The sequence below is a fragment of the Alosa alosa genome, chromosome 19 (assembly GCF_017589495.1).
Source record: "Alosa alosa isolate M-15738 ecotype Scorff River chromosome 19, AALO_Geno_1.1, whole genome shotgun sequence".
Lineage (NCBI taxonomy): Eukaryota > Metazoa > Chordata > Actinopteri > Clupeiformes > Clupeidae > Alosa > Alosa alosa.
The window spans coordinates 14,292,019-14,342,875 of NC_063207.1; the positions used below are offsets into that span (position 1 = coordinate 14,292,019).

Below are 50,857 nucleotides of genomic sequence, written 5' to 3' on the forward strand. Positions count from 1 at the left end.
TTAACATTTTGAGAATGTCTGACTCAGCTGTTGTCTGACGCAATCAGATAAATAAAGCCAGATTGGAAGCAGGCTAGCCTAACGTTATGGTGCTAGTTAAGAGAGAACTTGTAACGTTCAAACAAGGACTTCTCATCTGGTTAAACCCTATCAATCAGTTATGAGAACGATTTACGTCGAAAAAAGCTTGATAATTTGAGATCTTGCTACTAAACAGCTAGATCATCTGCAATGACACAAAATATGACCTAGCTAGCTAGCTAGCAAAATAAGCTCGATCGCTTGATCGGTTCGGCGTTGTATGTTCTGTGAATAGACCTACCTTTTGATATAGGATCAGACCATATCGTTTAATCATCATACAACTGATATTTCGCTAAAAACAACAATATTCTGTAAAAGAAAGCGAAGACCAAAAGACAACACGGAAGAGACACCGTGGCGTTAAGTCTCTCACCTCCTCCTCCTCTCGCTGATGTTGAAAGTCGGATTATTTTGTAACAGCGACTTGTACAGACGTGACAATCATTTAAAGCACGCAAAATATGTGCAATTGTACCACTTGTATGTTTAAAGTCGCTCTGGTAGTTTAGGTATTCTTCTGTATGACACTGTAACGAATAACTAGCTTTGTTGTTCTCTCTCAGCTGGTCCCGCAGCTTCTATCAACATCCGGTGCAGAGCTAACAGCGTGGAGGTTAGACGTTACCTGATTGGTTGTTGCACTCAGCCAATGACTGACACAGGGTTATCAACGTTGTATATTTTCTTGATAGGCCTCATTGATAATCCCCGCCTTACGCGTCATATTTTACATTGCCCCTCACATCAGTTCATTGCCCTATATTCCTGTTGTTTTCTTCAACAAATTGTTTTGTGAGGAAAGGCATAAATATCTGCAAACTTTTTTTTATCTAATAAGAGCGGCCACTGGGTAGCAATGAAGTTCTACTTATGTTATAAAACTGTAGCCTGTAGGCCTGCATGTTAAGCCGCCTGTCTCTGAAAAGTTAAGATTGCTCATTGGTAAGTAGCTAAGTACCTTTTCTTTAGGCCCGTGCTCAAACAGAAGTCTTCTGTCTTTGAAACAAAGAAACACACAAGCATACACACAGTCTCATGCACACACACTTGCATGCACGCACGCAGGCGCGCACACACACACACACACACCACACACACACACACACACACACACTTACACTTCATGCTCTCAGAACTAAAAAAATAGCTCAGTTCAGGTCCTATGTGGTAAATTAATATCTGCACTGTATTGAAACATGCTACAACTGCTTCTACATTCCCAATAATTCTGTAATCCTTGGCTGACTACAGTGTATATATTTTAGGCCTATTGTATTTATTATGACCGCCGCTACTTCCTGAATTTTTGGTCAACGATACCCGGGACACCGAACCACCGGGGCACATGAAATTTGGTGGGTATGTAGCCCCACTAGACTTTTACAGAAAAAAAAGCGCTGGGCCCCCCGAAACTCAAAAAATGCAGTTTTTCCTAAATAACTACCTGAACTGTGGCACCGAGGATGAAGAAATTTTTATGGTATGTTGGTCTCAAGGGCCCACATCAATCTGGCCCATAATCACTCATTTGTGATTTGCACCCCCCCGGTAAAAAATGAAAATGCAATATCATTCTGATTTAATCGCCCCTCTCTTCAGTTAAGATGTTCAGAACTGCACCAAATTTTATGTGTATGATTAACCTGACATTCTCTGGGGGTATGCCAAGTTTCGTAGAATTTCATCCATGGGGGGGTCTAAAAAAATTAAGTTATGTGTACATTTAGTGACTGTACACTCACTGGCCTGTAGATGGTGGTGCACACATATACACACACGCACACACACACACAGGCACGCACATACCATCAGTATCGGCAATTACAACGGGCGATACATAATTACAAATTCAGTAGGATTAAAGGAAAACCAAATATTCATCATAATAATTTGGCTGCATTTCCAGTATAGAGCTGCACAGTCCCGCCCACAGCCAAAATGCGGTTAGGTGCCGGATGTAAGATTCCAATTCATTTGTCCCATTGACGTTTGAAAAAATCTAAATCTAAAGAGTTTTACAGCATGTCTTAGGCTAACCAGCTACGGCATAACTCATAACTGTGTTGCAGCATGTAGGCTAATGTTAGCTGCATTATGTAATGACATACAATGTCGGAAATGAAAAGTTTGAGTGTTTAAACATTTACAGTGGTCTATTTGATAGTGTATTGGCCCTGACTAAGTTCGTGTGATGTATAAACCCCAATCCTTGTTGATACAAGTACCAATATTTGTCAAGAAAGTTTTTAATCACATTAAGATTTTCGCCATCTTTGTCAATATTTTATTTTTATTTTTATTTTTTTTATTGCAAAATAGTATAATACAAAGTGGTACAAATAGTATAAAATACAATTAATTAAATGTGTACAGTAAAGTAACAATGCATGAACATAAACAAATATTACAAACATTACCAGGGGGTACAGCATACAATAGAATACTTATAAATCATATAGTTAGTTAGTTGGAGTTGAGCAGCTGAGTAACTAGATAAATACCATGAACAAAACAGTTTTCTAAAAATAATGTTTTGTTTTTATATAGCAAGTCTCTATTATTCCAGATATAATATCTGTGTGGTGAAAAGTTGTGTTTATCTATCATGTTCCAGGAGAGAAGCATCTGTTTATGAAAATTAGAAAGACTTAAGGGATTTTTATTATCATTAATTATTTATTATTATATTAATTACACAATAAAAGAAACTCAAGGCCACCAAGTTTAGAGAATAAGTAGTTAGGAATGAAGTTCCATATAGAATTAGGGTTCATGAGAAATTGCTTAATCCAATTTATCTTGAAGGTATCATTTAAAGTAGAGAAATCAAGAAAGTGAAGGCCACCGTGTGTATAGCAGTTCAATAAAACTGTTTTTTTTAAGAAGTGAATTCTATTTTTCCATGTAAAATTGTAAAGACGTTTGTCAATGGACATAGATGTTTGTTTGTTTACGTCAAGAGATAGGGCTGCATATGTCAGACGGGATAAGCCTTCTGCTTTGGACAACAAAATTCTCCCTTTAATGGAGAGGTCTCTCTGAAGCCACTGATTAAATCTTTTCTGTGTTTTTTCTATGATAGGATTAAAGTTCAGAGAGCATCTAGTGTCTTGTTTAGCCTACTGTTGATAGACCAAGGTAAGTGACAGTTTCTTTAACAGGGATGTTACAAATGGATGGACTAGTATACGTTTTAAGGGGGAGCAGCTCGCATTTATTTGTATTTAAGTATAGCCCAGAGGCCTGAGAGAATACTTTAATTGTATTTATAGCTATTGGAACCTGTGAGGTATCCTTTAAGAACAGGGTAGTATCATCCGTCTTTTGTCAATATTTTTCGCTGAGAAAGTTTCAAACTATGACCATAACGGCCTTTCCACCAATCAGAGGCATCACTGTGGGATTGTGGGATTGTTCAAGTACTTATCCAAGAGATCGCGAATAAAAGGCATTTATCTCAAAACAAGGTTAGTGCCCCATGAACTCTTGGTGTCTATAGGAGCATATACAATCGCTTAGTACAGCCGTAGCTGGTTTTAAGTCTACCACGTGCAGTTAAGTTTTTATGGCTTATTCTGCAAAATTGCATTGATTTTTTACATCCGGCATCGGCTGTGGGCGGGACTGTGCAGCTCACGACTGCACAGTCCAGTCTGCAAACGACTACGGCGTCACGTAGTCGTTTGTCCACCAGATGGCGCATCGTTGCAGTGAGACGTAATTTTGTTGGAAATCGATCTAACGTGGGTTGGAAAGACACTATGCTTCCTACAAGGACAAGACTGTAGCTGCTAGTTTACCGCAGAGAACGTCTAATAAGGGTAGGATGATTTCTGCATGACATGTAATTCCCATTTCTTCTTGAAGCCGAAATAAATCTGAGAATGTTTATCGGACACACTTGGTTTTTACTGCAGGTAGGCTACGTTAATCTTAAGTTATATCAATAGCCTAGATTAGGTAAAATAATGTTACCGTTAGCATTGGTTGAGTGATGGAGGCCAATTTGATTATTGATGTATTTGTAGAAAACCATAAATGCGGTTATAGGCTACCAAGAAAATTGATAACAGCACTAATTGCATCTTTCGACTGTCATCTCATTTGCTTATGACCATAACCTAGGCTACTAACAGGAGCTAAGTGAGTTAGCCACAACACGTTCACTACGTGATGGTTTTCTAATGGAAAATATATAGGCTAGCCTACCTGAAAGATAACCTGTCTATGATGCATCCTAAACACCGGGCTGGGACATTTAGCTCAAAGTCTCAAAAAGCATCTGAGTCAACGTTCATTCCCAAACACCCCTACTTCAATCCTCTATTTTCAAAGGTGATTCAAGTAAGGAAGAGCATGCATGGCTCAAAGTAAGACTGAAACTACATAAATTCGTCAAAGTGAATAATTTGTGTCAACTCGCCGCAATGTAGATTTATTAACGCACCCGTGATCTACATCTCCATTTAAACCAAATGTTTTAGAGCGCACGTTGAGAGATGTATCCAGGGCGGGGCTGTACCTACACATATTTGTTGCACATGCTACAAAAATTATTCTTTGCGATGGATGATTTAGTACCAACGTTACACCGGTCCAGTTTTGCCTATGGCTATACCGTGAGACTGAGACGTTTTTGTTTGAAGTGTGTGTTTAGGGTGTGAGAGGGGAGTCGATGTGCTTATTCCAGCTTGGTAGTAGTCTATGCGATTAAAAAACACGTGTGTGTGGTATCCAAACAATGATTACGCTTTAATTATGGCTGCTTTATCCACAGACCTTGAGCTACTGTACAGTGGGTTGGGTTCCATTTAGAAGTGTCGCTTTCCGTGATTCACACAGCTGCGTGAAATGTATTACTACTGATATGCAAAACTATTAACTTTTCGCCAAGAGGTGGCAGCTTAAGTCCGCTTGATACTGTAAGCCAGTGGTCCCCAAACTTTTTCTTCCGAGGGCCAGCTTACTATGCCTGGCTCTAAGAGAGGGCCAGAGACTCGGAGTATATCAGTAACCATAAATAGCTTAGTGCTGTGAACAACAGCAGTCTGCCTTAGTCGAATATTCCATTACATTTAATCTATAGGCTATTGCAATTTAATACCATTGTTAGCTGTGTTTATATTGCCATCATACCATATCAGTGTAAAACGTAACTCAAATTAAATAATACTAATAAAAAGACTTTTGCATTCCCAAAAGTATATTTTATTAAAAATGGGTGAACTCTGAACTCTGAAAATGTAAAGTTCTCAAACTATGAGAATTTTATGAAGCGCTGAAGTGGTCTGAAATGACCACCATTCTAACTTTCACTCACCTGAACTTGTGACCTCTTTGTAGGCCTATGAACATTTGAACGAGTGAATACAAAATAGAAATAATTATCCCAGAAAGTCCAGAAATATGACTTGAATAGAAGTTAGTTAGTTATTAACAATTAATTGATAAACTTTTACAATACTTTGAGCACTGATGCAGTCAGCATAGGCCTCTTACATTGTTTGCAGGTAGGCCTACATTTCATTCCGTTTTTGATGGCAAACGCGAAACAGCGCCAAAATAACCACAAGTGGACAGAAAGAGTATTACATGTGTACTGTTAAGACTCGCCATAGAGAATGAATGGGGGAAATTGCGGAGGTTATAGTTTCACGATGTCGTACTCCCGTGCGGGCCGGTTGCTATATACCACGGACATGTTTTGGGGGGCCACCCAAAATGAGGTGTCGGGCTGTAGTTTGGGGACCACTGGTTTAGACCCAAAAATATGTCATGTCCATTCCAATGGACGTGGGGTCTGAAAGGGCTAAGAATCTCTCACCTGAAAATGAAATTGCATAAGAGTCATAACAGATGTATGAAACCATGTTTAGATTGCGTAACTAAGATCACAACTAAGATACCCGCGGGCCGTAGTTTGGGGACCACTGCTTTAAGCCATTGGTTCCCAAAGGAGATTTTATTTGGGTCGCCAGCATAGCCTAGTGACAATTTATGTTGTGTAATAGGCCTAGCATAGGTCCTACCTTATATAGCTTATAGTTTGTTAACAGTCACGGTTTTGTCATAACTCCCTCTATGCATTTTTGCATTTAGAATAGCTCTGAAACCGGGGGCGAACACGTCGCAGTGAGGGCGCCAGTGCGTGGATACCTCAATCGCAAAATTAAACAATATTTCTATCGGGCGCCTACCATGGACTAGGCTGGGTGAACTCAGCCTGATCTGCCGGCGATTCCTTTTCGATTTCTTAAAAGATTGAGCTTGGTCTGGCGAAATCCAGACTAACCATGGACCTCATAGTTGCAAAATGCAAGGGAACATGAATCAGCATATTATTTGCACAAACAATAACGGACAGTAGCTCTTCAACTTGGCCCGTTAAAATGTGTATGAACTAGCAACGCATTTCATGAAGGCCCTTTTGGACATGTCAGTTATTTGCACCACTGGGTAAAACGGCATTTTGTTTTAGACTACTGGTATTTCATTTGTGCATTGACAATAAAGCTGAATATCATATGAACTAGATGACTATGCATATGTAGAAGAAGAAACATTCACAAAAATCCATGACATGACCTCTCTTCTTGATAGCTGTTGAAAACTGCATGGAACTGAGGGATTGTTTTGTTTAATAATAATAATAATAATAATAAAAATAAATAAATACATTATGCTGCTACCTTCTGCTTTCCCCAAATACAATGTAGCCTACAGGTGTACCTTTTATCAGTCCAGTTGCAATGGATGGACTGTGATGAACTGCCCTACTTGTGATTGTTTAGATATTTTAAAGGTTTTATAACAATGCTACAAATGTTTTGGCAAGTGCTACAAATCTATTCACTTTGTGTGCGGCCCGCAAACACACATTCCAAACAAGCATACACAAAAGTTTCAAGAGTGGGGGATGGAGTAGAAGATGGAGACAAATTCATTAATATGATTTATTTTCGCGGAATGGATGTACAGGACTGAGCGGCGGTCATATTTTGTACCACTATGCGGTACATCTAGTTTCATAGGCTATTGTATACCCTAGTGGAGACCACTAAAAACAAATTGCTATAAAAGCTGATCTGACCACACAACAGGGTTGCTTGCCATCTCTGTTACAGTTTTTTCTGAATGCTTAAACACAACCGTGATTCTTATAGCACAATTTCTAAAACTATTAATTCTTATAGCAAAACCACTCACTGAGTTCGCAAAACTAAAAGCACAAACACTGCTTTGCACTCAATTTGCAATTTTGTAACACACACTTTCCACAACTGGAGGCACAATCCACTGCACAGCACTCTTTTTGCGGAACTGTAAACACAACTCACTGCTTTACACTCAATTTCCAAATTACCAACACACTCCTAGCAAATCTATACACATTATTTACACTATTTACACTATTTTGCCAACTCTCTGGCACACTTTCTCATGTGAAAACTGTTTTAGATAATTAGTTCACTTTGCAATCTGTGAAGTCCTACAGACTTTGGTGCCTGCCATGTATTTACCTGCCCACAAGATGTCGCCATTCTGCCTTTGTGTGTTTTGTTTACTCGCTCCCATTTCTTTGGTTAATGGAAACCCTTCTGTGATTGGAGGATTGGATAATTGGGGTTGATGTACCAGCCTATTTAAGATCCTGGTTTTTCTTAGTCTTTGCTGAGTTTTCCTGAGAGACACAGTGTGAGTACCCGTTCTTTGTCTGTGCTACTAATTCTTGAGCTCTTGTTTTGATTTTGACTTCTGCCTGCATTTTTGAGAATTTGAAAAGCCTATTTTTTTGTGCTGAAATACCTGTTGTTGGAACTTTGATTTTTGACTGAAGACTTTTTGTTGTCATTGGACTGCTGGCTGTGAACTTTTGTTTTTGGGACTCTGGGCGCTTCCACTGAACTGAACTGAACGGAAGAACTGCATTTGTTGTATCCTGTGTTTTTGAAAGTAAAGACTTATCATAACTCATTGCTTCTCTGCATGTCTGTCCAAGATCCACCACCCAACAAAGTTCCTGACAGCAATCAGCCTAAGCACTATAAATAAGCCACAGGTAATGTGCAATGGGTACAATGGAGGGAGCAGGAAGAGTAAGAATTAGAGGAGGCCGAAGAATAGGAAGAGGATGCAGAGGTGAATAAGTGAGAGGGAGAGGATGATGATGACAAGGAGGTGAAGTTAGAGGAAGAGGACAAGGAGGAGCAAGAGGAGGACGAGGAAGGGTAAGAAGAGAAACAAATAGCCCTTTTACAGGCAAACAAATCAGTCTACATGTGGGGTTATTGTCATGTCAGGCCTGGATACGGCATTCCAGAATATATTTTCCCTGGTGCCTTGGACTAGGACATTGCATGTGATGTAGACAAAATTTTGAGAGAGATGACACGATGTAGACTGATTTTTTTTTTTCTCAGTGAAATTGCTATTTTGTGTTTTGACTTGGAAAAACACACTTGTGTGTGTTTTGATGTGTGTAAATAAACACCAATACTTGAAGTTTGGATCCCTGTATGTTTACAGAACTATGACAAACGTATGACCTCAAACTGACAGTCTACCTTGTGCACAGAGAAAGCAAAAGCTAGATGTGTTTTTTTATCCATACCATCAGTGTGTAGTTGGCACATTGTGTGCTTGTTATTGTGATGGCTTGTGTTTACTGTTTGATACGAAAACACCATTTTTACGAAGGTGTGAAGAGTTAAGCAAGGTGTGTTGGCTTTTGCAAGAGAACTAGAATGTTTTGCTGATTGGGTGAAAGGTTTTACTATTTGTGTGGAGTTTTGCAAAAAAGCTATAGTTACAAAAAATGTGCTTAAGCAATCAGAAAAACTGTAAACCATCATCAACATTGTGCATTGTGAAGGAAACCTTGCTCCGTTTTCTTAAAACATTATAAACACAAAACCTCAGCTTCAAGCGCTATATACTAAACCTCTGACTCCTCTTGCAAAATCAAACTTTCGCTTTAAAACAGTTTTACTTGTGCTCAAAATCAAACACTGCTCTCAAATCATAAACATAGTGATCAAAATGATATCAAGCAGTCAGTAAACAATACACCAGAAACTAAACACATTGTTCAAAACATATAGTTCTCGGAGAAGTACATTTTTAATCTAAAAAACAAATGTCATATTTGTCCGTCATTGTCTTTTGACGAACCAACAGACAAAAAGTTTTCTGTGACGTTTCGGGTAATCACCCTTCAGACGTGAACAGATACAAAACACACCCCATATATACAATTTCCGGGTGATCACATGACCCACATTGCAGGTGTAAACAGTTGTTCTCAAAAATCAAAATAGTTACAAAGCTGATGACCTTAAGTACAAAAAACATTGAGAGTGACACCCCCTATATACAAGTGACACTGTACACTCAGGGACCCCAACAGACAACCAAGAAATAAAAAAGAAATAAAAAACAGAAAACATGACGAGACAACAATAATGACAATACTGTGCATACCCCATCCCCAATATGTACAAACTGGCAATAGCCAGTATTCAAGTCTGATAACAGCAACACTGGGTAAAAAATAGGCATCAAAAAATTGTTGTAAGCCATTCATGTGGTCACAATATATCTTCACTGGTAGCCTACATGCAATTTTAAGTCCATGAAGCAAGGCATGTAAGGGCACCGCAGAGTTTGTAGCAAAACGAGTGACACGAGTCACCAAGGAGCAAGAGTCACAGCAAGAGTCACAGGAGAGCTCTAGAAGAGCAGGTAGACAGTCTTCAGGAGCTAGTACAGTTCACAGGAAAGGGGTTGTTGCTTTTTTTTTTTTTTATTTTTTTTTTTTTTTTATATATATATCATACCTTCGTGTTTCTTTTGTGGACATTTTCAGCTTTCTTTTACATTATTGGTTAAAAATGATAGAAGAAAAATGAAATGGCACAACCCAGAAAAAGATTATTTACAATTTATTTAAATGTGTCTTAATGGCAAAGGCCACACCCAATCTGCGAGCACTTAATTTTTCTGGGCTTTTCAAAGAACATCTCTAAGGCTCTTTGGTAATTGAATTGAATTGTTGGGGGCCATTAATGCTGACACGCATGCACGTAGCCAGATGCTCTCCTTGTAGTCTATTTCTCAGTCCCAAAACAACAAACCCACGTATAAAAAAGTAAATACTCACTTTTCTTCTACATCACTCCCACAGTTACCATACAACTCACTCACAATTAACTTCGAAAAGGACCTAGGCTACTTGATTGAAGTCGCGACCGTTCGTCTCACCGTCAAGAGAACGCTGAAGTTATGAGAACACGTCTTTCTGATAAGAGAATGTAGGCTCCTATGTCTAATGCATAAAACGTGAGAAAAGGTCTGTTTGTGATGGCCTATTATAGCTAAGTGGACAGAATTTAGGCTATCACGTATATGCCAACATATGCTCATATTTCCTTTAACTATCAGAAAGTTTAAACAGGCCTAGACTGTGTTAAGCCTAGCTTTCCCATGCAAACATTACATGTAGCCCTCGCTAACGTTACAAGTCTAGGCTACAATTAACGTTAAGACCATACACCTTGTAGCACATTGGTTTACTCTATTGCATTACTTACGTTTTAATAATTTGTCGTTGAATGTTGATGGAGGCTCATCTTTGGGAAATCTCAGCTCTCTGGATAAAATTGTCAGCCGGAGCAAGAGTTCTCAGAGTTGACGACACCGGACGTAAATCCAATCAGCAGAAAGAACCGCATCACAACAGTAGGCTAAATCGCAACAAACTTTTTTTCCCCCCATGTTAAATTCATTTCGGTAATCATGAATTGGTTTCTTTTATTTGATGTAGGCTAGGAGAGGAGGATGCATGTTTCACATTAGTGTCAATGTGTCAAAGCAGGCTTTGGATCAGAGGAATTGCTCAAGCTTAACATATGGCATAGGCTACAAGCGAATTCCGCGCATACAAACAGCTTTGTGATGAAATATAACTAATATCATTTTTATTGTCACCAGGCCTATAAGTAGGCTATTTATTGTGTAACCTACAAGTGAACGATGACACCATAGGCTACACTGTGGCGGAGCAAGACCCCATCAGTCGGATAGCTAAACAATGAAACCGTGTTCAGAACGTGGAGGCTAGCCATATGGGCTGCAGACTTGTCTTTGGGCTTGTAATCACCTGACACATCATGCCGCATATATGTCCTGAATAATGAGAGGCTAAGTCTGGATTTGATGCACTTAACTTACTCAAGACTTTCAGAAAACAATTTCGAGATGACGTTGGCCGTTGTGCTTTTACAGTGTGTTAAGTGAATCTCGTGATATTATGTTGCAGCGGCGCTGAAAATCCAGCGGCGTCGCTGCGCCGCTGTTAAATACACTGTAGGGGAAACACTGGATTGAATGTCTTTGTTTTTGTGGTGAAGTTGCACTGGGCACACTTACCACACTTGTAGTTGCCCTGATGCAAAAAATGGTCTGATTGGGGAGGATGGTGGGCCCTTACCAATAGGTTTCTCAGATTGGGGGGTCTTTTAAACACAACCCTTGGAGGTAGTGTGAAGCAGGTCAGAGATGGATCAGAGGTAAGTATATACCAGTGCTTTTGTATGATGGACTGGAACTCGTGACTGAGGGGTGAATACTGTACAATGCAATTTGGACGCGTTTCTGTGGCTGTGCGTTTTGGCATATATAGGCAATCAGATTGACACCCTCGAAGCGCCTCCTGGCACTAGTGATCCATTCTGGCTTGTACTGTCGGTCATTGAAACGGGCCTCCAGGTCCTGGGCTTGTGTCTGAAAATCCTCCTCTCTACTGCAGAGTCGTCTGATCCGGCTGAACTGTGAAATAGGTAAGCTTTTTTTTAGGGAAACTGGATGATACGAGAGCCCATGTAAAATGGAGTTCCTATCAGTTGGTTTATGGTACAAAGTGGTACCCAGATGTTCCCCATTCCTATAGACAAGAATATCCAAGAAACTCATTTGTTGCTTACTGTATTCCATGGTAAATTTGAGGTGTGAACTGCATGAATTTATATACTTATGGAATATTTTGATTTTCAGTCCCTTGCCAGATAAAGAATACATCATCTATGTACCGTTTCCAGTTGGTGATATGTTGAAGATGGGGGTTACGTTGGTCCCAGATGTATTCCTGCTCAAAGAACCCACAGTAGAGGGAGGCGAAGCTTGGGGCCATCTTGGATGTCTTGTCCTGTTCTGCTCTCTGTGACACACTCAAATTGTCAGCCACCTTATACTGTTTGCTCTTAGACATGAGGGTTGTTACATCATGCTCGACTAATCTACAGTAGGTATCAAGTGAGGCATTTCTCCTTTTGGGGGGAATGAAGGTGCTTTTACCTCTGAATGTGGTGGTGGTCGTCCCTGTAGGGTGGTCAATCTGCTCTTTGCTGGCCTCAGGGGCTGCTGTGGCGCCCACTGACGTTGTGATGGAATCAGATCTGGTTGGAGTTGTTAAAGAATTCTTTTAATCTGAGAGTCCTGAAAATTTTTTGGAAATCCACCATTGTGTTGAATTCATTGCAGTGTGTTGAAGGCACAAATGAAAGGCCTTTGCTTAATGCTGTTAGACAGTCTTCAGTGAGATTTTTGCTCGAAAGGTTAATCACATTCGTTACCTGTGGCTCCTGGTGTCTTTTCCTCATTAGCGACCGTCTGCACCGTTTCTTTGGTGTTTGCCTCGTGGTGGCAAATGTTTCTGCCCTTGGTTTGTTCGGTTTGACTTGTTTTTTCTTCTGTCCCCTAAAAAAGGACCGCTGGTTTGGGAAAAGTTGCTAGACTCGGACTCTTATTCGTCAGTAGTGATAATCGCCTGCTGAGCGGCAAGCGTGCTGCGAGACCTCCTTGCGTGATGTTGTACTGTCCAAGTTTTCGATGTTGGATTCCTCCACTGGTAAACTCGACCGCGTTCGTAGTCCAGTGCATCACGTTCAAATTTCCTCCTCTTAGAAGCGGTAATTTCTTTGGTTAGCTCCTGTTTGTGTTGCTCGCATTAGTCCAGTTTCTGTTTGAAAATCACAGGGTTGTTCACTTCTGTGCTAAATGTGGTTTTGAACTCTGAAATCTCGTCGCGTACTGTCGTGAGATTAGCTGTGACTTCCTGAATGGTCCGATTTTTTTATTGGTTTGTGTAGGTTATTAGGTTGTTTGCCATGTTGATATGAACCTAACCAATGAAGTTGCACGTCTTTATTACGTCAGACGGCATTTTAATCCACTCTTTAAAGAAATGAGTTTGGGGGTCAGTTCTATGCATATACTAAGAGCTAATCTTGTCAGAATAATCAATAACTGGGAAACTAGTTGAGTGAACTCAAAACTTTCGTGGTGCCTGGACAAACAAACAACAAAACAAACAAACTGACCAGACAAAAAGAAAAAAGTCCGCTTCAACCAGGGTTTTCTGCTCCCACTTGTTTTTATTTTTCCGTGACGTTTCGGGTAATCACCCTTCTTCAGACGTGAAAACACATACAAAACACACCCCATATATACAATTTCCGGGTGATCACATGACCCTCATTGCAGGTGTAAACAGTTGTTCCAGAGAATGTCTAAAAAGGGGAGAACTGCCACTCTCTGAAAACTTCCGGTTTCTGAACTGGTTGCAGTTCCTTCTGTGGTTCCACATGAGGGCGCTCGTCCACGAGTGCAGAATGCATGGAGGTCTATGGAGCTGTACCCCTCAAAATCCACTTTTCTCGGGATATAATTTTTTCAAGTAATTTGAGTATTGTATTCGAAAGGGGAGGCAAAGAAAATACACTTGGTTGAGTATTATATTTTTTAAAGTCACTTAATTGTTCTAAAAAGCCTTTCAAATGTGTCAATGACGTCATTCATTAGCACAATTCATTCTGCACTCATGGCGATCGCCCCCAGTGGAACTCTGGTGGAACTGCAACCAAAATTTGGTACAATGGGACTTAATATGGAGTGGCCAGGCTCTCCGTAGACGGGCTCTGGCTGTACCATAAAATCGGTTGCAGAAATCACTCTCAATGGAAGAGGTCCCAGATGGATGTAAGTGAAGCTAGGCGGAACGAAATTCAACTGGCGAGAGTCAGGTTAACTTTTCTTGTCCTTGGAAGAAATAAGAAAAACTAAAAAATATTAAGGCTACTTTTGTTTTTGGTGGTGGAAATGACATGGTGACGTGGTGGAAATGGCATTGCCCTAAAAACACAGTTTATTTGCTTCATAGTAGGCCTACTAAAGAATCTAGAAGAAAAAAAACATCATAATTACATAACCTATGGCAGGGATGCATTTTTTTTGTTTTAAATCTTAATGCTTTTAAATCTTAAATTTGTCTATGTATGTCAAGTCATCTCCACCACACTTTGTCATTTCCATCACAACACATATTTTAAGTTAAACATGTAAAAATAATACAACATACAACATTTCTGGAAAAATAAATTAATTGAATATTTGGGCTGATATGTGTAATATTTAATCAAATACATTTGGAACAGTAGATGTTATTTTTGCTTGAAAACACACGTTTTGTTGTGTTTTGGAAACATGTGATTGGGCAGTCATGGCCTACTGATTAGGGCTTCGGACTTCTAACCGGAGGGTTGCTGGTTCGAACCCTGACCAGTAGGAACGGCTGAAGTGCCCTTGAGCAAGGCACCTAACCCCTCACTGCTCCCCGAGCGTGGCTGTAGCAGGCAGCTCACTGCGCCGGGATTACTGTATGCTTCACCTCACTGTGTGTTCACTGTGTACTGAGTGTGTTTCACTAATTCACTGATTGGGATAAATGCAGAGACCAAATTTCCCTCACGGGATCAAAAGAGTATATATACTTACTTATACTGGAAATGACAGTTAGACTTTTGGAATAAAATGTCAAAAATATATATTATTCAAGTGAAATTTTTACAGCCACTATTAGGGCAAGTTTCTAGAAAGAGTAGATAATTAAACCATGCAAAAAGATTTTTACCGAAACATTTTCTGAAAATTACCAGGTCAAAGAGTACCATAGTTGAAGAATAACCCTGCAGCAATAGCATATGTCTTACAGTATGGTGACCACTACAACCTGACTCATCATGTCTGCAACTCTACAAACACTTACTTTTGTATGGACGCACACAATCCAGCACATACATGTATTTTGGGCACGTAAACTGCAAATTACTTAAACTATTGTTTGACCACGAACTTGTGTCACTCTGAAACTGAATTGAAACAGAGCCCGTCTACTTGCCACTCCGTATTAAGTCCCATTTTACCGAATTTTGGTTGCAGTTCCACCAGAGTTCCACTGGGGGCAATCGCCATGAGTGCAGAATGAATGGGAGTCAATGGAGCCAGACGGCTAAATTTGTCTCTTTCACCTGATTGTCGTTGACAAATCTCAGATTTGATTGTAGTTTGTATAACTTCAACATGGGTTATAAGTCAAAAGTTAAATTAACGAGTACTTATGTCCTTTTGATTTCTTACAGGTTGGGTCGTTGTTGCCCATAACACGCTAGCATTGTGCTAATGAATGACGTCATTGACACGTTTGAAAGGCTCTTTAGAACAATTAAGTGACTTTAAAAAATATAATACTCAACCAAGTGTAACCTCCCCTTTCGAATACAATATTCAAATTACTTGAAAAAAGTATAACCCGAGAAAAGTGGATTTTGAGGGGTACAGCTCCATAGACCTCCATGCATTCTGCACTAGTGGACGAGCGCCCTCATGTGTAACCACAGGAGGAACTGCAACCAGTTCAGAAACCGGAAGTTTTCAGAGTGGCAGTTCTCCCTTTATTAGACATTCTCTGATTGAAACTTAACGAGGCTGCATGAGCCAAGGTTGCTAGGCAACGTCAAACAAACAAAATAAGAGTCTTTCGTACACATACAGTTCTTTACTCTTCTTAGTCAGCGGGCCTATGTGGTTTCTGTGGGTTTGAAATGTTAATTTTTGGAGAGTGGTTGGATTGTCTTTAGAGGTCATTGAACATGGAGAAAAATGATGTCTCCATTTTTTTTTTTTTTTACCTGTTTCAACCCTATTTTTTTTTTTATTGTATATTTCACTGTAATTAACACCATAAATCTCGCCTAAATCACTGGCTATGTTGAATAAAGTTCACAAAACAGTTCTTTTCAACAGTATGATTGTATGTCAGTATTATGATTGTATGTCAAACAATTAGAGATAAGATCAATAATCAGTTTCACCATATACACATACTCCATTGCTGAAAGATAGCAAAAACATAACGGAATCACAGATGAGACCTTGAACAACATTTAATTAATTTACATATACACAACATATTAGACCTCACCTCCACAATTTCCTCATCAAAATCTACAACTAGTCTACTAGACCCTGTTCCTACTCACCTTCTTAAGACTGCTCTCCCCTTCCTGGATAATGTTTTGCTCTAGATTATAAATAATTCAATGCTATCAGGGCATGTACCGCAGTCGTTTAAGACATTTGTTATTAAGCCCTCCCTCAAAAAACCTAGCCTTGTATCAATACTGGTCCTCCTGGACCTCAGCGCTGCCTTTGACACCATAGACCATGACATACTACGACATACTACCTAGGCTTGAAAATTTGATAGGCATCAAAGACTCAGCACTCGCTTGGTTTAGATCATACCTTCCTAACTGTCAACAATTTGTACAGGTCCATAATAAACCATCTACCCAGATTATGGTAAAATATGGAGCGCCTCAAGGCTCAGTACTGGGGCCCCTGTTGTTTAGCAGATAATACACAACTATACTATCTCCATAAAGCCTGATGAATTAACTCCATTAGCCAAACTTGACACATGTATAAGAGATATAAAGACATGGATGACGAATAATTTCCTGCTTTTGAACTCAGATAAAACAGAAGTCATGGTTTTAGGTTCTAAAAAGATGAGGGATATCCTATCCACATCACAGGCTACATACTGTATAGTGATCTTCCACTGACCTCATCCACAAGTGTTAAAAACCTAGGAGTTATAATTGACCAGGACCTAGCACTAAATAATCACATAAAACAGATCACCAAAACTTCACTTTACCATTTAAGGAACATTTCAAAGATAAGGAAGTCCTTATCCTTACCAGATGCCGAGAAATTAATCCATGCTTTTGTCACCTCAAGGATAGACTATTGCAATGCTATTACGCTGGCTGTAATAATACCTGTCTAAAAAGCTTATACAAAATGCAGCTGCTCACACACAAAAAAAAAATATGAACATATTTCCCCCATCCATAGCATCTTTACACTGGCTACCTGTTAAAAGTCATTGACTTAAAAATATTACTTATATCTCTTGGTTGGTTGCCTGCATTGAAAGAGGACACCTCATGAAGACGCTCTTTTGTCTGCTTCTGACAGAAGAAGCACTTATCTATGCTGGCAGCAGCTGCTGCTGAACAAGTGTACAAAGTGCCTCTAGATGGACTTGATGCAGTTGCAGGTGTTGCTGCAGGTTCAGAAGATGGTCTACCACGTCTTTTCTGAAGACATGTGAAAATGTGTATGAAAATGTGCTTGTTCAAATGTAGAAGGCTAGAAGGTCACTAATATCACCAACCATGAAGAACAGAGCACTATGTGCTTCAGGTTATTCGATATTCTAAATTCTATAACTGCCAGCTATCAACAGCCAACTGTCACAGAGATAGATAGATACTTTATTGATCCCCAGGGGAAATTCAAGGTCACTGCTAGTGTCTCTCTTTCTCTTTCTCTCTCTTACAGACACAGACACACACTCACCTGTCTGTCTATCTGATAATTTTACCCTTTCTTTTCTTCACACTTACATAGGCTACGGAAGGCCTGACAGACTTCAACTGGTAGTAGCTATGTAAAAGTCTATTAAACTTGATTTAACAGGGATCTCACTTTGTGCTCTGAATGGGTGTAGACAAGAACTGGCAGAGCAGGCTAGGCCTACACTCAAGCACACTAATAGGCATGAATTGATAGTATTGATATTGAAGTATTATTTTTTTAAGTGGACAATTTTGAGAATTTTAGGCACAATTTCTTGTTAAAGAGATCAATCATCAGCCTAAAAATGTTTTATAATGTTGTATTGTTTATGTGGTCCACTTTTGCACACTACCTTGTAGAATATCTTTGCTTTTTGGCACCAAACCCTATGCTATAATAACAACAATGTGAGGTTTATGGACAAAACACCAAATTTGACCTTTTCTGAATTTGACCTTTGATTTAGGTCCTTCAAAACCTTAAAAAATGGTCACACTCTTAGAATGGAGACACTCTTAAGAACCCCTAGAACAAAGATATTATACTCTCCAAAAATTAACATGCGAATTCCACAAGCCCCCAAATTAGACACATAGGCCCCCCCTACTATCTCTCAGACCTGACATCAAGACTTGCATTATGGACGGAGACAGTTATGTTTGGATATAACTTTAGTCATGGAACTGACTAATGCATTTCAATACACATAAGGCAGGAAGGCTTATGAGAATACTCATTTCACTGAATGACTTATTATTAGACAAAAACAAGTCACATTTGCTGTGACATCTACCTAATACAGTACATATCTAAACAATGCATCATATTTAGTATAATTTTTGTTGCTCAAAAATCATCAGTCTATCAATCAATGGGAAGTAGCATTTATCCTAGTCTCACCCTCACCTTTACCCATGAACTCACTACCCTCTCAAAGTTACAGTGCAAAGATTACGGGCGCTGACTGATTAAATGTATCAATTTATCAGAGCCTGTGATAGGAAATGAGCGTAATTAACAGGTGCAAAAGTGCATCATAAATTAAATTGATCACTGGCATAATTACGGGTGTGTGTGTGTGCGCGTGCGCGTGTGCGTGCGCGCTAAACCCTGAATGGCTTGTCTGGCAGACAGTTGAGAAAGGGAAGGCACATTTGTACAGTACATATTTGGTCCAAACATACACATTGGCCATTTGAACTATTCAAATGTACAGATTGTCCTACAGGCATATGGTCCTTTTGATCCTCAGTCCATGGACATCTTTCAAAAGAAAGAGCCAGTTGTTCAGTACTCCTCAGTCTCACTACAGTAGGAATGAAGCGTGTGTCAACTCTGGAGCAGCATCTTCTACCCTCAGCGATGGAGTAGCTCTAAAACTCTGTGCTTTGGACGGTCTTGCTCGCTCCTGCCCGTTCCCTCAGCAAGGTGCTGGTGCTGTCAGGCCTGTCCACGGACACCTCTGTGAGGGGCAGCAGAGGGTGCCCATTGTTCTGGCTCACGGCAGTCTGTTGTCGGGTGGCGTGCGGGCAGCAGGACAGCTTCTGGCAGGAGGGTTCCAGACAAGTGGCTGCGCAGACGCCCTTCCCCGGCTGGGGCTCACCAAACTCGGGCTGGAGGGTGAGGCTGTGCACCCCAGCCCGGTGGAAGATTTGGCGCATCTGACGGGAGAGGGAGGTAAAGGCGGCGCCGCCGCCCTGGAGTTCAGGAGAACAGTGCACGTGGAGGGTGGCCACAAGCCGGCCCTTGCATAATTCCCACACGTGGACATCATGAACCCCCAGCACTCCAGGAAGTAGGCACACTTCATCCACTGAGAAAGGGAGAGACAGAGATGAGAGCAGAGAGAGCAAAAATGGAGTGAATTACCATCTCATATGTAAGCTACCATTCTAAGCCACATAACTGTGTAAGATAAGTGTAGGCTAGGCTTAACAGATAGATAACATAGATAGATAGACAGATAGATAGATAGATAGATAGATAGATAGATACTTTATTGATCCCCAGGGGAAATTCAAGGTCTCAGTAGCATACAGACAACACACACGCATTCACTAACAGCAGAAAAAGTAATTAAAAGTATATAATATAAAAACACAACTAAGCAATAAGGACAGTAGAAGATAAAGAATATAAATATACTAAAATACAAATTATACTAACTAACACTTAATCTAAATCAATTGTAAAAACAGTATCCACATAGTGCTGATTAATCAATCAAGAGGCGCTTGCCATGACTGAGGCAGGGACTGAGCCTGTGATTCTCTGTGTATAGTACGGTAAGGTAAGGTGCTTTGTGTGAGTGAGTGTCACGGTGATAGTGCAATGGTGATAGTGCAAATGAGTAAGTCCAATAGTGCAACAGTGCAAGAATAAGTCTATATATCTATATATATATAGATATATATATCTATATATATATATAGCTCGTTTAACGTATCATGGCTTGGTCAGCTATCCGCACCTCACCATCTAACCACAGGGGTCCCCCAGGGATCAGTGCTGGGCCCCCTCCTCTTTGCTATCTACACCACCTCCTTGGGACAGATTATCCGTTCAAGACGGCTTCTCATACCACTGCTATGCAGACGACACACAGCTCTATCTGTCCTTTCCACCTGACGACCCCCTGGTTTCAGCACGGATCTCGGATTGCCTTTCAGACATAGCTACATGGATGAAGGCACACCACCTCCAGCTGAACCTCTCAAAGACTGAACTGCTGGTCATCCCAGCTAAACCTACCATACACCACGACATCAACATCAAATTTGACTCCCTGTCTGTTTCACCGACCAGGACTGCAAGAAATCTAGGAGTTGTTCTTGACAACCAACTAAACTTCTCGGATCATGTTGCCTCAGTCGCCGGGCATGCCGCTTTTGCACTCTACAACATAATGGAAAATCAGGACTTACTTGACTCAAGATGCTACCCAACTTCTGGTTCAGGCAATTGTCATCTCACGACTCGACTACTGCAATGCCCTCCTGACAGGTCTCCCAGCCTGCGCAGTGAAACCACTTCAGATGATCCAGAACGCAGGCGGGCGCTGGTCTACAACCAACCCAAAGGGCACATGTTACCCCTGCTCATCCAGCTACACTGGCTACCTATGGCGGCCCGCATCAAATTCAAGTCTCTAACGCTTGCCTACAAAGTAGTCTCCGGTTCTGCTCCCACCTACTTGAATGCCCTCATACAGACTTTACACTACCTCCAGACCTCGCGCTCCTCTGACGAACGACGCCTAGCTCTACCACCGGGTACGCTCAAGCCAATCCAAACTTTTTCTCATCTGTTGTTCCTCGTTGGTGGAACACACTGCCAGTTCCTACAAGGGCAGGGACATCCTTTCCACTTTCAAAAACTCCTGAAGACCCAGCTCTTTAGAGAACACCTACTCTCATAGCAACACTTACAACAAGTCTTACTGATCCTAGCACTCACCAGCCGTTTTAAACTGACAAGTAACTGTTAAAAACAGCACTCACCGACGCACTTATTCTTACTGTACTCTAATGTTTTTTTGTTTTTTTTAAACTGTCCTAAAATTGTGAGAATTGTTCTAAAAACGTACTGTTTACCATGTTGTTAGTCGCTTTGGTTAAAAAGCGTCAGCCAAATGTAATGTAATGTAATGTAATGTAATGTAATATAATATATAACTATTTTAAGAAAAGGTATAAGTGTGGCCATAGTTCGGCTGTGGCATGGAGGGAGGGGTTATGCATATGTGCTAATGTGCTAATATAGCACGCAAACAGTGAGGCAGAAAGACCGTGGTAAAAAGTGGCTAGTGGACAGACAGTATCCAAACATGGAGGGGGTGAAGAGGCAGACAGACTATGCAGATAAGTCTATCTCTCCTCTTCCCTTAAGTGAAGCATTGAACAGTTCAATAGCCCTGGGGACAAATGACTTCCTCAGTCTGTCTGTTGTGCAAGGCAGTGAGCGAAGTCTCCAGCTGATCAGGCTCTTCTGCTTAACAATAGTACTGTGGAGTGGGTGATACTCATTGTCCAAGATGTTGATCAGTTTGTTCAGGGTCCTTTTGTCAGATATTGTAGTGATGCACTCCAGTTCAGCTCCCACTACAGAGCCAGCTTTCCTTACCAGCCCGTCAATTCGCCCCGCATCCTTCTTTGTGCTTCCTCCCCAGCATACCACTGCATAGAAGAGGATGCTGGCAACAATAGACTGGTAGAACATCCTGAGGAGCTTGCTGCACACATTGAAGGACCGCAGCCTCCTCAGGAAGTATAGCCTGCTCTGCCCTTTCTTGTAGAGTGCATCAGTGTTGGTTGACCAGTCCAGTTTATTGTCCAGGTGGAGACCCAGATACTTGTAGGTGCTTACCACCTCCACATTGACCCCATCAATGGAGACTGGTAGCAGAGTGGGCTTAGACCTGTGGAAATCCACCACCATCTCATTTGTCTTTGAAGTGTTGAGTTGAAGATGATTGAGTTTGCACCATTGCACAAAGTCCTCCACCAGGCTCCTGTACTCCTCCTCCTTCCTGATACACCCCACAATTGCAGTATCGTCAGAAAACTTCTGCATGTGGCATGACTCGGTGTTGTAGCAGAAGTCAGATGTGTACAGGGTGAACAGGACTGGAGAGAGCACAGTTCCCTGTGGCGCTCCGGTGCTGCTGATCACAGTGTCAGAGAGACAGTTCTTCAGTCTGACGAACTGTGGTCGCTTGGTCAGGTAATCTGTAATCCAGGTTACCAGTTGAGCGTCCACACCCATCTGCAAGAGCTTGTCTCCCAGTCTGAGGGGTTGGATGGTGTTAAAAGCACTTGAGAAATCAAAGAACATGATTCTCACAGCACTTTTCCCCTTGTCTAGGTGAGAATGTGTCCTGTGTAGAAGATAAGTGATGGCATCGTCCACGCCCACTTTCTCCTGGTATGCAAACTGTAACGGGTCTAGTGCATGGCGTACCTGGGGTCTGAGCATAGCTAAGACCAGGCGCTCCATTGTTTTCATCACGTGATGTAAGAGCGACAGGTCTGTAGTCATTAAGCTCACTAGGGTGTGGCTTCTTAAGGACAGGGGTGCGACATGATGTCTTCCACAGTGTTGGAACTTGTCCAAGGCGTAGGCTCAAATTGAAGATGTGCTTCAGTGCCTCACCCAATTCAGCAGCACAGGCCTTGAGTAGCCTTGGACACAGTCTGTCAGGCCCTGCTGCTTTATTGATGCGCAGTTTTTTTAGTTGGGCTCTCACTTGATCTGTTGTGATGATGGGGGGTGTAAGGAGAGGGGAGGGGGGGGTGCATCTGGGATCTGTGTGTCTGATGGCTGTTGACTGAGGTCGTTGTCACCTCATTGTTCGTGATCGTCATGTGGGGGAGGGGTGCAATATCCAGTGATGGTGGGGGTACGATAGCCTGTGATGATGGAGGCGAGTGTTGGACTGGTAATCAGGGGGCCTATGTGGTTTCTGTGGGTTTGAAATGTAATTTTTGGAGAGTGGTTGGACTGTCTTTAGAGGTCATTGAACATGGAGAAAAATGATTTTTTTTTACCTTTTTCAACCCTTTTTTTATAATTAAAATTGTATATTTCACTATAATTAACACCATAAATTTCGCCTAAATCACTGGCTATGATGAATAAAGTTCACAAAACAGTTATTTTCAACAGTATGATTGTATGTCAAACAATTAAAGATATTTTTACAAAGATATTGTAACATAGTTAGTACGGAACACTAGAGTGGTCATTGCAAGATATTTTTTGGTATATATCCAGAAAATGTGCGCTTATTTTACTAAATTGTGTGCACATATTACTAAATTGTGCACTTGTTATACTAAATAGTGCACTCGTTTGACTAAATTTAGTAAACGTGCGCACAATTTAGTAAAACTTACGCACGTTATACTAAACAGTTCACTCATTTTACTAAATTGTACTCTCATTTTAATTGCTGTAAATTGAGCGCACAATTTAGTAAAACGTGCACACAATATAGTGAAATGTTATGTAAAATGGAATAAACTAGTTTTTTGAACTTTAGAGAGCTATTCTATTTTCAGAGTGTCAGACTGAATTTACGAACGCACCCTAAATTGTGCACTCGTTTTACTACGTAGCGTGCTCGTCTACTAAATCGTCCACTCTTTTTAGTAAATAGTGGACTCATTGTACTAAAATGTGCACTCATTGTACAAAAAATAGCACAATTTGAATAAATGAGCCCACCATTTAGCAAAATGAACACACTATTTAGTAAACCGTGCACACATTTGATTGAATTCAGTGCACAATATAATAAAATGAGAGCATGATTTAGTAAAAATGACGACAATGAGTGCAAGACAATAGAGACAAAAAATGACGACGTAAAATGAGTGCACATTCATCCAAAATAGCTGAAATAAATAAAAAATGCATTTAAAATTATAGCTTGGGTCTTGAGGATATGTCAGAACCTTGCCTGGTGACACTAATTACATTACATTACATTTGGCTGATGCTTTTTAGCCAAAGCGACTAACAACATGGTAAACAGTTTAAGTTTTAGAGCAGTTCTCAACAATTTTAGGACAATTTAAAAACATTAGAGTACAGTAAGAATAAGTGCATCAGTGAGTGCTGTTTTTAACAGTTACTTGTCAGTTTGAGACGGCTGGTGAGTGCTAGGATCAGTAAGACTTGTTGTAAGTGTTGCTATGAGAGGAGATGTTCTCTAAAGAGCTGGGTCTTCAGGAGTTTTCTGAAAATGGAGAAGGATGTCTCTGCCCTTGTAGGAGCTGGCAGTGTGTTCCACCAACGAGGAACAACAGATGAGAAAAGTTTGAAGATTGGCTTGAGCGGAGTCTCTGCCCTCCACGTGACAGCCTTCCTCTTAAGAGCTGCCCTATAACCTCTGGGATTTGTATTTCTTACTGTATATTTGGGTTGCCATTTCCGTTGTCTTGCCCTCTCCACGTTGCTGCTTGCCACTCGGTTGTTTTTCTCTGATGCTTTGTCTGGAACTCTCATGCCTACCCTTTCTCTGTTGTCTACGTTGTCACTCCCCTTTACACACCCACATACACATACAGACACACTTACACTCTCATGCGCACACACACACACACACACACACACACATACACACACACACACATATACTTACACTCTCATGCGCACACACACTCTCTCTCTCCTGCCTTCTGTTTTTCCAGACAGTGTCTCAGGCCCCCCCCCTCTTTCTCTTTCTCTGTGTGTGCTGAAAACTCTCTGCCTCTATTGATTTCTTTGACTCTCTCCCTCTTTGCTACCCCCTGCTGCTCTCCCCTCGGCCAGCGCAAGGGGACACAGAAGGGCAGTCACGCCCGAGCAAGGGCCACGGGTTCGACGGGTGTGTGCAGTTTCAACGGAGACATGAGTAGGGACAGGTGGGCGGTCGCAGGGCTCGGCGAGTTCATCGAAAGTGTGCTGGATCTTCCTGCACCTCTTTTACTTTAAGCTGTTTCTCCTTTTTGTTTTGGATGAGTTGAGGTGCAATGGAAGACGGGAATTGATATATCCTGTAAACCCCCATTGTGGAAATGGACAAACCGAATGCGAATGGGGAAACAACAGGATGAGAAATGAATATCCTATTATCTTATTTACCTCTCTGTGTTTTTTCAGATTAACAATCACCCGTAGAGAATAGAATGGCTTTTCTTTCCTTTTTTTGTTTTTCCTTTTAAGTTAACGTTGTAAAAAAAATGGATAAAAGAATTCTGTAGCCTATCTTTATGGTTTCTCTTTTGGTTTTATTCCTTATTTGTTCCTATTTTCCTCTTTTTACTTTTGTTGAAAAATAATAAAACTGGATAAGAGGAGTGTGTGTGTGTGTGTGTGTGTGTGTGTGTGTGTGTGTGTGTGTGTGTGTGTGTGTGTGTGTGTGTGTGTGTGTGTGTAAGTGCTGTTCATTAGGAGTGGCTTATGTTTACTCTTCTACCAGTAGATTAGCCTATGTCTGATCTTTGGTCTTAGGACTCCAGTGAAGTCATTGAGTACAGTATTGTTGGATGAAGGCTTTGTAAAACTGCAAGAGATACATCACAGTTAGGGAGGTTTAAAGTCTTCAAGTCAAAAAGCAAGCATTAATGACATTTTTTATTTTCCAAATATATTAACGACAATTAATTTATCCTGAATTATCCAACTCTGCTAAAGAGCAAGAACTTTTGTTTGCCTGATTGACTCTGCTTGTGTTCCTTTAGTTTAGGTCATACAATTCAAAATGTGTTTTGGGTACTGCAGCACTGAGGACCTGCCAATTGCTTTCTTAGATGTAGGATTGTAATTGTATCTCCAGGTCACTGTTAGATTATTCTTGTGCTCCCAAGCTATGGGACTAAATGATTAATTGATAACATCTCATAAAATACTTTAAAGAGGATTTATGTTTTACCTAGTTGTGGACAGTTCGTGTGTTGTGTAGGCTACATTATTAAGATGGTCAATCTTAATACATTAAACTTCTTACACTTTGGAGAGTAGAGCAGAGTTAGGCAAACACAAAACCATAGTGCATATACAAGTAGATAATTGCTGTACTACACTGCTAATGTTGTGCTGAAGGAGCAAACTGAACAACCCTCCAATTAAATTCTTATTAGTTGAGATGCTGTAATGAAAGTCTAATTACATATAATGTAGTTAGCAGCAAACAATGCTGCTTTCTGAGTGCTAGTGTACTACACTCAACTACATTTGGATTGTGGTTGAGTTATTATTCTGTTATTTCAGTGGTAGATTTGAATTTAGGTGAATTTAGTTGGTGGTAGAATTACATTTTTGAAATGTACATAAATTAACAAACATTCAAAGGTAGGCTATGAGGTCTCTGCCTGCCAAATTGTCGATGGTTCATGAAAGGAACCCCCCTGCCGTGATTTTGTGATTGCAGAATTCAGGGACGTCGGGTTGAAAGGGCTTCAATGAATTGGTATTAACAGGGACACCATGCCATTAGTTTTCACTCTCGCAATATTGCTGATGATATTGCTAATTATAACAACAGTCTGCAGGAACTGATATTGTAGATCTTGCCAGTGGCTCCCTCGGAAAATATTAACAGAGGTGGCCAGATGAGGCCATTGCAAATCTTGGGGTGGCACACCAAAACAAAGCAACTTGGGGGGGCTGTCATCACCCCCCATGTCATGAACTGTTGTGAAGTTACATTTGGTATTTCAATTAATAGTACCCACTATAAAATATCACATATTAGTCCTTTGAGGCCTGGGCTATTTTCAGTGTAATTTTACTGTTAAGCTCTGGTCATTGCAAGGGCCATATCGTTAATTTTCTCGTGAGAGATAAGCACTCTGAGCAATTAGAGAAAATAGAGAATTATTGGTGTGAATTATTTTTTGTAATAATGTAAATAAATGTTGTAATAAGGGGGGTTGATCATCTTAGGGTGTCTTCAGCCCCCCCAAAATAGGCCTAACAACGTGGAATGCAGATCCCAATGCAGACTAAATCTGTGTAACATGTATTTGCGTTGCCTGAGGTGTTTTTACCCTACTTGGCTATCCTGTATGGCTAATATGTGATTTTAGCTAGATGCTGTTTGTGTGAGGTAGAGGTGTAGCCTACTATATACTTGCTTTGTGATGATGGATGGTAGTAAACAGACATTCTTGCTTTCATGACATGGCGCTGCCATGTAGTTTGCAAAATGAGATGTTGGACAAAGCAATTGGTTGAGTGGTGATGGTGCCGCCATCAGACACCTCCCTCTGACTCCTTGTGTCCTTGTGCTTCCTAAGATTGGTTGATGGATTCAAAACAAAACTGTTCAGTGGTAATATGATACCTTGAGTCAATGAGGATTTTCATTTTATAGAAGTGTAAGCTCTTACAGTTTTTATTTTCACCGCAGCATTCTGCTGTGTTGCCTTATTACATTACATTACATTACATTTGGCTGACACATTTTTAACCAAAGCGACTAACAACATGGTAAACAGTTTAAGTTTTAAAGCAATTCTCTCAACAATTTCAGGACAATTTAAAAACGGTAGAGTACAGTAAGAATAAGTGCATTAGTGAGTGCTGTTTTTGAACAGTTGAGTGTCAGTTCAAGACGGGTGGTAAGTGCTATAGGATCAGCTATACTTGTTGTAAGTGGTGTTATGAGAGGAGATGTTCTCTAAAGAGCTGGGTCTTCAGGAGTTTTTTGAAAATAGAGAGGAACTGGCAGTGTGTTCCACCAATGAGGAACAACAGATGAGAAAAGTTTGGATTGGCCTGAGCGTACAGGTGGTAGAGCTAGACGTCGTTCGTCTTAAGGAACGCAACGGTCTGGAGGTAGCGTATGTGTATGAGGGCATTCAAGTAGGTGGGAGCAGAACCGGAGACTACTTTGTAGGCAAGCGTTAGAGCCTTGAATTTGATGCGGGCCGCCATAGGTAGCCAGAGTAGCTGGATGAGCAACGGGGTAACGTGCCCTTTTGGGTTGGTTGTAGACCAGGCGCGCCGCTGCATTCTGGATCATCTGAAGGGGTTTCACTTTGCAGGCTGGGAGACCTGTCAGGAGGGCGTTGCAGTAGTCAAGTCGTGAGATGACTATTGCCTAAACCAGGAGTTGGGTAGCATCTTGAGTCAAGTGAGTCCTGATTTTCCGTATGTTGTAGAGTGCGAAAAGGCACGAGCGGGCGACTGAGGCAACATTACATTACATTACATTACATTACATTACATTACATTTGGCTGACGCTTTTTTAACCAAAGCGACTAACAACATGGTAAACAGTAAGTTTTAGAACAATTCTCACAATTTTAGGACAGTTTAAAAAAAAACATTAGAGTACAGTAAGAATAAGTGCAAGGCCGGTGAGTGCTGTTTTAACAGTTACTTGTCAGTTTAAAACGGCTGGTGAGTGCTAGGATCAATAAGACTTGTTGTAAGTGTTGCTATGAGAGTAGATGTTCTCTAAAGAGCTGGGTCTTCAGGAGTTTTTGAAAGTGGAAAAGGATGTCCCTGCCCTTGTAGGAACCGCAGTGTGTTCCACCAACGAGGAACAACAGATGAGAAAAAGTTTGATTGGCTTGAGCGTGCCGGGTGGTAGAGCTACGCCGTTCGTCAGAGGAGCGCAGCGGTCTGGAGGTAGTGTAAGTCTGTATGAGGGCATTCAAGTAGGTGGGAGCAGAGCCGAGACTACTTTGTAGGCAAGCGTTAGAGACTTGAATTTGATGCGGGCCGCCATAGGTAGCCAGTGTAGCTGGATGAGCAGCGGGTAACATGTGCCCTTTGGGTTGGTTGTAGACCAGGCGCTACCGCGTTCTGGATCATCTGAAGTGGTTTCACTGCGCAGGCTGGGAGACCTGTCAGGAGGGCATTGCAGTAGTCGAAGTGCGGAGATGACTATTGCCTGAACCAGAAGTTGGGTAGCATCTTGAGTCAAGTAAGTCCTGATTTTCTGTATGTTGTAGAGTCGAAACGGCATGACCGGGCGACTGAGGCAACATGATCTGAGAAGTTTAGTTGGTTGTCGAGAACAACTCCTAGATTTCTTGCAGTCCTGGTCGGGTGAAACAGACAGGGAGTCAAATTTGATGTTGATGTCATGGTGTATGGTAGGTTTAGCTGGGAGGACCAGCAGTTCAGTCTTTGAGAGGTTCAGCTGGAGGTGGTGTGCCTTCATCCATGTAGCTATGTCTGAGAGGCAATCCGAGATCCGTGCTGAAACCAAGGGGTCATCAGGTGGAAAGGACAGATAGAGCTGTGTGTCGTCTGCATAGCAGTGGTATGAGAAGCCATGCTTGACGGATAATCTGTCCCAAGGAGGTGGTGTAGATAGCAAAGAGAAGGGGCCCAGCACTGAGCCCTGGGGACCCCTGTGGTGAGATGGTGAGGTGCAGATAGCTGACCAAGCCATGATACGTTAAACGAAGGCCCTGTGAGGTAGGATTCAAACCAGGAGAGAGCAGAACCGAGATTCCCATGTTAGCGAAGTATAGAGAGAAGGATGCGGTGATTAACCGTGTCAAAGGCAGCCGATAAGTCAAGCAGAATGAGTACTGATGACCGAGCGGTCGCCTTGGCTTCTTTTAAGGCTTCTGTTACAGACAGCAGAGCCGTTTCAGTAGAGTGGCTGCTTTTGAACCCAGACTGATTTGGATCCAGAAGGTTGTTCTGTGAAAGGAAGTCAGAGACCTGTTTGGAGACTGCTCGTTCAATGCCTTTGGATAGGAAAGGCAGGAGTGAGACAGGGCGGTAGTTCTCGACTTGAGCAGGGTTGAGAGAAGCTTTCTTAAGTAACGGTGTTATCCGGGCCATTTTGAACACTGCTGGAAATGTGCCGGAGGTTAGCGAGGCATTGATCACATGTGTGATAGCTGGAGCGATGGTCGGGCTGATGGACTGAAGTAGGCTCGTAGGTATAGGGTCCAGCGAGCATGTGGTAGGACGGCTGCATGTCAGGAGTCTAGATACTTCACTCTCGGAGAGAGGCGTGAATGCTGAAAAAGATGTTCCAGTAGTCCCTAGAGGTTGTAGAAGTGCGGTTAAATGTGTTGGCTAACATCTCCCAACACCTGATGTCCATACATACATACACTGTTATGAAATATATTCAAACTAACTTCAAATATCATCACCTGCAATGGTTAGAATTATACTGAGTGCAAATTGTTTAGGCTATCATAAACATAAATTTATATTTATGAGGGTAAAAAGGTGCTAAGTCCTGTTCCTATCTAGCTTCAGAGCCATGCTTGTCTTGTCTGATGTCTGAAGTGCTCTCAGATCAAGTTACAGGCCCTAACTGCATTCTGATTGGGTCATCAGGATCCAATCAGTTACAAAGCATAATTAAAATGGTGAAATCACAGATTTTCATTGGTTTGGACCAGTGGTCCCCAAACTTTTTCTTCCGAGGGCCAGCTCACTATGCCTGGCTCTAAGAGAGGCCCAGAGACTCGGAGTATATCAACCATAAATAGCTTAGTGCTGTGAACAACAGCAGTCTACCTTAGTTGAATATTCCATTACATTTAATCATAGGCTACTGCAATTTAATACCATTGCTAGCTGTGTTTATGTTGCGACCATGCCATATCAGTGTAAAATGTAGCTCAAATGAAATAATACTAATAAAAAGACTCTGTTTCTTTGCATACAAAGCTCAAGTTGTGAACAAGCAATATCCTACAAATAATTTTAAATTATCAAACTATGACAGTTTTATGAAGTGCTGGCAAACACATCTGAAAGGACCACCACTCTAACTTTCACTCACCTGATGAGAACTTTGAACTCTGTATGAACATTTGTACGTGTGAATAAAAAATAAAAATAATTATCCCAGAAAGTCCCAGAAATATGACTTGAATAGAAGTTAGTTAGTTATTAACAAATAATTGATAAACGTTTAGAATACTTTGAGCACTGATGCAGTCAGCATAGGCCTCTTACATTGTTTGCAGGTAGGCCTACATTTCATTCCGTTTTCGATGGCAAACGCGAAACAGCGCCAAAACAACCACCAGTGGGCAAAAGGAGTATTACATGTGTACTGTTAAGACTCGCCATAGAGAATGAATGGGGAAATTACGGAGGTTATAGTTTGACGATGTCGTACTCGTGCGGGCCAGATGCTATATACCACGGACATGTTTTGGGGGGCCACCCAAAATGAGTTGGCGGGCCGTAGTTTGGGGACCACTGGTTTAGACCCAAAAATATGTCATGTCCATTCCAATGGACGTGGGGTCTGAAAGGGCTAAGAATCTCTCACCTGAAAATGAAATTGCATAAGAGTGTTGCTGGTCATAACAGATGTATGAAACCATCTTTAGATTGCGTAACTAAGATCACAGTTTGAAGTAGCCTATAAAGATGTTGAACTGAAAGCGTAATATTAATAGTTGGGAGTCGAATGACGTTTTCCACCGTTTAAAGTAAAGACATTGGAGTTGGTATATGATACTGTGTTCTTCAAATTGATAAAAGTACAACTAGTTTGAAATTGGATTGATAATGCAACTTTTTAAATTATGGAGACTTATGATGGATGATCAGGATCCAAGTAATATTTGCCCCATCTGCAAAGATGGAGTTTTCTATGTTCAGTGTTATGTGTTGCAACATGATGAGTTTGTCTTGTCTTGTCACTGCTATTGTCAACATGGGCCCTGAATGAATGAATGTGTGAGTGTATGTGCTGGCCAGCATGTGTGAATGTGGAAACTTAATTCCAATAGTAATATCTTTGTACCAAGGGGAACTTTTTATAACACAGATTTAATTTCTTTGGTGATCTACAATCACGGTCCTGTTTTTATAATGTTACTCTAGCCACTTAAAGCTGAAGATAATAAGTTCATGTACTGTATTGTTTGCGTTTTTGGAGGTATAACGGAGAGGTCAAGACAGACCTGACTGCAGCTGACGTCATCTTTGAAAAATGTTGAACTCCACTGAATGATCATTTGCTTATTAGTACTGGAATGACAGCTAAAACCTCTTGCTCCAAGCTACATGTATTTTCAAGATCTGTTTACAGACTCTGAAGTCGCAGACCCAGAGACATCCTAACGACGCATGTCACACTTCCCCCGCTGGCTTCTCATGGTTGGGACAGAAGTGTGATGGATGGGACAGAAGTATGATGGTGGAAGACACAGCTTATCGAAAGGGGGACAGCCCTTTGATCTGATATCCAACACCACTCCTGAAGACCCCAGCAGCACAGTGTCCTTGGGAGAGCAGCATTTGAAAGTCTTGTGTACCATCCCACAAAAGGACCTTGGTCAGAACATCACGAGAAAGATTGGATTAATTTAGAATAGTGGACCTGCTGTGGGCAGAATAACCCCCAAAAACAGCAAGGATCCGAAGGTTCCAGGTAGTCGACCCTAACCTTCAGACTAGAGAATTTTTATTTTGTTGGTATACTTTAACTGGAGAAGGAAATATTGAAGAAAAAGAAGAGGAACACAGGGAACACCGCCTATTAATAGAGCCAAGCGCCGCCCTGTGTCTTTGGTCTGTATGCAGTGTATCCATTGTTTATCCTTGAATGATTAGAATTCAATGAAAGCCTGTCGCCTTTTGTCTATCACCAGGTGTGAAATGTTAATGTTTGTAGAACAGCATGTGTCCAGGCCTCTGAAGGACTTCCCAGGAAAGGGGGTAGTTTTAATTAAAAGACAATAGAAGCTGGCCAGACTTGATGTCACCCAAAAGGCCACATCCCCCACACACCACACCTTTTACCTTGCATATTCATACTAGGTCACTCCTTCTCTTTGTGTGTAACTTTAAATATGTTAGACTGTTTCTGTATAGTCAGAGAAGTCAGAGAATACTGAGAATACTGATGGAAACCCATGATGGGGTGACACAAACATGCCATCTCTCCCTTGAGGGCCACTGGCCCCTCAATGAAAAGAATAAATGCCTGGATCCTGATCTTTCATCGTCCTGATTGAGTCTTAAGAGAAATATGGTAGTAAAAAAATATACTATCACACTGGCTACCTGTTAAAAGTCATTGACTTCATAAATATTACTTATACATGTATCTCTTGGTTGGTTGCCTGCATTGAAAGAGGACACCTCATGAAGACGCTCTTTTGTCTGCTTTTTTTTATAATTATTTTTTATTGCATGAAGTTATTAGGGTCAGCGCCTTACAACTGAAGATACCATTCAAACTAAATACTTGCAGAGGGAAAATAACAGCAGTTTTTAAATTACATTTCTCTCTAAACACGTTCCATAAAAGGAAAAAAAAGAAGCAGACAAAAGAGCGTCTTCATGAGGTGTCCTCTTTCAATGCAGGCAACCAAGTACTTATCTATGCTGGCAGCAGCTGCTGCTGAACAAGTGTACAAAGTCCCTCTAGATGGACTTGATGCAGTTGCAGGTGTTGCTGCAGGTTCAGAAGATGATCTACGTCTTTTCTGAAGACACTGAGTCCTGCCTGCTTCACATGATTTCTAGTAGCGAATCTTAGCATGCTGCAGATGCTCACTGTTACAGGTGGATTTGTAGCAGTTCCTGTGCCAAACTGCTTTGTTCTGTTGTAAAATAACTGCACTGTAACAATGTAATCGTTGGCTGATCTGTGATCACCATCTCCATACTCTCTCATGGACAAAAACAAGAAATTTGGCTATGTCTCTAGTGATGGGTCATTCGCCAGTCCACACATATCTGCCACTGGATACATAGCCCAAAATCTATCTCTTCTTCAGGCATCTGCTCTTAACATGTGCAGTCTGCAATGTACGCAGGCAATACTGTGTGCCGAAGTGAAAGAGTATGATCTGAACAGCAGCAGAATAGCATGACAAATGCTATACAGTGGAAGACACCCTTTAGGAAGGTGACATTACCAATATTATACATTCATTTGGAGCTATCCCACTTCTCAAGTTAAACCTGGACTTCTTTTTTGTTTGAGTCTGTGTCAAAGATGATAAAGTCAACTTTAGATACTACAGTATCTGTCCAATTATTATCATCTCTCTTGCACCTCTTTGAATAATGGGTAAATGCTTGTTGACCTTTAGAAATATGGACTTGCTCACTAACTCTTCAACCCCTTTGACTTCCCTCTACAGTTGGTGAAGACACCTGTGAGGACTCACCGAGCGCAGCCAGAGGCAGGTCAGCCGGGCACATCTGCAGCAGCATGGTGGTTGTCTCCTTAAGCAGCGGGGCAGCAGAGGACATGATGATGACCACCATGATGAGAGTGAGGCTGGGGTCCACGTAGCACTGCCAGTTACACTTGGCCCCAGGGTCCAGGGGCCATACGTAGAACAGGGCCGAGGTCACCACCACCACCATGGAGCTCAGCGCATCATTTAGAATGTGAAGTAGCACACCTGCATTGCAGCACAGAGGTTCTAAAGGTTCTAAGGTTCTACGGTTCTAAAGTCAGCATGGCTTCGCTGGTGTGCAAAACAAATAGATCTAGCCTTCTGGATAGTGTGAGATCTGAATGTTAACACAGCATTTACTGAAAAAAGATGAGTTGATTGATTTGATTGTAAATTGTCTAATCAATTTACATGCTTTTTAATATGTAGGTCCATGTGTGTGTATCTCCAATCTTCTGACTGTAATGTTTCATTTTAAAATATTTAAAGTAGAATGCCAGAAGTCCTTTATTTCTGTGTCTGTAGAAAACATACTACCAGAGAGGGTTAAAGCAGAGCTAGTAATCAAGGATCTTTGATACTACAGGGGCGCGTTTCCCAAAACCATAGTTGCTAACCAAGTTAGCAACTTTGTTGGTTGCAGTGCAATTTCCCATAGCCAACCAACTAAGTTGCTAACTGGTTAGCAACTTTTTTTTTGGGAAACGCACCCCAGGATGTCTAATTTACTACAACTTTTATATATTAATTGTAACATTGATATAACATCAAGACGAGTTATTTCTAACATGCATTGGGGCAAAAGCTTACATGTATGAATTCTTATAGGCAGGTGCGCTGCTAGAAAATTTGGGCCCTATGACAGAAAAACAGAAAATAATTCTGCTATAGTATTATTAGGGGGCTCTCTGGGTCTCCCCTGTCAGTGCTGGGCCCTTAGAATTGTCCTAACCCCCCCCCAGCGGCGCCACTGCTTATAGGTGTTATAAATGCTGAGCAGGCTATAGATGGCACAGGGCAAACCATTTCCTGGTGGTCAATACAATTTTCAAGTGATAAGATTCTCAAGTGTAAAGATGGATTACTAGCCAGCCATAATCTGAAACTGTACAGGTCTCTCATTAAGGCTGGGTGCACATTGCAGAGTGTAGTCAGGGGTTAAGCATTATGGTAAATATTTGATAGCATGGATGAAATGCCAAGTCACTGTTAAGGTGATACACCACACAGTCTTTTGAGTTACATAAGGCTCATTCCACCGAATCGGTGCCTTTTGCGTCCCACAACATATAATCAGTTCTAAAGTTGCTTTAACAACAAATACATGTGTAATTTAAAAAACTTAATGTTACTATAGATCATATGCATAAATATAAGACCAAGTAAACCCAATAAAATACAAGTTAAAATGATTAAAATCACATGAATATATGCTATGGGTAAGGATTTTGGTTGATTTTGGCTTGTCCCACGCTATGTTTTTTCTTTTTCAACAGCACTTCTCAGTTGTAAAATGTTGGTAAAATGATACAATTTTCACAGTTTTATATTGTCTTAAGTGTAATCTCATTGTTAAGCAATGATTTTGACATAAATAGATATGTTTTCTTAGAAAATATAAGTCATTTATCATTGTCCCTTAATTTCATCTCAGTCCTGTTACTTTCACTAAAACCCCTTATAAAATATTGGTACAAACTAGAAGTGACATAATTTAGAAGAAGCAGATTCCACAGTGTAAGAAAGGGTAACTTTCTCTCTTCTTAAATGTCCTATTTTTCATGTTTTATCAGGGTTGTGAGAGAGGGGCGAGCATACAACATCAGTCCTGTTACCATTTTTTAAAGTGTATATATAAACAATTATTTATCAATACTGATATTACCAATATCTAGAAGTAATAACCTTTCAGATTACATACCATGTGCCTCCCTAACCTTGACCTGTTAGCTAGAAAGGAGCAATTTAGCATGAAATCATCATTCCTGTTACTATCCTACAATATTCTATGTAATAAGTGAATTGTAAAAAATAAATGCATAGCTTGAGATGGCCCAACAAAATTTCTTGTCATGTTAAGATGTGTTAATTAAATGGGCATTGAAAAAAAATCAGTTTGAAACAATTATATTTTTCACATTTTTAAAGTTGAAAAGGCACCGATTTCGTGGAATGTCCCATAAACAGTTCAAAGGTCTCAGGCCTGAAGACAGCCAACAGTAGTGTCCTCAATGACCTCTCTTCATCCAGAAATGCAATGGTTTCAGTGAACCAAACAAACAGATGTTCATCTAAAGGCATCATGTTTTTCTTATGTAGCTCTCACATGGACGTGTCACACTGACTATAAAGCCACATCTCTGAGAGCGGGATGACTAACGATTTTTCTCTGTATGTGCCATTACAAATTGCTCTTTAGCAGTCCATCCCTGTTAATAATAGACAGGTGTGAGTGCGTGTTTTCAAGTGTTGTATTTGTCTGCACACATACCTCTGATATTGAAGGGCTGCCCCTCTTTCTGTGGTGGCTCACTCTCTTCAGTTAGAACTGTGGTACCTGTGCCAACACATTAAACATACAACAAGCTGTTAATGTAGATGAGAGAGAGTGCAGAAGAGTTTCCAATACAAGGGCAATGTGACCTATTCATGGGACGTTTTTCTTGTCCAGACCATGAATGAAGCCCTTTATTACTGACTTCCTCTGAGCACACAGAAGTGCATACTGCAGCCGTAGGCTTTGTTCTGATGCCAACCGCCAATAAACCCCACAAGAAGAAGAAGAAGAAGGCTTTGTTCTGCCCCACTCCTGAGAGACATGGTAGACAGTGCTGACTCCCTCATGGTGTTTGTGAGGGGGAAATGGCCACAACAGAAGCCTTGGCTTGGTGCCAGGGCATCCCCAGGGAATAGCAGATGAGGTAAGTAAGACTTTCTACAACAAATCAAGGGTGAATGGGAGAGGCTACTTTGACATGTATACAAAATTTCCGGACATGGGAAGGCAATCATATTGTTCTCCAAACTGACACAATTTTAGATTATAAAAACCTTTAAATGTGTCCGGGCTTTTCTAACGCTGAGCTGCTTGCGCATCTCTGACTGAAGATTCGTCAAAACCGTTATCTTGTTTCCCTCAAATGTGATCGCTTTTAAAGTATTTTAAAAAGTTGTAGGCCTACAAAAAAGTTAGAGCCTGAGATGATTTAAATATAAAGGCGACCGCACCTGCCTCGCCGTTCATCTCACATCCCCCGTCTGATTTGGTTGATTCATGGGCTCTCTTCATCCGGGAGCCCAAGCACCAACAACTACGGCAGTCCTGGAAAATTAACAGCCCAACAGTGTTAACAGAGAGCCCTAGGGCGCCGACCACGAGAACCAGTTTAGGATCGTCAATGGCCTCTGGCCGGGCAAGTCGTTTAATCGCCTCCACCGAAACAAAAAAGCACAGGGCGGCCAAGAAGACGGCGTTGGCCAGAGCACCAACCACCTCAGCCCGGACCCAACCGTATGTGGAGCGCCCTGATCCGGCACGACGCGACACCCATGAGGCCGTCAAGCCCACGCATAAAGACAGAACGTCCGATAGCATGTTGAAGGAGTCTGATACAAGTGCTATAGAGTTCCCCATGAACCCAGCGACGATCTCAGCCACGAAGAATATGACACTGATGACAAGCATGAAAATTAAGCGACATGTTTTTCCGCTGTAGCGCCCCATGGTTAGGCTACTCAATTTTCCTCCTGCAATTCACCTGTTGCTTTGGTGCGCTGCTTTTGATATATTCGTGTCACCTTCTTTCTTTCTGTCTGTCAGCAAAATTAAACCATTCACGATTCTTGGAAACCTTGCCTCTTCATGACTAGGTAGACCTACGAAATGATTTGCCTGTAATCATCACTCTCAACCCGACACCACCGCAGTCAGACCTGGTTACACATTTCCCTAGTTTCCAAATATTCACTAGATTAAGATGACCAGATTTCTGAGACAAAATCCGGGGACATTTTCAGTTGAAAAGCGTAAAACTTGTAATGTTTAATCTTTGTAAACTTAAAATGGGGACACTGTCCCAGGGGCATCACTACACTCTAAAAACTACTGGGTTGGAAACGACCCAAATTGGGTGGTTTCTAACCCAGGTGCTGAGTCACTATGGGACAGCAAACATGTTGGGTTAGAATGACCCAGCAAGATGGGTTGGTAATTTAACCCAACTTGTGGGTAGCTTAATCAACCCAGATATTGGGTTATTCTGACAGGGATGTTGGGTTACAGTGACCCAGAAAATGGGCATGTCCTTTTAACCCAAGAATGGTTTACATTAACTTATTTAGTTGGGTTCATTTGACCCATCAATTATGTTGAATTATTATTATTATAATTATTATATTCATACTCATTTTTTTAGATTGCGGGTTATAAGCATATAAGCCATTTAAAGAAGCAAACAAGTTTAAAGAATATAATACTGACAATTTTGAACAAATTACTCACTTAGTACTTCATCAGCATTACTCATGTAGTACATCTAGGCTACCACTTATTTTTAAGTTTTTTTTTTTTTCCAGGAGCCAAAACATTACACATTTACTCTCTACTAATATAATGAGATGTAATGAAGAAAATCTTGAATCTTAAATTCAATTTATTTAAAATGCATAAAAAGTTAAAAACCAGGAAAAAGCAGTCATCATACAAGAACTAATAGATAAAAATAGATAACAGAGCGAACATTTAAAGTGAACCATAAACCCGGGGACCCGGTTCAGTTTCAGCACAGTCCTTCCCGGTCTTTTGGAGGAACTTTCAAAGAGAGGAACATGGGCAGCCGTGGCCTACTGGTTAGCACTTCGGACTTGTAACCGGAGGGTTGCCGGTTCGAACCCCGACCAGTAGAACGGCTGAAGTGCGAGCAAGGCACCTAACCCCCTCACTGCTCCCCGCGCGCCGCTGTTGATGCAGGCAGCTCACTGTGCCGGGATTAGTGTGTGCTTCACCTGGAACACTGTGTGTTCATCTCAGAGGCAAAGGTGGCCACAGGTCTGAGGGGGCCATGACGGGGGTCCTGTCGGTAACAGCAGGACGGACAGGCCGACTTTGCTATGGACGGTTAATGTGCTGAAACTACACAATCATAACAACAAACAGACACATGAAAAGAGGTGGTAAAATAAACACAGTTACAGACACATATACATGCACACATATCATAATGCTATATGTGCTATATATTCTTCTTGTGCATTTTTTGTATGTGTATGTGTGCAGGGCCGGTCCTACGCTATCCTGAGCCGGGGAGCAACATCACGCACAAGCATTTTTAATTTTTAAACTAAAAAATGGGCCCGGTGCAGTTGCTCACGTTGCTACCCCTCCACAACCGGCCCTGTATGTGTGTGTGTGTCTACCTAGTCAGTGAACTCTTTTGCGGGCTGGGAACTTCTTCCATGGAAGTGGCACACATTTGGAATATTCGACAATGCACTCATAACGCCTGCAAACAGAGGAAGACTAAGATTAATAAATTGCAAAACACACAAAACACAAAAAGACCATCTCTGAAGCACTACTACTGAGTCAGGTACATCAAACAAGGGGCAAATAAGGGCTATGAAATGAAGAACATGAGGCCAAATACTACTTCACAACTTAAAGTGTATCATAGCCCCAATTCCCCAAATGTATAATTGCCCCCATTCGCATCCACTAGTATATGACAAGTCTGTTAATGACAATGGCTACACTGCAGTTCCTTAAATGAGGGTGGGAGATAACTTACATAGTTACTACATTCATTTGTTTTACTGGTCCTCTTTTTACAGTGCATGAAAATGCACTGTTCTGTTATCCGAAGTCGTCTTCTTCTTCTTCTTCTTCTTCTTCTTCTTCTTCTTCTTCTTATTCTTCCCACCAAATTTCTGCATCTAATTCAGCTTTAACCGTTTAACGAAACTTCGTTCAAACTTTGTAACGTGGGTCTTGAAAAGGACACGTGGGAATGTATTTTTCACTTTTGTAAACTTTATACTTTTTGAGATATTAATAAAAAACAAACTTATTTTTCCCCATAGACTTAACATGGGCTGATGACATCACAATGGGCTAATTAACTTGATTTGCACCTGTATCAACTTCCAGCTGCTCACTACTAGGACCCATCAAAGGGCCAGTTAAACTGATTGCACCTGTATCAACTGCTTTCTGCTTAACTAGGCCAACTCTCTCTGTGTCTCTCCATTCTACAAGGATATAAGGCACATTCCATCCAACTTTCTATCCATTCATCCTCTTAAAACCATTCACTCATCCACCCATTAAACTATCCACCAACATCCATTAAACAATCTGCCTATCAATATCCATTCAACTTTCTGTCTATAAACATCCATTATGGCATTCATGAGCGCATCTCCGTGCCTGCTTTAGTCATGACTCGAGCCTGTCACTTACCAGCCAATAAAAAAAACAAGGAAAAAAGAAAGGGACCATAATAGCCAATCAGGAAATAGCACCTCTGTAGCTGGGTAAGATTGACCGCAACAACCTATGAAAATCGTTCACATGATTCGTCCGCTGGAGCTCGTCATATCACTTTGAGCACAGAGTAAGTCGTCCCCTGTTTTAATGTTACAACAAATTCACAAAAAATGACAAGTTGATCGCTGTTAGAGAATGTTGCCCACATAATTAGCATCTGTTTTTCAATGCTTAGCGTGGTAGCCTAAATTTAGCAACAGTTTACCAGCTTGCCGCTCTCTCCCTCACAGACACACTCACACCATGTGTAGGCTGCATGCACATGCGGACAATTTATAATGATTTATACGTATACTGGAGAGAGAGTCCTGTAAAAGTAGCCTATACTGTTTGTGAAGCTGTCCTACTGTAAAACTAAACATAGCCTTCTGATAAACTATTCAGAGATGGACATCAGACAATTCTTCCTGAACAGAGGCAGAGGGAAAGGAACAGTGAAGAGAGATGAGGAGGACGAGGGAGGTATGATAATTGCCCACATTAAAGGTAACATTTATGCTGGTAATAGCCAGTGCTGTGATTTGATCAATTAATGGCAAACTTAAATAAGTTTGCTGCATTTGTAAATGTAGCCTATAATAATCTACACAGAATCAGACTTCTGTGTAGATTATTAGGCTATATTTACAAATGCATGGATACATGGATTCCAGTTGCTGCTACTGGAAGAAACTGGAATCCATGCATTTCCACTGAATTATTTTTGGAATCTGATCCCTTATCATACCTGTTCATTCTTACTCGTTGCTCGACTTATCGTGACTAAATTCAAGATGGCTGCAAACGCTAAACTTCGTGAAGATACTGTCTGTATAAATCGTCTTGTAAGTAAACTACCAGTGCTTTTTCAAAGTTCTCAATGTCTCGTTTTAAATGTCCTCGGACATTTAAATGTCCCCCGGCCCTCGGAAGTCTACCAATGAAGTGTGGAGATACATTGAGCCTCGTAAATGGGTGTAAAACAGTGATTTATTTGCATGGCTAGCCCGATGCCGAAGCACCACTATTGAAAAAGCTGTTGGTAGCATCGGCTAACTAGCGCCAGATTTTGGAGTGCAGGGGACAAGCCGAGATGGGCTATGAGACATACGTTCACACTCGGTATCATGTTTCAATACACTTTAGGTCAATATCACACCGGAATTCTCCTTTAAGTAGCCCCCATTGACTGATTTAGTGTATGCCTAATCCTGTGAACATTTCAGATGCAACACCATTGCAAACGCACATGGCAGCAGGTGAAAATGAAACACAAACACATTATTCAGAATACTAGGTTTATATAGCCTAGTTATAGCTTGCATTAATATTTCTTAATTATGAAAACATGTAGGCCTAGTATGCTTATAGCCTTCACTTGGCCTCTGTTTTACAGCTAACAAGAAAAAGGTGTCTTTGAACACTACTGTAAGGAGTGTTTTACAGTAGCAGAGGAGTTGGCCATCGCAAATAATAGAGGAAGGCCAATTGTAGAAGGGGTTGAGGGAGGCATTCGGTCGGATTCTGGTGCTGTGGAAATGTGTAGCCTTTGTGTGCAGGGTAGGCTACAGTAATATGACATTCAATTCAACAAGTTTGTTAAAATGGTGATTTTAATTTATTAGGCCTAGGCTATGTCCGATTTATTTTAGGCTATTCTTGCTCAGATGTTCAGCATACTGTAGGCTAGGCTAGGCCTATGTCCGATTTATTTTCGGACATACAGTATTCTTGCTCAGATGTTCAGCATCACCGATTAGATGGAAAACATGAATGTCCACGTTAGGGCATTGCTATGACGGGTGACATTAGAGACTTCTGCCTAGAGATCATCTGACAAAGATAACGAATTCCCTCGACCTCGACTGACTGACAATCTATATCTTCATAGAGAATATATATATATATATATATATATATAGTGGTCTCTAAAACCCCTCGAAGAGATCAACTCACGATTTGCGCTCCGATGTCGTATGGATCATCCAGGTACGCCGACATAGTCTCGAATTGTTAGTGGAGGGGTGGTAGCCTACTTATAAAGGGTGTGGTTAACCAAGAACATAACCTGCTCGGAGCAGGTTTGAGATGCAGCGTAAATTGCCATGGCAGCATACCTCGGTTAAAACCTATCCACCTTTCGTAGTATGGGTTAATCGGGAACTTACGCCACACGTGATCAAGTTACTCTCGAAGTTACCCAGATAAGCCAGTAACCCCGCTTCGTAGTACAGGCCCCTGATCTTTCTCTCTCTGTAAATGAGAACATATCGTCGCCCTTCCTATTGCATTTACATTTTGAGAATGTCTGACTCAACTGTTGTCTGACGCAATCAGATAAATAAAGCCAGATTGGAAGCAGGCTAGCCTAACGTTATGTTGCTAGTTAGAGAGAACTTGTAACGTTCAAACAAGGACTTCTCATCTGGTTAAACCCTATCAATCAGTTATGAGAACGATTTACGTCGAAAAAAGAGCGATAATTTAAGATATTGCTACAAAACAGCTAGCTCATCTGCAATGACACAAACATGACCTAGCTAGCTAGCAAAATAAACTCGATCGCTTGATCGGTTCAGCGTTGTATGTTCTGTGAATAGACCTACCTTTTGATATAGGATCAGACCATTGGGGTGTACTACGAATCTCGATTAGTGGGTTAGCGAGGTATGTTGCGCTCAAAGCTAGGGTATGCTGTGACACGAAAGTGGATTTGTTTTAGTGTCGCTATATCACCATGGCATCTTATGCTGTCAACCAAACCTGGTCGGGAGGAGGTTATGTGCTAAGTTATAGCTCAAATCGTGTAATCTACCGCCCACTGACCAATCAATTGTCTTAAAACGAAGTTATCTCAATGTAGGATTCTGTCATATATCTTACAGGTGGAGCTCCGCCTCTACTAACATTTTGGATCTCGAATGCGCTTTAATAGTGCTGTGCGTGCAAATATCCCACTATGGATGTGCATACCATACAACAACTGATGGCAATTGATTTATTTGATGTTATAGGTTAGACACAAAAAATGACCGCAGTGTAGATTAAGCTATCGCTCATGAATGCGAAGTAATTGTTTTTTTAATAGAGGCGGTCGTGTGCGTCTCCACGTTACACGATTGGCCAAAGTCATCCCAACACCGAGAACGCGCACAGATCTGAGCTGAAAGCCTAGTTTGACAAATATATCACATAACTGCAATCGTAGTATCACTTAACGTATACCCCTGAGTCAAGGCTTTGTCAAGCCTCGATATGTCTATGTCGCATGATGACTGGGGCATAGCGATGTTTTATGTTATGTGTGGGTAAATTGGTGGAGGGGAATATGTCCAGTGTAATCTGTAGGGTAATGACTTTTGTGTGATTGCTGGCTGGAACTCCTTGAATGGACAAATCGCACACAGCTGGTTAATTGAAAGATTGGGACGGTGGCGGGAACAATCCTTTTTATACGGGACGTCCCTGACCGGGAGAGAACTCGGTTTCCCAGGGGGCTCGAGAGGAGTGGCGTCATCCCGCTGCGACAGAGCAGGAGCAACAAAATGACAACAATCCATCAGCGGCCCGATCGGTTGGGAGAAGAGCTTACATGCCGACTAAAGGGAAGTGCTTTCTCCTGCTTCTGTATGCTTGTGTGAATGGGCCATCAAGGGGTATTTCGGTGTGTGAGAGTGTGTTTTGTCTCCTGGAGGTATGGACCTGAAAGCAGAAGCCGACGCAAACCCGGAAGCGGCATCGCAAAGGGAGAGGGAGTGCAACGCGAGTGATCGCCTACTTACAGGAAAGTAATCTATACCGTTGTCTAGCTGGAGTGAGTGGGCTGACTTGCGGTCGTATGTGTGGACTGAGTTTCTCCCTTTCTTCGGCAGCGTATGGGTGTGCAGTGGAGCGATAGGCTACTGGAACGCAGGCTACCGAGAGCCAGTGGATCGCCGTCGCCCCGCCCCCTGAAGACTGGACTGTGCTAAGGACACTGGTTGGTGGGGCTGCGGTTCATGTTATTGATTGTGTTGGTTTTGACTTATTTTGGTCGGCGTGGGGGACGGCCGCCCTCTATCTGGTCAGACAGTATACCCGCTCAGAGGGGTGGGCTAGGACCTCGCAAGCACCTCTTATTAATGTACGGGTCTTGTTGGGTGGGACTGTAAACTTAGTAGTTAGGAGGACATGTATGTGCAGGACGGGAAAGTGTGACTATTTAAAAGTGTGGCATTGTGTGTAACTGTTGCATAACTGCTGTTTCTCCCATTTTCACCTTTGTGAATATCCTTGTAGTGACTGTCTGTGTGGCAGGGTTCTGGGATTTGGTATTGGTGTTACAGCACTTCTTTTTCTTTTGTTTTCATTTGAGTTGTGGTTTCCTATGTGGATGTATAGTGTGAACATTTCTGACTGCATTTTATGTGTGGCTCCTAAATTACTAGTGGGGGGCTGGTAATGCTAACCTCTTCATTCAGATGTAAGCCTGGTGTACATGTGGGCGGGCGGGACTCATGTTGGTGTATTGTTGAGGTGCTGCTCATTTTGCTGAATGTGTGTGGCTGACCCTTGTAATAAAATTGGTAAACTGTAATCTGACTCAGACTGGTGTTGTGTGTCTCAGAGGGGATTGTACCTGTGTTTAGATAGACGGCACGACATTTTGGCGTAGTTCGGCAGATCCCCTCTCAAGACACAGCACCATGTCTGACGAAGAAGCCGGGGGTGCGGCAGCAGCCAATAGCATGATGATGGTTCCTTGGTTTTTGGGTGGGCCCTGGGTGCCCAAGTATGGGGGAAAGGGTAGTCAGTTACCTTTTTCTGAGTGGCGGAGTCAAATGGAGGTATATTTGCGGGCCCAGACATTAACAGCCGCACAGAGTCGACTTTGTAATGAGTGCTTTGCAGGGGGAGGCCAAGAGGGAAATGTTGCTACTCATAAGTACAGACAGGGAGACTGATGCTCAAATTTTCATGGCCCTTGAGAAATTATATGGGGAGAATGTGAGTATTAGTCAGCTCAGATCTCACTTTTTCAAGTGTCAGCAGCAAACCGGGGAAGGGGTGGGGCCTTTTATCTTACGCCTCCGTGAGTCCCATTCCAGATGGCGCAGCAAGGAGGCAGCAACTGGGTCAGACGACGAGATGTTGAGGAGCCAGCTGGTACTGGGGCTGCTGCCAGGGCCTGTACAGACTGAACTACAGCGCCGGGTGCGACGAGAGATGGCCCTTACTTTCGAGGGGGCCTGTGGTGAGGCTAAAGCCATGGAGAAGGAGACCGAACGAGCCGCCGTAGAGAGCATTGACAATAGGCGGACATACAACAGCCCCCCTCAGCCCAACCTCCCCAGCACCTCAAATCCACTACATGATTGGAGCAAGATGAAGGAGGCGTTGCGAGCTGAGCTAGCAGAAGAGCTACGAGCCCAGGTAACCGATCTAAAGACCTCACTGCTGGCAGAGATGAGATCGCAGCGAGCTACCCAGCGACAGCCAGACCAACCATTGGGTGGAGAGCAGGGAGCCAATCGCATTCAGCGGCGTGCAAGACAACCTCAATGGGATGACCAGGGCCGTCCGATCTGCCTGCGGTGTGGAAAGGCGGGGCACATGCAGCGTGATTGTCAGCCTATGGAGATGACCAACACACGAAGGGTGGCTGATGAGGGAGGACCGGTGACGGTGCCCATGCGTGCAGCCCTGGTGGGGGAAAGCCCGGAGGTCGAAGTCCTCGTTCAAGGAAGACGGGTCCCCTGCATTCTGGATACAGGGTCGCAGGTGACCCTGTTCAGCCAGGGCCTACCTACAAGACACAGAACTGAAAGAGGTAAGCGACATCCCCTGGCTCACATTAAAGGCAGCTAATGGGCTGGCCCTGCCCTATGTTGGCTATGCAGTGCTTGACTTCGAAGTGTGTGGTGTGACTGTGCCGGGTAAGGGGGTGGTTGTGGTGGAAGATAAATATCTGCCCCCAGCCTATGGAATATTGGGCATGAACGTTAGCGGGGGGCACCATTTCACGCTTTTTAAGTCTACCCTCCCCAGGGCAGCTGTGGTGGCCTGGGACTGGGCGTTTGCTGCCTGCCGAAGGATTGAAGCAGATGAACACCGGGGACCCAGCTTCGGGGTGGCCCGGTTGCGCACAACCAACCCTATTCAGCTGGCGCCACAGACTGAGACAGCAGTGTGGGCACATGTCCCTGGGGCCGTTAAAACCAGTCAGGAGGATGTCCTACTCGAAGATTGCTACCAGGGCGGGCAAGAGTGGTGCGTGGGCCGTGCGGTGGCCCGACTGCAAGATGGCAAAGTACTGCTGAGGGTGTGCAACCCACATCCCTACCCAGTGGTGCTTCCCCCTCGACGACCCTTGGCACGTGTCCTACGCCTGGAAAGGGATGATGTCCAAGCGCCGAACCAGTTGGTCCTCCGGCGAGAGACTGAGGCAGTGGTGGAGGTGGATGTAAGGCCAGTGAGTGGCTCCCTTCCTACCTGTTTGGATACTCTGCTTCAGGGGGCCGATGGGCTGACGCCTCCCCAGTCTGGGCAGCTTCGGGGTGTGCTCGAGCATTGGCAGAAGGTGTTTTCCCAAAGTGAGGAGGACCACGGCCGTACGGAGGCTGTCTATCACACCATCCCCACAGGAGACGCTGCGCCGATTCGCCAGCGCTACCGACCAGTGCCACCCAACCTCTACAATGAACTGAGGACGCTACTGCGTGATATGTTAGAGGGAGGGGTTATTCGTGAAAGCGCCAGTCCGTGGGCAAGTCCAGTAGTCTTGGTGAAAAAGAAGGACCAGTCATGGAGGTTCTGTGTTGACTACCGGAAGTTAAATGCGGTCACACATAAAGACGCCTATCCTCTCCCCAGGGTGGAGGAGTCCCTGACCAGCTTGAAGAAGGCTGAATGGTACTCCACGCTTGACCTTGCCAGTGGGTACTGGCAGGTGGAGGTCCTGCCTGCTGACAAAGAGAAAACTGCCTTTGCGACTCCACTCGGTCTGTATGAGTTTGAGAGAATGCCTTTTGGTTTATGTAATGCACCAGCGACCTTCCAGCGATTGATGCAGCATTGTCTTGGGGGGCAAGTGCATGAGTTTTTGTTGATTTATTTAGACGACATAATTCTATACTCACCAGACTTCTCTTCTCATGTAGGCCACCTGGAGCAGGTCTTCGCCAAGTTGCATGAGCACGGCTTAAAACTACAACCTGCCAAATGCCGGCTGTTCCAGCGTTCAGTACAGTACCTCGGCCATGTGGTGACTCCAGGGGGAGTGGCCACCGACCCGGAGAAAACGGAAGCAGTACGGAAGTGGCCCACACCCACAAACATCCGGGAGGTTCGCTCATTCCTTGGATTCGTCGGTTACTACCGCCGGTTCATTCTGTCGTTTGCGCGGAGGGCTGGGCCGCTGCATGCGCTGCTGAAGGGAACCGGAGGGGGTAAAACTCGATCTATCGACTGGAGTCCGGATTGTGAAAAGGCTTTCCAGGACCTTAAAGAGTCATTACTGAGGGCCCCTGTCCTGGCTTATGCGGACTTTTCTCTTCCATTTCGCCTCTATAATGATGCCAGCTTGCACGGACTGGGGGCGGTGTTGGCTCAGGTTCAGGAGGGCCGTGAGCGTGTGATTGCCTATGCCAGCCGTGGACTCCTGACTTGGTCGGCGTGGGGGACGGCCGCCGACCAAATTTGATTGACTTTTCCCTCTATCTGGTCAGACAGTATACCTGCTCAGAGGAGTGGGCTAGGACCTCGCAAGCACCTCTTATTAATGTACGGGTCTTGTTGGGTGGGACTGTAAGCTTAGTAGTTAGGAGGGCATGTATGTGCAGGACGGGAAAGTGTGACTATTTAAAAGTGTGGCATTGTGTGGAACTGTTGTATAACTGCTGTTTCTCCCATTTTCACCTGTGTGAATATCCTTGTAGTGACTGTCTGTGTGGCAGAGTTCTGGGATTTGGTATCCCCTGAGTGGTGTTACAGCACTTCTTTTTCTTTTGTTTTCATTTGAGTTGTGGTTTCCTATGTGGATGTATAGTGTGAACATTTCTGACTGCATTTTATGTGTGGCTCCTAAATTACTAGTGGGGGGCTGGTAATGCTAACCTCTTCGTTCAGATGTAAGCCTGGTGTACATGTGGGCGGGCGGGACTCATGTTGGTGTATTGCTGAGGTGCTGCTCATTTTGCTGAATGTGTGTGGCTGACCCTTGTAATAAAATTGGTAAACTGTAATCTGACTCAGACTGGTGTTGTGTGTCTCAGAGGGGATTGCACCTGTGTTTAGATAGACGGCACGACATCTACATAGCCTAGATATGTCTAACATGCTTCGTAGTATAGCCCACATATCATTTAATCATCATACAACTGATATTTAGCTAAAAACAACAATATTCTGTAAAAGAAAGCGAAGACCAAAAGACAACACGGAAGAGAAGAGACACCGTGGGCCTGTACTACAAAGGGAGCTTAACCTACCCAGATGTAACCCAGGGTTACTTTGTTAAACCAGGGTTGACAAAACCTGGTTACCTTAAGTGGTGTTAATCGGTACTACGACGCTGATTATGAAGTTGATTTGTTGAGCCAGGGTTAACCTAATTGGAGTTTGTGCGCGTTCACATAAAAGGGGCGGGTTGCAGCGCAAGTCACCACTTTCAATGATGACGCGATCACCTTATTTTACAGATGAATTATTATGACAAGTTATGAGGAATTAAAACCCACTCTACGACAAAAATCAAATACGTCGGCAGTGAACAAAGCAAGGCTGTTGGCAACGTATTTCAGATCGGGTAGCCTAAATGCCTAAAAGTAAAGTTTTATTCCCACATGTTCTTCAAATATGTGTTACGGAGGATTAGTAGCTTGCGGAATGTCTGAAATGAGTTGAAATAATTAAATAGCCTATTTTGAGTTCATAGAAAGGCCTACAGATGCAACCCAATTCAGAAGTGGGCATATAGATTACAGTAATAAGGATAATTGAATGTTTATATAGCCCCCATTGACTGATTTAGTGTATGCCTAATCCTGTGAACATTTCAGATGCAACACCATTGCCAAACGCACATGGCAGCAGGTGAAAATGAAACACAAAAACATTATTCAGAATAGTAGGTTTATATAGTTATAGCTTGCATTAATATTTCTTAATTATGAAAACATGTAGGCCTAGCTTAGCCTATAGCCTTCACTTGGCCTCTGTTTTACAGCTAACAAGAAAAATGTGTCTTTGAACACTACTGTAGGAGGAAAGGCATCAGCGTGTTTTACAGTAGCAGAAGAGTTGGCCATCGCAAATAATAGTGGAAGGCCGATTATGGAGGGGGTTGAGGGAGGCATTCGGTCGGATTCTGGTGCTGTGGAAATGTGTAGCCTTTATGTGCAGGGTACAGTAATATGACATTCAATTCAACAAGTTTGTTAAAATTGTGATTTTAATTTATTAGGCCTACTGTAGGCTATGTCCGATTTATTTTAGGCTATTCTTGCTAAAATTTTCAGCATACTGTAGGCCTATGTCCGATTTATTTTCGGACATAGGCCTACAGTATTCTTGCATCACCGATGGAATACATGAATGAATGTCCACGTACGGGCATTGCTATGAGACGTCTTCCTAGATCATCTGACAAAGATAACGAATTCCCTTGGCTGACAATATATATCTTCATAGAGAATATCGTCCGGGTAGGCTATATATATTTTCTGGCGGTCTCTAAAACACCTCTCTCTGCGAAGAGAGTCCCTCACGATTTGCGCTCCAATGGATCATCCAGGTACGCCGACATGTCTCGGGAGAAATTGTTAGTGGAGGGGTGGTACTTATAAAGGGTGTGGTTAACTGAAACCTCAGGTTAACCAA

General features: G+C 42.3%; 3 protein-coding genes across 4 annotated transcripts in view; 1 reads left to right on the plus strand and 2 right to left on the minus strand.

Annotated features, from left to right (window-relative positions):
- Positions 1-676, minus strand: part of LOC125284725 (protein yippee-like 5) — a 4,166-nt gene extending 3,490 nt beyond the window's left edge. For both annotated transcript variants that reach the window (XM_048228842.1, XM_048228841.1), the window contains exon 1: positions 458-676. The gene's annotated coding sequence lies outside the window, so the exon portion shown is untranslated. The remainder of the gene's footprint in view (positions 1-457) is intronic.
- An 18,295-nt stretch (positions 677-18,971) lies between these two features.
- Positions 18,972-38,200, minus strand: LOC125284201 (zinc transporter 10-like). The gene is made up of 4 exons (XM_048228033.1): positions 37,697-38,200; positions 36,968-37,010; positions 34,462-34,701; positions 18,972-19,660 (listed from the first exon to the last, which is right to left on the minus strand). Exons 1-4 carry the CDS (start codon positions 38,198-38,200, stop codon positions 19,221-19,223), a joined length of 1,227 nt encoding a protein of 408 aa, XP_048083990.1. The 3' UTR covers positions 18,972-19,220.
- Positions 38,201-45,684: 7,484 nt separating this feature from the next.
- On the plus strand, positions 45,685-49,152 carry LOC125284405. Its single transcript, XM_048228340.1, has 3 exons — positions 45,685-45,770; positions 46,087-46,759; positions 46,920-49,152. Exons 1-3 carry the CDS (start codon positions 45,685-45,687, stop codon positions 48,678-48,680), a joined length of 2,520 nt encoding a protein of 839 aa, XP_048084297.1. The 3' UTR covers positions 48,681-49,152.
- The last annotated feature ends 1,705 nt before the right edge of the window (positions 49,153-50,857 follow it).

Bases quoted from the DNA above. Each gene is read 5' to 3' on its own strand.
- LOC125284201 (XM_048228033.1), bottom strand. From the start codon at position 38,200: ATGGGGCGCTACAGCGGAAAAACATGTCGCTTAATTTTCATGCTTGTC. The intron at 37,011-37,696 runs GCCTTTATATTT...CTAACTGAAGAG, and splicing joins ACGGCGAGGCAGGTGCGGTC to AGTGAGCCACCACAGAAAGA. The intron at 34,702-36,967 runs GTATGTGTGCAG...GCTGCAATGCAG, and splicing joins GCAGCCCTTCAATATCAGAG to GTGTGCTACTTCACATTCTA.
- LOC125284405 (XM_048228340.1), top strand. From the start codon at position 45,685: ATGTCTGACGAAGAAGCCGGGGGTGCGGCAGCAGCCAATAGCATGATG. The intron at 45,771-46,086 runs GTATGGGGGAAA...GTCCCATTCCAG, and splicing joins GGTGGGCCCTGGGTGCCCAA to ATGGCGCAGCAAGGAGGCAG. The intron at 46,760-46,919 runs GTGACCCTGTTC...GTGCCGGGTAAG, and splicing joins TTCTGGATACAGGGTCGCAG to GGGGTGGTTGTGGTGGAAGA.